The following is a 72,089-nucleotide window of genomic DNA, read 5'->3' as shown; positions in this document are numbered from 1 at the left end:
TCATGCTTGATCTTGTTCCGTTGTGCTTGTGTGAGATCAGTTGGTAACTCCTTTGAAACAAGGTAGTTTACAATGTTGGCATACCAAGGAATAACTTCTTGCATGGCGAGGAGTTGCTCATCCAGAAATTTTTCTTTTATGGGCAAATTATCTTCATCCTGAATAAGACGACTCAAGTGGTCCGCCACCATATTCTCATAACCCTTTTTATCTTTTATCTCCAAATCAAACTCTTGAAGAAGTAGAATCCACTGAATCAACCGAGGCTTGGCTTCTTTCTTTGCCAATAGATACTGAAGAGCAGCATGGTCGGTATAAACAATCACTTTAGTTCCAATCAAGTATGACCGAAACTTTTCCAAGGCAAAAATGACCGCCAAGAGCTCTTTTTTAGTGGTGGAATAATTAAGTTGAGCATTAAGAGTGCGAGAAGCATAGTATATAACATGAGGAAGCCTATCAATTCGCTGCCCAAGAACAGCACCAACGGCATAGTCACTTGCATCACACATGACTTCAAAAGGTAGCTCCCAATTTGGTGGCTAAATTATAGGAGCTGTAGTCAAAAAATCTTTTAATAAGTTGAAAGCCACTAAACACTTTTCATTAAACTCGAACTTTACATCTTTTTGAAGAAGGTTGCATAGTGGTGTGGAAATTTAAGAGAAATCCTTAATAAATCTCTGATAGAACCCAACCCAAGGAATGATCTCACTTCTTTCACACTAGTCGAAGATGGTAGAGAACGAATTAAATCAATCTTTTCCTTATCGACCTCTATTCCCTTGACTGAAATCACATGACCCAAAACTATACCTTGGTTTACCATAAAATGGCATTTCCCAAATAAGCACAAGGTTAGTTTCAATACATCGCTGGAGTACCAAAGTGAGATTATGAAGGCAGCGATCAAATGAGTCACCATAAACACTAAAATCATCCATAAAAACCTCAATGATGTTTTCAATATATTCTGAAAAAATGCTCATCATACATCGCTGAAAAGTGGCAAGAGCATTACATAACCCAAACGACATATGTCGGAAAGCAAATGTACCAAAAGGGCATGTGAAGATTGTCTTCTCTTGATCTTCAGGAGCTATAACAATCTGATTATATCCTGAATAACCATCAAGAAAACAATAATAAGGATGACCCGCTAACCTCTCAAGCATCTGATCAATGAAAGGTAACGGAAAGTGATCTATACGGGTTGCCGCATTCAACTTTCGGTAGTCTATACAAACTCGCCACCCAGTTTGCATTCTTTTTGGTACCAGCTCGTTTTCATCGCTCTTTACCACTGTGATTCCAGACTTCTTTGGCACTACCTAAACTAGACTCACCCATTGATTGTCTGAAATTGGGCAAATAATACCCACACTAAGGAGCTTCAGTATCTCCTTTTTCACAACTTCCATCATAGGTGGATTTAATCTCCATTGCACCTCACGTGTTGGTTTAGACCCTTCTTCAAGTAAAATTCGGTGCATGCACATAGAAGGGCTAATTCCCTTAATATCATCAATAGACCAACCAATGGTTGTTTTATATTCTTGGAGTACTCTCATTAATTTTCTTCCTGGACTTGGTTAAGATTTCTTGCAATTATAACTGGAAGTGTCTCGTTCTTCCCCAAGTAAACATATTTGAGATGCTCTGGAAGTGGATTCAATTCAAGTGTAGGAGTTTGAACAATTGATGGCTGGAATTTCTCATTAGAAATTGGTAAATTAAGAAATGCAACCTTCTTAAAAGTCTTGTCAAAACCATTATTGAGTATGGTTATGACATCCATGATCTCATGAGAAAAATCTTCATCGGTCAACACAAGATGCTCTCTCAACGCAACCTCCAAACAATCTTCACTATGCAAATCTAAAACTCGTTGATAAAGGATATCCAACACATCAAGAGAGTAAACAGCATGTACATCACTTGGATACCTCATAGCCTCAAAATTATTAAATCGAATTGTCTCCCCATCAAATTCCATGGTCAATGTACCGTCATGCACATCAATCTTAGTTCTCGCAGTTTTCAAGAATGGTCTCCCCAACAAAATTGGAGTGGAGCATGGAATAGATTCATCTTCCATATCAAGAACATAAAAATCAGTCGGAAACACCAATTCATTCACTTGAACTAAAACATCTTCTATTACACCCTTGGGATAAGCATTCGATCTATCAGCAAGTTGAATAACCACTCATGTTTCTTCAAGTGGACCGAGATTCAATGAAGCATAAATGGAGAATGGCATGACATTGATAGAGGCTCCCAAATCCAACATACAATGCTCAATTCTTTCAATTTCCTTTCCTGGGCCATTGTTCTATAAGATCGAACTGAATCGTCAGAATCAGATTCGTTGTCAGACGGTAATGGTACTTTAACAGGATTGACTTGTGGAGCAAGACGTTGAAAGAGTGGATTATCGGTGATAGTCCTTGAAGAACGAGAAGCTGACGATGACTCAAGATATTGTTTAAGCCGAAATAACCTTTCTTGGGTATCGTCTTCACCAGACATATACACCTGAAAATTCCACACTTAAAACTAATTAGTCACAAATAAGTAAATTTGAATAATAAAGAGAATAACAATAGTCCCCGGCAACGGCGCCAAAAATTTGATGGTTGTCGTATACCACAAAAAATTTAACAATGATTTTTCTTTCAATACTTCCAATTATTTTAGTATAATAGCAAGCACAGGTCGAACCCACGAGGACTATCGTTCACTTTATTATTCAATAATTAACACTAAAACTTAATAGGGGATTTTGATTTTTTAACTCAAAATTAAATAACATAAACTAGAAAGTAAACAAAGATTGATATTACGATATTATGAAACAGTTAAAGGTTAATCTCCACCCTCAACAATCATTCATAATCACTAATAATAAATATTATTCCAATTTCTCAATTAAACTATTAACCTCGCAGATAAAGCTGAAGCAGACAATTATCTCAGTCTCCCTATTATAAGTAATCAAGGCGAAGCGCTCAATAATTAACTCTTTTATCTAAGCAATAAATCTATGAAGCATACAATCTATTTAACTTAGATAAAGCATTAAGTCCTATGAAAACAAGTTAATCTAGGAAATAAATTAATGAAGCATATAATTCATTTAACCTATGTTCTATTTTTTATCACAATCAACAATTCTTTTGACATAACTATCAATTGCAATTTATCACATACACTTAGAATCCTAAACTATTAGGCGAATAGTAATTCTAAGATGACAATTGAACAATGTAAAACCTTAATTAGTTGGCCACCTAACAAGAAATCACAAAATTCATAGCATTCAATTAGAAAAATAGAAACAATTTAATATTGAGAGAAATTAAAGAATAATATTCATTATCAACAATCAAGAATTCATGTCTTGGGTTTTGAATTAACCCTTAACCTAAAAAGAACCTACTCCATAATATTAATCATAATCACAAACATAATTATAATTAAAATGAAAGAGATTAAGGGAAGAAAAGAAACTAGATTGATGAACAAAAGTAATGTAGTCTTGTAATCTTCTCTTCAGTTTTCTCTCCGTCTTTTTTCTCTCCTAAACCGTAATAAAGATCCCCTAAAATTAACCCTAATAATTCTTTATAATCTCAATTAAATTATAATTAAAAAGTAATTAAAAATCTGAAAACGATGTCGCGAGCCGCGGCATGGAAAATGCGAGCCACAACCTAGAACAAAATCTATGCATAACTTGGTCACTTAGGCAGCGGCCTGAAAAACTGAGCAGCGACCTGAAAAAATTGAGCAGCGGCCTGAGTTTTATGAGCCGCAGCCTACCTCCAATTTCTTCAATTCTTCATCTTAGATAGCTTGTACGTTGCCGCCACTTCAACATTTCAATCCCGAAAGCTTTGGATACTCCTAAAACTTTATTTTAACTACCTTTGCCATCAAAATGTCAGATTTATCATCATAAAATGAAATGTAGAAAATATGTTGTAGAATCACGAAACTAAGTTAAAACTATTAAAAATACTATCATAACACCATCCAAGCATAGAAAAACTTAACAAATATAAAATGACCTTATCAATCACATATATTATAAAAATGCACATAGTCCCACACAACAATTAATAATATGCAGAGATTAATGACCTACTCTGGTACCAATTTTCGAAAAAACAATCAGAGTGCGCAGCGAAAAGGGCATGGTGGACCTAGTGTATATACACAAAAAAATTTCCATCTCTCATATAAATAGTTTATATGTCAAGAAAACATCCAGACAGAAAAATTAATATGCAATATTATTAATCATGTAACATATATATAAATATTCAAGAACAAAAGTATTTACCTCTTGAAGCCTATCAAGTGTCCTTGAGTCTTTTCGTATATATATATATATATATATCAATCTTCCTATCCAACACTTTGAGTACTCAAACCATGATCTTACGAAGTGTTCTCTACACCTCAAGATATGTGTGGGCACATAGAGAACATGAGTTTGTAGTTTAGAAATCACAAGTATATCTCAACACATGAAAACTTGGATTATGGCTTAAGAAGGGTTAGAATAAAAGAATAAGATGAAGATAATCTTTGTCTGACAAATTCTGAAACTTTTATGAATTCTCACTGATTTGTATATTTGCTTCTTGTTATTCTATAACATATATATAGAGATTATGTATTATCTTATTATTCCTAATAATAATAGTAATATAATAATAATAATATCATAATGATGATAGTAATTGATTTAGATAAAAATCTAACTTATTACCAAATTTGAAAATATATATTTTCAAATTATTAATTATTAAATAAATAAAAAAAATACAAATACATTATCTGTTTACTGCTACACGCATGGCACAGTCCCTGGACCGTGTCATGCGTGAATAGTAGTATTCATTTTTCACGGATATTGCATTTTTTTTATTTATTTAACTAAAATCAATATTTTCACAAAATATGGTATTTTCTTTTTAAGGAAAAAGATCACAAACATATTTAAAATTTAAAATTTAAATTCAAAATTCAAATTGATGATCATCCTTATCATCATCTTTTATAATTCAATTAATCAAAAACTATTTTTGACTTACCAATTTTATTTTCTCCCACTCAAATAAAATAATTAATTTCAAAATTTTATTTATTTATTTATATATATATATACATTTTCGAAATTATATATTTAAGTTTATAAATATATTTTCAAAATTTTAATAATTAATTTCAAATTAATTATTCAATCTAATTTATCATATAATTATATACTTGACCCGAAGAATAAAATTATTCTCAAATTTCCAAATTACAGTTTTACCATTGTATCAACTCTTACATTGATATGGTGTTGATAGAGCCACCCTGAGGACCTATGCACCTATAATATCCAGCTCCAATAAATATTAGATTATTAATCAAAACTCTTTGATTAAATAATCATATTTATTAATGTCGTGATTATTCCACTATAAATATGATATTGAACTCTTGAAATTTATAGACATATATTTACAAATTACTTTATTAAAGAATAAAGTGTCCATTGATATAATCATTACATACAACGTTAATCCTCTATTAATGGTTCATAGTTAAAAGGAAATAAAATTACTGTTTTACCCTTTTAACTATATCTTGTTCCTAGAGTACCATTGGCTTTACTAGTGAAGGTTGTGTCACAACAAGTTTGCGACGTGAGTGCTCATAACCTTTTCAGTTTCAAAAGTCAACCCAGTATGGAACCATTATTCAATATATAAGAAGGTATAGATTCCATGTCTGTTAAACTATGTTCCCAGCCATATATATCATTGAGTCCCCCAAATAATTGTTCTTAGCCTGATCAGTCTGACAAACCTTAACGCATGAATCAAATGATCAGATGACATATATAGGAGTTCATAGTAACCTCAGGATTAAGATCATCGTGTATATGATCATCGTTTGATGTGTTTGATTAATGCTATGAAACAATGTTTAAACAAGTATTAACAAATTACATCTGATCCAGTTCTATATATCACTATATATAAAGTACCATCACTAAAGTGTCCTACTACACTAGTGACCCGGATTTAGGTCACTTGTATTCATAATACTAGCGAATCGTACTAGCAGTAATTATTCTAAAGATTCCATAAATTTATTTTACTGCGAACTGTTTTAAGTTTATTATCTTAATCTCGATCCTCTCATACCAATATGAGATTAAGACCACATAGATAAACTTTGGAATTTTTTATATTTACTTAATATTATCAACATAATATCGCACATAGTCTATATATATAATAATTCAATTAAATTATTTATTTCATTTAAAATATTTGTCAACTAAAATTTCTTTAAGGACACTATTCCCAACATCTCGATAGTTAAGGTTAATTTTATTTTGAATTTTATCCGTTTTATCTCGAAATGTCTCGATGCTATCTCGAAGGTCATGGTTAAATTTATTTTGAAATTGGTCTATTTTATCTTTATATGTCATGATGGCCCATGATGGCATCTCGATGATCAAGGTTAATTTTATTTTGAACTTTATATGTTTCATCTAGACATGTCTCGATGGTTGTCGATGCCATCTTGGTGCATTTTCCAATCTATAAATGTACCTTTTTTTCTAAACTAATTTTTTTCCTAGTTTGCTTTTTTGTTTTTATAGGTGCCTAAGTTGATAATTCCATATGAGGATCATTTAGTAGGGGTGAAATTTTTGCCCGAAAACCCGCAATACCCATCGACCCGCACTCGCAAAATTCATTTTTCAGAAAACCCGCATTTTCAAATCGGATTACACCCGAATCTGAGGATAGTCCTGTCGAGTTCGGATTTGCAAAACACATATTATCAGATTCAGGTGTAATCCGAATATTAAAAAAAAAAGTACTCAGGTCACTCACTCTTGTTTCAAAATCTGAAGCCCTAAAAAAACACCCACACATTCTCTCTCTTGAATCTCCTACTATCTTTCTCTCTCTCACTCACTCGGCTGCACCGGCTTTACCTCTCACCCACTCCCCTGATCTGCTCTTCACTTGTCAGCCCAACCCCGCCATCTTCGCTGACTTCTCCCTCTCACCAGTCGCCAGCTCTCGTCTAGCTCAAATTTGCCATTCGCAACCCTACCGTCTTTTATCTGTCGCTGTTGTGAGTGGCTGAGTGCTTCAAGTGAGGTGGCGGTTGAGAGTAGTCCAAGCCTTTAGGGGCTTCTCCTCGTCCCCTTCTCAGGCGTCGCCGGGTCATGTAACTCATTTCTTAGGCTAGTTTAATATATAGAAGAGTTGTTTAATGTATATTTTGGCATTAAGCCACTGGTTTCAAGTAAGTTTGCAATATATGAGTGTTAATTTATAATAATATATATTATATAATGTGAAATGTGAATGAATTAATAAATGGTTATGTTATATGTTCTTATTCAATAATGCTTTTGGTAATGTTATTTAATTATTTATACATGTTGATTGATTTGAATATACTTATATGATTATATCTATGTGTTGTATATTTATATGTTTATCATTTATGTTTACATTGTTTAGAGTTTAAACATAAGCATATATATATATATTTAGATATGTATTTTCAATGTTTTCATATAATGTTTAATTATATATATTTTTTAGAGTTTGATAATGACATAGCATTTTGATTTTTCAGCTGTATTTGGATGTGGTGAATAAACGTGAAGAGTTTGGTTCTACTCAAAAGCTTGAGGTAAAATTATTATCTTTGTAGTTTGTTATAGTTAATTAAATAGGCTTGTGTTAAATGTGTGCTGCTCAGTTGTAGTTGATTATAGGCTTGTGTGAATGTGTGTTGCTCAGTTGTAGTGGATTACAGACTTGTGTGAATGTGTGCTACTCAGTTGTAGTGGATTATAGGCATGTATGATGCTCGATTGTAGTGGATTATAGGATTGTGTGTTAATCTGTTGATTAGATTTATTTGTATATTTTTTGTTAAATCCTTTGTATAATTAGCTGTTGGATAATATTGATGAAGCAGATGAAACTCATCCAATAGAGAATCAAGATCAACCTCCCACTAAAACTCTTACAGATAAGTATGAAACTAGGAGTAAAAAGAGGGGTAAACCTCCTACTAGTACTAAGGCTCGTATCCCTCCTAAAAATGCAAAAGGGTCTTCTATTTGTGAACATTTCACTAAGGAAGACCCTTCTACCCCATCAACAACCAATGATTTAGAAGAGCCTCCTTCCCCAAAATGTATGTGTAACTATTGTGGATCTAATTTTTTATGTGACACGAGAAAACATGGGACTAGTCATCTATGGAATCATTTTAAGAACATTTGTGTAATGACCCAACTATTCTAGACTTTGGACCATTAAAAACTACTATGCTAATCATAAGAAAACGTACATATGAAAACATCATAACTTTATTTAAAACTGTAAAGCAAATGTTGAATACATAAAAATGCGTTTAGGATATTGGATCCCATTGTTTTAAAAAAAAAAAAAAAACATAACATGATCTAAATAAATCAATTACAAAACTAAGTGCGGAAAAATACATAGAAATATGATTTAAAGACTTAAAGACTTCATCCTCTAATCGAACGCTCAGTCCATTAATTCCATCCTGCCTCAATACACATCCCCAAGCTACCAAGAACCTTTCCCGCCACCATAGCTAATTTCCTGCACATATAAACATAAAGGAATGAGCCTAATGCCCAGCAAGGAAAATCTAACAGCATAAATCATATACATAAAATTCATATCATATGCTAAAAACATGTCATAAACATATACCATAAGCATATCATAAACATATGTCATATTTACTACAATGGCCATCATATTACTTGGGGCTCGTTTAACTAAGCAAGTCATATGCCCATAACTTTGTGGGGCTTGCTAGCTAAGCAAGTCATGTGCCCAATATAACTTCTTGGGGCTTCCTTATCTAAACAAGTCATATGCCCAATCATCCATTCTTGAGGCTTGTTATCTTAACAAGTCATATGCCCAATCATAAATTATCGGGGCTTGCTTATCTAAGGAAGTCATGTGCCCAAGCGACTGAAAACATATTCTATATACATGTCATAAAATACACATATCATAAGATAACATATAACATATAACATATAAAATCCTATCCTATTTTCCTTACCAATATACCGGGATATGAGAACAGAATCGGGACTTTGGAACACTCCTAAAAACCATAATAGAAAGGTGAGTCTACCTAAAGAAAAGGGATGAAATGAACGAACTATACCATCGAAAAGATACTTACCAAGAACAATCTTACATTCAAGATATTAGATTGCCTAACCAAAATAGAGAATATGAGTTAGGATTTTGAGTAGAAAAACTATAAGAATAACACAGAAAGGAACTAGAAGAAGGAATACCTCGAATGCTTCTATAACCGAACTACACCTCGAACTGAAATATACTATGAACCTTACTTCCCGAGTGTTTATTAAGCTTACAAGGATAAAGCTTATAATCCCAACCCAAGCTTACAACTCTAAAATAACCTAGCAGCTTGCAGGCTCTGAACTTAGCTTGATGAATGAATAAATGGCTGGGTACTAGGTCCTATTTATAGAATTCAAGAATGAAAAGATCTTCATTTAACTTGAATAAAATAATGGCTTTTTTAATTGAAAAATATTGAATAATCGTTCAGCAGAGGCTGAAGACTCGGTCAAAAAGATGCTGGACTTATCAAGAGGTTAAAGAATAAATTAAGCTCGGTTTCAAAAGCATTCAAAAATCATGCACATGAGCCAATATATCGTCCCTAGAAGGTGATATATCCCTGGGCTAATATGCCCGAGGCTCGTCAAGGTGACCATGTGAAGTTACGTGTTTTTCGTATCCCCGTATGGCGATATATCGCCCCCTAGTGCTGCGATATATCGGCATACGCTGAAATATTATACACGTAATTGCACTTTTTCAGCCTAATTTGAATTGAGTAAACAGCCTTGACTAAGTCCTCTAACGATTTCAAAGCTGCTGGTAGACCCTAGGATATTCAAATATTACTCTTATTAAATTTATTCCTCAAAATACTTAATTATTCATTAAACATACACATGACAAGTGTCATTTCCTTATTGGGTTTATCTAAACCTTATATTATAATAAATATCACATTCATAATCAGTCATATTAATTAAACCTTAGGTTATAATTAATATTCTTAAACTATAGGTTAAACTTATAAAATCTACAAGTGTTACTACAAGTGTCCAACTAAATCCCGGTCTGAACCAAAATCCACAGTCATAAAAATACTACAACTATTACTATTGCTACTACTATCTAACTAGCTAAGTAAAGTTCTTGGACTCTACAGTTTGTGAGTTTAATCCATGGATGATAGATGACCAAAAACAAAAGATTTTAAGTTTGGACCCGGTTAAGGGAGGAAAACAAGGAGAAACAAGCTTAGTAGCGGTGGCTTATAATAAAGAAGCTTGTAGGATAGCCCTTACTTAATATATTGTGTTGGATGAGCTGCCATTTAGACACATTGAGGGTGAAGACTTCAAAAAATTTGCGAAAACTCTTCAACCTAGGTTTGTGATCCCTTCTCGAATTACCGCTGCTAAGGATGTTTTAAATTTATATGAGGAAGAGAAGGTGACATTGAAAAAGGTTTTGAGCCATGAAAGACTATCTATTACTACTGACACATGGACTTCCATCCAAAATTTGAATTATATGGTCATCACTGCCCATTGGATTGATAATGATTGGACATATCAAAAAAGAATTATCACTTTTTGCTAAGTGGTAGATCATAAAGGGGAAGCTATTGGCAAAGAGATCGAGTGGTGTTTGAATGATTGGGATAGATCTAAGTTGTTTACCATTATGATAGATAATGCTTCCTCTAATGATGTTTCCATTAGATACTTGAAGAGGAAGTTCAAAGAGAAAGAGAATGGACTTATTTTGGATGGAAAGTTATTACATATAAGGTGTTGTGCTCATATAGTGAACTTAATTGTCAATGAAGGGCTGAAGGAAAAACATGAGTCCATTGCTGCAATTAGAAATGCGGTGAGACATGTTAAGTCTTCCCCTTATAGGATTATAACGTTTAAGGAATGTGTGAAAGAGGAAAGGATCGAATGCAAGGGACTTCTCTGTTTAGATGTCCAAACAAGGTGGAACTCCACATTCCTCATGCTTAATTGTGCACTCAAATTTCGAAAGGCATTTGAAAGAATGGAAGGGGATGGAAATTATTCGAAATATTTTAATGAGGTTAACAAAGATGGGAAGCAAAAGGAGGGACTGCCATTTGAAAAACATTGGGAGGATGCTTCAGTGTTCGTGAGATTTTTTGGAGACTTTTTATGATGTAACATTGAAGTTTAGTGGGTTTACTTATGTAACTGCTAATAAGTATTTTATTGAGATATGCAATATGCAATAAGAGTTGTATGACTTAGCACTTGATGAGGAGGAGCGTGACTTTTTGGGTGGCATGGCAAAGAACATGAAGTTGAAGTATGACAAGTATTGGGGAAGGCTTTATGTCTGTAATGAGGCACTTCTGATTGCCTTGGTTCTTGACCCAAGATACAAGCTTGAGTATCTCCATCATTGCTTCAGTGCTATTTATGATGATGTAACATGCACTAGGATGCTTAAAGGGGTGGAACAAAAAATACGGGAAATGTTTGATCAATATAATGAGTCAATTGATGATGCAAGTGTTGATCCATTAATGTCTCAGTCTCAGGCTATTGTTACTGGTTCTTCTTCATTTGTCGTCTGTGGTCGACGTACTACCAAAAGTAAGAGGTCACGTAATTTGGATGATGAGTATGTGGAAAGAAAAATGGAGAACGAGGGTGGTATGATAAACAATGAGGTCGATAAGTATTTGGATGAGGCAGTTGAGCTACCAAGTCAGAATTTCAATGTTTTGGGATGGTGGGCAAGTAGTAGGTGCAAATACAAGATCTTGTCACTCATGGCTCGTGATGTCTTAGCTATACCGGTTACCATTGTTGCTTCTAAGGCGACATTTTCGCTTGGCGGTCGAATTTTAGATCATTTTAGGAGCTCACTAAGCCCAAGGATGGTCGAAGCATTAATATAACTCAAAAATTGGTGGAGCCATTCACATCAACCTATCATTGTTCAAGACTATATGGATGAAGAAGAAATATTTCAAACCTCAGAGGATCTTGACTCTGCTAATTTTATTGAATTTTTTATAGTTCTATTCTAAGTTTTTAACTTATAATATTTATTCTAATTCAAGTGTGTAATTGTTATATATTCTATTTATCTTTATATTAATTAATAATATGTTTAGAGATGATGATCGATAATACTGGCACTAGTAGAATTCTCTCTATTCGTGCTCCATCTTCAACCCCATCATCTGCACAACAATTTGGGAATTGAAAAGTAAGAACTTTTTTATTCTACTTGGTGTTATTTATTTATTTTATTTTATTTTTAATTTTTTTGTTGAAAAGATTTGAATTTTGGATTTGGTGGAGCAAATTTTGGAACGAGAAGAAAGGAAGGACATTAGGGAAGAAAGAGACTTTATGAAGATTTTATAATTTGTAGTAAGGACTATTTAGACTTGGACATTATGTTTGTATTTTGGACTTTATGGTTTTTTATGTTTGTATTTTGAACTTGGGAATGTTGGATGGGCATTAGGATTAGGGAAGACATTTTATGAAGTTTCCAATTTCTATAATTAGTTTTAAAATTATGTTTTATAATTTTTGTATGAAATTAAATCGTTTTTTAACCAAAAAATTTTATACAATTTGACTCTTGAATTAAATGTCAATTATTTTTTTATTGTAAAAATACATTAGAAAAAAAAAGGGTAAAAAAAAATTGGCATCAAAGTGCCCACCAAGCCCAAACCCGAAATATAGGCCCATCACACCCGAACCCGTATGCACCCGACTTGACCACACCCGAAACCCGAAATGGCTAAAATCTGAAGACTAATCGGGTAGGTTCGGTACAGATTTTACACATCTGAAATTCGTAAAACCCGAAAACCCGCCAGATGTTCAACCCTATCATTTAGTAGACCGTATATTCTAAGGGGGTAGTGTTGTAAGTAGTTGAACTATTCTTGAAAATCCAGTTTCTACCTTTCTGATCCCAAGCAACATCATATGAAACAAATATGTGAACTCTCGAACCTGTGATGAAAAGAATTCAATTTTATTTTGATTAAGTATCAATATATATCAAGAACCATTGAGATGCATCAAAACTAAAACCTTTTTTGAAAAGACCATTGAGATACATTGAGGCCATCGAGATAACACAAATTAAATTATCTATCGAGGCATATTGAGATGCTTTTTTTCTCCTCCAAGTAACAAGGGTTTCCCATACCTTAGTACAATATCCATACATGGTTCTTCTGCCTTCAATTGAGCCTGCCCAATCTCCATCTATAAAAACTTTCACTCCTAAATCCTCATTCTTTTTAAACAATAATATGTTTCCTGGTGCCTTCTTGAGATACCTCTATATCCTATATATTGATTCCAAGTGTTCTTCCAATGGATAATGCATGTATTGTCTAACCAAACTAACAACAAAATCAATGTCTCGTCTTATGTATGACAAGTAGATCAATTTTCCCACTAAATATGTTCCTTTGTCTACCTATTTCTCTTTAACCACTTGTTTATAATTTGCTTTTGATTCAATATGAGTTACTGTAGGTTTACATCCAACCATACCAATCTCTTTGAGAGAATGGCATACTTGCGTTGAGAAACTGAAATTCCTTGCTTGGTCTTTACAATCTCCATGCCTAAAAATATCTTAGTTGACCTCGATCTTTGACTTCAAATTCCTGAGCTAGCAAACTTTTAAGTTTCTTTAACTCATCAATGTCATCACCAGTCAAAATCATATCATCAACATAGACAATAAGAATAACATTCTTACCATCTTTTGAGTGTTTGAAGAATAAGGTATGATCCAACTAACATTGTTTAAATCCATACCTCTTGATCACATGATTAAAACTCTTAAACTATGCAAAGGAATATTGCTTCAAGCCATAGAAAGACTCTAAAATTAGTGGCATAAAGTTCATTTTCTATACTTTTCTTCAAAACTAGGAGGAATCTGTTGGGGATTACAGACTACAACCTTGGTTATGTATATTGCAACTCAAAGCAATAAACAATGTTAATCTAAACTCTAATGGAAGAAGATTACCAAGTACATAACACAAAATAAACAAGTGTAGAATTAACCTTTGTTGATGAAGAACCTTGATACATAAAATCATTCGTCTATGTTTTTATGTGGACCACAAAATGTAACCAAGACTTGACAAAAATAAAGATTTGTTGACCCAAAATCTCTATTCCTAGCATTCTCCTTGAGGTTGCTTGAATCTACAAAAATAGAATAAGATTGGGATTCGCAAGCCTTGAATCTTCATACAAGTCAAGCTTTCTTGATGAAGATCTTGGAGAAAATGTTGGTATTAAAGAGAAAAATATCAAAATACGAGGCAAAAGGTAGGGGAGGGGATTTAAAAAAATATATTAATACAAGCTAGGATCATCCATATATATACATTAAATAATACCAAGGATATAAGAATTACCTCTCGTAGCCTATCAAGTGTCCTTGAGTTTTTTTAATAAAAATCAACTATCTTCTGATCCTTATGAAAGCTCACACCTTAGCCTTCCAAGTCGTTCATCTAACATATAAGGACGTGTGTGTGCACGTAGGATTCACGGGTTGGTTTTAGGCTCTCTAGATGTTCTCAACATATGAGATCTAGAGAGGTTTGAGAAGAAAGATGGCTATGGAAACTTCTAGAGTTTCAGATATAGAAAATTCCATCGTTTCTTTTCCTTGAAGGAGTCTGATAACCTGGAACCAACTGACTTAGAAAAGAATCGCTTCTTTTCAGGTTTATAAAGATAATTAAAATTATTTTAATATTCTTTATTTAAATAAATTAAAATTGATTAGTTATAACCAATTAATTATTTAATTTAAATCATATTTAAAAAAGAAATAATGAAATAAAAAAATTAATTTTAAATTCAAAATTCAAATCCCAGGGATATGGTACAGTGTGTGGCGCTACTCACTGTCTGACACAGTGAGTGGCGTGTGCCACGTTATGCTATCCCTGATTTTTTCATTTGTTTGTTTAATTAATTTTAAGACAACATATTTATTCCCAAAAATAAATATTAGTTAAATCAAAATTAACCTTATCTTAAAAACTATCAATTTTAAATAATTATCTTATAATAAGATAATAATTAAACTCTCACAAATATTAATCCAAACATGATTAATAGTTATTTGAACTAATATAAAAATTTTCAAATAAAAACTGATTAGTTAATTAATTAATTAATTCACAATTAATCAATTGCCTATAACTATCGCATACTTATTTTCTTGCCTTGGAAAATTAAATCCTTTGCAATTTAGTCATTTTCTCTATTAATGTTCCTTGTGAGATCCTTACCCTTAACAATGTAGGACAGAGGCAACCCAGGGACCATGGGCCTATAATACGAAGCTTTAATAAACTAGATTATTAATTAAACTCTTTAATTCAATAATCTTATTTATTAATTCCATGATTACTCCACTATAAATATGGAATTGCACTCTATTTATAGAATTATATTTACAGAGTTTTCTCTTGTAGTCCATTGATATAATCAATAAATGTAGTTTTGTCTTCCATTTATTGGTTCGCTAATTGGATCTGGTCAAAATTATCATTTTATCATTCTAATTACCTTGTGTTCCTTAAGTATCATTAATTCACTAGTGAATAATTAATCTATAATCATATTATAGACTTGAAATCAACAACTATTCAATTCCTGAATTAACTCTTAATGGAACCAATATTCGATCCGTTAGAAAAGCATGGATTCTATTATTGTAAAATCATGATCCCAACCATTCATGATATTGAATTTCCAAAAAAAAATTCACTAGCCTCATTATGTCAAGAGACTTTAACGAATGAATCAAAAGATCCAATATACACAAACAAGAGTTCATGATTACTCAGGATTTAGACTGATCTACAATTGATCATCTATTATGATATGAATTACATCTTTATGGCGAACAGTAAGTTTAGAAAGATAATTAATTTACATCGGTCCTATCATATATAATCACTATTATATACAACACATTTACCAAGATGTCTATCCACATCAGTAATCTGAATCTAGATTACTTACATCTCATATGCTTAGTAAATCGTGCTAGCAACCATTCATTAAATATTTCGTACTTTAATATGTAGCTGACTATTTTATTCATTATATATGTGATCATAATTCTCTCGTACTAATACAAGATCATATTCTCATAAATGAATATGGAATTTTTTGATATTTATACAAATTATTCTAACAATAATTATATCATTCAAATATAATAAAAATGTACTTTTATTCAAATCAATAAAATGTCTTTCCGCATGCTTTTAGGGCATAAACCCTAATAAAAAACTAGTAATCTTGAAAGCTAGAGAGAGAGGTAGAGAGCTGAGTGATCAAGTCACCAATTAACTCAAATGAACCCTTTTAAATAGTATAGGAACCCTCATTAGACTCAAGCAATGAGATTAGAGCATTATAATTTGAATTTTAGAGCCAAAACACGTCACTGTACGGGCCCGTACGGACGGCCCAGGAGACACGTCGCCTGGGATGTCACTTTAGAAACGAGCGACGCGTCGCCTCATAGAGGCAACACAACGCCAATTCCTCTAACTTTGCGTTCCAAAACTTGTCTCAAAACATCCACAAATGCTCCCAAAATTTTTGGGTACTCTTATTGTAGTGCACCAAATTTTTTTTATTATTTATTTAATTTTGTGCTTTGTTTTATTTAATTGTTAAGTGTTATGATTTTTTTTATTTGTTTGAATTGTATGGAAGAATTTTGTGAATTTAACTGTTAATTTGTATTGTTTATTTATTAATTTAATTTGTGAATAATTGGGCTTTGGTTGAATGCACAAGGTGCATGGTAGTAGTGATGCACCCTAGTAATTAAGTGTGTGCATGTGCATGGTTGCATGGTACACTTGCATAGAATTTTCTACACACTCTTATTTTCTTTTAATAGAATTATTTTAATTGATTAAAATGAACAAAAATATATATAAAAGAAAAAAAAGGTTAAGGGGCGTGTGAAGCATAGTGGGAAAGAGAGTGCTTCTTTTCCTATTTTATTTGGCAATTAAATTGAAGACAATAGCTAAAATGGGATAGGAGGGTTGTCATCTTTATTTTTCTACCAATTAAGAGAAAATCAAATAAAATTAAAATAAAAGAAAATAAGCAAAAAGGGGAAACTTACCCATTTTTGCCTTAGGCTATTATTTTCCTAGGTTAGATTAAAAGGGAAGAAAGAAAAGAGAGAGGCCATTCTTGCTTGTGGTGCCGTCGGCTAGGAGGAGAAGGAGAGAGAGAGAGAGAGAGAGAGAGAGTGTGCGTGAGAGCTAGAGAGAGAAAGAGAGAAAGGAAGAAAGAAAGAAGAGAAATAAGAGAGGAGGGAATTCGAAACTTTGGTAGGTATGGTCTTGATCTTTGTTTTGATTATGATTATTCCATTAAACATGTTGCTCCCCCTCATTGCTAAGTTTTATTCTCCTTTCGCTCGTGGTTCAAAATTGATGATAGGGTATTAAAGGTGATTGTACTCTAGGGTTCTTGTCACTATTGTGTTCTTGATTCTACAATCAAGAGAGGTAATGGATCCACTTTTTACTTTTGTGTTTGATTTGGTGTTAATGAAGGGTATATGGTTTTGAGTATTGTTTGATCTTAGGATCATGAGCATGATAATATTTTATGTTATGACACCTAGGGTTTTCCCCTATAATATGATGCTATGATTTGTTTGATTTTAAGGTTTTATGTAAAAAGCATGCAAGAGTTTTGGTTTTGATCTAGTAAGTATGATGATCTTGGTATTTTATGTTTATGTACATGTAGTATTCGGCCAAGGCCTATGTAAAGATTTCATGTTGGTTTTGTTTATGTTTCTCTTGGTGTTATATGAACTTGTTCATTATTTTGAGATAGAAACATGTTATGGTTCATGTAAATGTAAATGAAAATTTTGGTTTTATATTTTATGTTTAAGTCATGTGAATTTTGGCCTAGGGTTCTTGTGCCATGTATATGTATGATTGATCTTGAAATATGCCTATGATTTGAATGTATATGTGGTGTTAGGAATTCTTCTTAGATTGATAATATGATAATATGTGAATGCTAGGGTTTTTGTTTAAATTTTGTGTTGATTAAACATGTATGATTAATGTATGAGTTTTGTGAAGCATGATGAAAATGATTAATTTCATGACTTTATATGCTTGCTGATTTTTGTGTATAAATTGTATGAAATGTGATGAAAATAATGATTTGTTTGCATAAATGTTTTTGCAAGTGCTATGAAGGTTTTATGAAATTAAAAAGGGTATTTTAATTTACATTAAAATGATATTTTACTCAAATAAATACCTACAATTTTTTTTATATATATTTCATGAAGAAAATATGAGTTTTAATACCAAGATGGTGATTTTTTAGGGTTTTAATTGTTGCTGGAAGTTTTGGTAAAAATTAGAAAATGTCTTTTAAATGAAGAGAAATTATGTGTTTGTTGAAATAATATAATACCCTAAATTATATATATATATATAAATATATATATTAAAAATGGTATTTTAAACTTAACCTTGAATGTACACATTTTAATGGGTAAGCTTTTTCTTTCTTTTAATTAACAAAAATGTTGAGATTTAATTCACTTGTGATTTTTAAACAAATTAAATGGTGGCTAAAAGTTTAGTTTAATAAATTAAAAATAATTATTTGATTATCACATATGAATTTATACTATAGAAAATTAAGTCTTAAATAATACAAGCAAAATATATTTTTCTCACACCTAAAATTTATATTTTTCTCACATCAATCTTGTAATTTTATTAATTTAAATAAAGTGCAATTTTCTAAGAGAAACATGATATTTATAAGTACTTTAGATAATTTCAAATTTTTGGTTATTTTCTATGCAAATTTAAAAGTGAGAAATGAAATTATTATATTTTTTGAAAATGGCTAAATAAATTATTTTTGTAAAATAAAAATAATGTCTTAAGAGGTTTAATCAACTTAGGGATTTAAATGAAATAAATAATGGTGAGAAATTATGACTTATAAATCTTTATTTTGAAAATTATAGAAATAAGCGCGTAGAAATTATCGTTTTTAACACCACTTTTTAAAAACATTCCCACATATGCATGTCGCATGCAAATGCACTTTTACGTTCGAAAATATGTCTAATATTCAAACGTATAATTTTTACTTGAAAACCATGCATGTATAATAGGTAGAAGTTGCATTATTCTTCTGTGATTTTATATGAATATGTTTCATGCTTGGAAATTATGTGTAATTGTACCATGTGTGCATGACCCATGCACACATATATGTGAGTTGGGCACAAAAAATATTATGTGATGCTAAGAATGCTATTTGATTATGGTTATAGGCTCGTTGTGAAGTTTGTCAATTTTTGCTCTGCTCGGACCTGAGGTAAGGAAGTTAGATAGAATTTTGTTTATTTATGCTATGAACAATAAGATTGGTTTGTATGAAGATAAATGCTATGTATGATGATATACCTTGTGATATAAAGTATGAAATGCTATTGTTAATTGATATGGTGAAATTTGATGAATCATGTATATCCTTTTTGTGTTGATGCTACTGGATTGCATATATTTCTGTATGTTGTATGATATGTAAATGGTTGTTAGCGTGTAGAACACGACACAATAAATGAGTTACTAAGGATCTAAGGCTTAACGCGAGTTACCAAGGATATAAAGACATAACTCATAGGGCGGACGCGCCGAGGTTATTCAAGGACCAAAGCCTCTTGTTTACCTCAAGATGTGACATGGACAAGATAATGGGCCATGTTCACAAAGATGTGATGATGATGCTTATGATGATAATGTTTGTGATGATGATGTTTGAATATGTTTATGATATACGATGCATGATAACGATGTATGATGATGACGTTAAGTGCAATGTATGACGATGTATGTATATGACGTTGTAGGAGTCTTACGATAATATTATGTTTTGTTGTGTTTTTCTTTGTTTGTTATTTGTACTTCCTTACTGGGCTTTTAGCTCACCCTCTTACTTTTCCTTCCAGGTAGCAAATATGGTTTCTCTTTAACACGCGTGGTGATGTGGGGAGTTTCGACGTCAGGGTGTGTATAGCGTGGGAGTATCCTATGGGTGAGCAAACGATCAGCTTAACGCCAATTTCTATAGAACGATGTTATATCTTATTTTAAATGTTTCAGAACTTATCAGTGGGACTTGAAAAATATTTTTTTTTAACGTTGCATGAGAACTTTTATTTTGTTTTAAAACTATTGGGCCCAACTTGCATGTTTTAGCATGGCCCCAATGAGATTTTCATATAATAAGTGGTTTTCTTCTTTAAGTTTATGAGCATGTAAATGTTTTACAAAGTATTAGTTTAAGGGCGTTTCACACTTATATACTCCAAAGAAACACTTTGGACCCAAAAAAATGATTTATAAATGCCTATATCGAAAGTCAACTCTCATATGTTGATTTTAGTGAAATCGTTATGATTTTTGCACCTCTTCGTGACTAACCAATTTCAACATGTATTTAACTAATCATAACAGAATCTTCATGTACACTTCTTTCTCTAAATTCCCATTAAGAAACACATTTTTTTTTTATATTTGTAAAGGACAATCAAGTTAGCAACTACCGAGAATAAAATTATGACGGTATTCGACTTTGCTACCAATGAAAATGTCTGTGTAATCCACTTCATATGTTTGAGTAAATCCACTAGTACCATCAACTTTATATTTCATCATGAATTCCCATTCATATCCAACTACATGTTTGTCCCTCAACTGATCAACTATTTTCCACATTTCAATTCTTCCAATGCTCCTATTTCCTCATCAACAACTTTTTTCCATTCAGAATTCAAGAGAGCCTTATCTATGTTCTTTGAAATGGCTATGTCCTCCATTTTGATTACAGACTTTGAATTTCGGTAGGAGCTTGCAGTAGCACAAGTATTTGGATAATGGAGGCAACAACTCCTCACTCCTTTCATTTTAGCAATAGGAAAATCTGGTTCTAACACATTCGGATCCTCAGGGTTAAAAATAATTTCGAACAAATCAAGAGTTGAGGATTCATTTATTTTGAAATTTCTAACTGGTTTATGAGGTATGAGGTCTATAGTTGGCTATACCATTTAATGTTTTCCCCATCTCATTATTATGGCCCGTTTGAAGTGCTTTTGCGAGTCGAACCAGTAGTCTACAAGCTTAAGTTACGTGTCATAACTTCAGTCCATCCCGTTTTCCAAATATGAAAACTGTGATCTACCTAAGGAATTACTCACTATTCACCAATATTCTCTCCTCATTTGAATTACATATTTAGAACTGATTGTTGAGTTTGTTGCTGTCTTGAATCTGCGTCCCAACAGGTCATTGAATTCTCATGACATGGAAATGCTCATTCAATGGAAGATTTACCAACCATTGAAGCCATTGGGAAATATTTGAGCTATTAGGCAACAATTTTCTAAGTTTCACCTTGAGGACAAGGTTAAAATTTGGGGAGAGGATACTGATAGACCCCATATCCATTTCACCTATGCTCAGAGGAAAATATATGCCACCTAAACATATTACAAGGAAGTATTTTGGCATGTGTGGTAGTAGTTGGTTAGACTTTGGGATTGTTGAGTTAGTGCATCTCAACAAAGATATTTTGCTTTGTGAGGTATATAAGAGGAGTATGCCTTTGTGATTGGGACTTATCTAATTTGTAATGGGTTGAGCTTTGCTTTAAGAAGAGTTTAGGTCTATAAAACACTAGGTTTGTTCATTTTCAATAGTTTTGCAATAATAGTCCCAACCATTCCTCTCTACAATTCTACTGTTTTTCCACACAAAAGAGCTAGTGCAGCTTTCTCATACAAGCAATCAATTCGTGAATTTCTCAATCAAATGGGAAACAAAATCAACAACAAGATAAGGATCCTTACCATGATCCCCATGGAGCACCCTATAGTTCTATCCATATGCACCATGCCAATGTCATAGAGAAGTAAATTTTTCTAGAAAGATCCCAAAATAGGGCTAAGAGAATCTTAACAGCTTCTATATGTTTTGTACCTTGAATAAAATATCAAAACCCACCAAATTTCAACGCATTTATGAACTGGCACCAAAAAAAAGTATGCACCATGGATTCCACCTCATCCCCCACACCTATGCCATGAAACCTTGCTAGCATCGAACATGATGGCAAAACCCCATTAAACATCCATTAACACAACTACCTTAATCTTTGAAGGTAACAATAGTTTCCATAAAGATTTCCACCATTTAATCAATGAATTATGATTCAACCCCTACGAATCAATGAGTTCTTGTAAAAGAACATAATAGCCACAACAAACTGAGTACTCACCACTATTATCATAATGCATAATCAGTTTCTTCTAGTGAAAATCAATACCAAAAGGAATGAACCATATATGCACTCACTATCAATGGTAAAAAAACCACTCTTAACTTTGTATACATACAGAAGTAGGAATTTGGATTTTTTAGTGTAAACTTTGTTAACTCACAGGCTCCAGTCAAAGTTGCTTAAATTCTTACTCAAAACACTAATAAGAGAAATCAAAGCAACATGAACAAACCTCTGTGATTGATTAGGGAGAGTTTTAAACTTTAAAGGTTTTTTTTTTTTTTCCTTGTGAAAGTGAAATTAAAAATTCCTGCTAGTACATAATACCTCTAACACGACTGAAAATAGGTAGTAAAACCGATTACATTTTATAGCATTCACCTCTTCTTGAAAGACCACTGGATTCAGTTAGGCAATACCTTCTCATTTGAAAAAATTCCGCAACCCGGTAAAAAGTTTCAGACCTTTCAACTCACCACTTCTTATATCCCTTAACCTCCTTCGTAGTATCTGAAAACAGGCAAATAATACACACATGAAAAATATATTTGCGAGTGACTAAAAGTTACAATGCAGATCCACTACAGGGGATTAAATCAAAGAGATCTCAAACTTCATTCTTTATACTCAAAATAAAGAAGTTTAATTTTTTTTAATTGCTGGATTGCCTACCTTTTTCAGTGAAGTAATGTGCGTAACTACTAACTTATGGAGGACAAGGAGTTTTTAATTTAGGCAATAAAAGCACTCGCAACAGAAAAGCTATTCCATTAATTGATCTTAAGCAGAATATTTAATTTTTTGAATGGACACAATGAAAACTGTTGAAGATGAGTAAGTAGTCGACTAAAAGAGTAAGTGAAATCTTACATATTGGGCACGGAACAGTATCCTTCGCTCACTTGTACACAGATCTACAGCTAGCTGTTTTAGAAACAACCTTCGGTTGAGTTGCTTAGGTGATGTCACATCTAAATCCAATGATCCACTTTGCTGTTACAATAAAAATTACCAATGTTTTTGTTACTCAAATTACTTGTAAATGAAATCACTTTCTTTGCAAAGTAAACATATAAAAAATTCTCATGCAAATTACACTCTTACCTGTAAGAATTTGTTGTACTTTGATATGCTGGATTCACAACTATCCAATATAAATTGTAGAGTTTCTTCCTCTATATCAGGGTATCTTAAATCCTTCTTGGCATTAACTTTGTTCGATGCTGCAGCAGCCATCTGAGACAAACATATATTTGAAATGGGTTATTTAATATATATTAAAGTTGTAACAATAAGCAGGAGAGAAGTCTGTTCAACCTCTTCAAATTGGCCACTCATAGATGGAGGGCTGACAGCTAAATAAGCATATGCCATCAATTCCAAAGGCCAACCAGTGACTCGTATGGGGTAACATTGAGATCTGCCAAAAACAAAATATATCAAGGTTGGTGCCCAGTCATTATAGCTGAAAGGATATAAATGAATAAGAACTTCTTTTGATTTGCATTCAATTTAGACCACAAAAAGAGAAGAAATATGTATCTACTCGCACAAAAAAATTGAAAAGCTGAAAAATGGGAAAAATATGATCAGAGTGTGACAAATCAACATCAGGTACTTACGCTTGCAATCCATGTTTCTTGAGAGCTTCCAATTTCTGCTTATAACATTTATCAGATTTTGAGAGTGACACTGACAACTCAACGGAATCACTAGGATTGGTTCCCTCCTTTGGAACAAATCCATAGGATAGCAGCAGCTCTCCATTAGATTTCTTGCCATATGAGATGAAAACCTGAACAAGTGATTAAAATTCCACAATTCACTGAGGATAACATACTATAAATTATAGGACACCACAGATAATATGTTTCACTCCATGAATTCGTCCTAAATTTTCAGTGGTGAAAATGTTTAATGTTTACCTGCTCACCTGGCTGATAAGGCCTATCTGTTGTGAAAACAACTCCCTGAGATGACTTATCATAGTCTAGAAATGTCTCCACCTAGACCAGCAAAATCCATATGATTAAACAACAGCTAAACTTTTTGCAGGTGATTTCACTTCAACATTTCTTTTAGGGGAAGTAATCAACTTACCTCGCAACTGTGGTTCATCATATCTGCCCATGGAACCAATGCAAACTTATCACCCATTGAAGGTAACCGGACCTGTGCAGGGCAATATGCTTAAAAATCTAAATGAACCATCCATTTACAAACTATGCATTTGATGCTCTTATCCAAAGATGCCACAAGGTTAATAGATTTATTGATACAGGTCTTGGATACGGATACAATCCTTTTGTTTTTCATTGGAATAAAATTAAATTCATTCCTTTCCACTTTATAATATTTTACTCTTTTAGCTTCTATTTTTTTCACAAATTTTTGTTGAACTTAATGCTCGAGTATCTATCAAGATCAAGATTTAAAACATTGGACAGAAATAAGTAACATACTATAGATAAAAGGATTTTAAGACTTCAGTCCATGTTTCTCTAGCAGCAATTAGGTATTGTAATTGACAATATTTCAAAGTACGAGTTTGGGTAATTAGTTTCTCTGGGAAACCAATCATCTTAACTATCCAAACCATAGTAAATTTTCCATTATAAATGGGGTAAAACATTTACAATGACGTGACAAACTCGACTTACCAATCGGGAGAAAAGAATTCCAAATGACCATTTGTAGGTGTCCAAATTAAAGATCTACAAATCATGAATTGAGCAAAAAGAATCAGGTTGTGATCTTCAGTCATGTATGTAGAAAATGTCTCACATTCAAATGTGCATATTATCGACAAGTATATATGAATAGATAAATCTCATCCCTTGGGTGAGAACATTTGAGACAACCAAAGAGGTAATCACAGTTTTCAGAAAAAGAAAGACCTTTAATTCAAGGCAAGAAAGGTGCAAAATGCTACAAGGTGAATCATGAGGCAGACAGCTTAAAGTCAATTATTCATCTCTATGATGATTAATGACTAATGCGAGTATGTTTAAGTAGGTGTCTGCCTGCATTCTGACTCCATAAGTTAAGAACCAGAAATTTGTAACTGAGATATGAAGATAGTGAGTAACGGTAAGAAAGTAGAACAAAGTAGGAGAGAACTAGAAGAGAGAAAGTAGAGAGTAAATGCTTTAGAGAAGCACAGTATACTCTCATGTATGCCAGAGCAAATGTATACATAGAGTTACAAGAGGATTCAAGATGACGGAGTAAAACTAATTATAACAGAATTACCTAAATAACTAACTAACTAATATGTTAACTATGTTATATCTACATAATTAGATTGTCTAACAGAGATTCTAAGCTTCAGAGCCTATAATATGATTGCTCATTCGAAAATAGAATTGTTGCAAGTAGCTACAGAAACATGAATGTAAAGGACTTAGAAAGATAAAGCTGGTTTTAAATAAGAACTGATATGAATTTAATACCTCTTCAGGAAATAAATCAGGGTACTCAGAAAATATCCTAAGCCTTAGATCATTGTATCTGCATACAAAAAGAAACAAGTTAAATAAAAAGACAACTTGGTAAAAAGAAAGATCTTTTGTCGCCAAAAACTGGCCCATAAAAGAGAATCCAAATAGCTAACTCGAGGCCCTACGTTCCAACAACGTTTGTGATCCTTTCGATAGCTCGCTCTCTAATCTGTGATGCTTCCAGATAACGATCTAGTTCTTCACGTGTCCTGAAATGATTTAAAGGAGCTGTAGAGGAAAAACTGAGTAGACCCTTCGTAGGAAAGGCAAAATTATAACAATAACGATTTGTATGACTTGCAAAGACTCCATTGTTGAGTAAAGATAATAATATAACCTAATCTTACCAGTAGAGAAGTGAATATGGTTGCCGAGGTAAAGCAGAAATATAATTGCTCCATCTTGAAGATTCCATGATACTTGCTTCACTAATCAAATAAGTTGCCAGTAATGGCCAATCAGGTACTGAGTTCTGCTTTAATACTTTACCAGTCTCTGCACTGCTCCATTCCTTGTATTTCAAAAACACATGTAATAAAACCATAAGACTTCAAAATAGGCGAACACATCAAATATTAACAGCCAAATCACTAATAACTTGACCAAGTAAATATTGTGAGTAATGACGAATATCGATTTCACCAAGCAACTTATTACAGCAAAAACCAAAACCCAATTGCCAAATTAAGCAAATTTTCATTTTTCCCACAAATCTTTTCTAGAAAATTTTACTGATTCTGCTGAGATGACCAGCGTGGGAGGCACAAAGAGCAGCTTTTCCCCCTTCCTTATATTCTTCAAAGCAACCAACCCTCTCTCTCCCACGTTAACTTTTTCTATTGCCATCTTCTGCGGCGGAAGACCAGACTGAGACAGCCATTTCTGCAGAGCCGAAGCGTTCTCCAAAGAATCCATTTCACAGCCCCATGGGATGCTCTGGGTCACTGTTGTTTTGGTGTTTTCACTCGTAGAGACGGAACAATGAACTGGGTTTCTACGGAAAGTTACCGGGTTTAACTGAGAAAAATGCGTTCTGTGGAATGAATTAAAGTTGGAAACAAGAGCAGTTTGTAGCACTCGTGAAGCTTCAGCCATGGCTATGCAAAAAGTGAGAGAAAGATAGAGAGAGACCTTATCTTTTGAAGCTTAGTAAGGTTATAAAATATCGGTATATCGGTCGTTTATGCAGTTATGACATGTACGCGCCTGTTTACTACCATACTAAACGACACCGTTAGTCTTTGATGCGCGTCAAACGACATCGTATAATGGGGTTAGATACTTGGATCAACTATATAAACACTGATAAAATGTAATTATATATTAAGAACAATCTTTCAAAAATCTTCGGTTTCTTCCACCATGTTGGCTAATGCCAGCCTCATCTCCTGCAACTTCTCCAAGTTCTCATCTTTAACACTGAAAAGCCCAGAAACTAGGAACTTCCTTCAAACTCAAAACCTTAAGCCAAGAATATCAATTCCCAGAACAAGCTTTGGATTTTCGATATTTAGGAGCCAGGACTATAAAACGTTTATTTTTCCATTACAGCAAAAGGGTCTTTCTCAAACTTGTCGTAGTACCTTAAATGGTGAAAACCAAGAAGACCCGGGTTTGAATGAGGGAGATAGCTTGGAAAATAAACCTACAGAAAGTGGAAATGTAGCTGAGGGAAGAGACTGGACGACCTCGATTTTGCTCTTTGTGTTATGGGGCGCACTACTGTATTATGTATTCAATCTGGCTCCCAACCAGACTCCGGTATTGCTTAAATATATGCAGTAACATTAAGTTTTTTGGTTTCAATGAATGGGATTTGTGTTCCATTTTTACTACAAAGGAGAAATGGTTTGGTTTCATTAGTTGAAGCGGTCATTTTTACTTGCAGAAGCAAAATAAAGTGATATTCGTGACTTACTTTTCCCTTTCATGCTATTTTTGTCGAGACATTGCTTTGAGACTTTTCATTTTGTGTTAGATGATTTGATAGAGTTCTCAACAGACATTCAAACAACAGAATTCTCACGCTCCTATAAGATATTTGATTTGTAATGGCTGAGATTTTGCTGATTAAACAGAATATATAACGTTGTTGCCTTTTCATTTTAGTTTTATTCGATAGCTGACCTATTTGAATTAGCCTATTGCTTGATTCATGTTCAGAATTTTGAAAAGAATAGTACTAGTTCTTAGAAAATTGGTTTGTGTACTTTTCCCTTGCACCTCTAGAACTTTTTCCATTGTCAATATCTAGATGGGAGATAACCCCAACAGGATGACCATGAGCTTTTCCAAATGTCAATGATTATCCAAGCCACAGTAGCCTTCACTCCTAGTTTATTCTTTCAGCTTCCTGACATTTTCTTTATTGATTCTTTTTGTGTTGTGAACTCAGACAAGAGATATGTATTTCTTGAAAAAGCTCTTGAACTTGAAAGGAGACGATGGCTTCAGAATGAATCAAGTGCTAGTGTCACTGTGGTACATAATGGGTTTATGGCCCTTGGTTTACAGCAAGCTGCTGCTTCCGACAGGTAGAAGGTAGTTCTGCTAAAAGCTAACTTTTTTGTTTTTGGAATGTTAAGTGGCATGACTAACAGTCTGCTGCAAGAGCTGATAGGGAAAAAGGAAGCAGCTCAAGAAACTTATTTTCCTAAGACACTGTTTAAGAACATAGTAAGCTGAGTAATGAATTTTGTATTTGCAGTTCTCAGAGCAAAATTCCAGTCTGGCCTTTTGTAGTACTTTCATTCTTCGGTGGTGCATACGCTCTCCTTCCCTATTTTGTACTTTGGAAACCACCACCTCCTCCAGTTGAAGAAACTGAACTCAGCAGATGGCCTCTGAATTTTCTAGAATCAAAACTGACAGCTGTGGTGAGACTTTATCTTGGTAACTAGTTTCACTTGGAACTGAATGATAATGACACAAAAATGCATACATTGAAACCATAGATCAGCAAAAACACAGAAAAGATCCTCAGGTCCCCAGATTCTGCTGTGTAGGACTCATTTTTTTCAACCACCGTTGAAAACAAAGAAAATAAGTTAAAGTTTCCTAAGTGAATTAACTTGGAGATTATAATGTACTTTTCGATTAGTTGAATTCAAGGCTACCAATTGATTTTAAGAGGTTCGACCATTAAGTATTTTCTAGACTCATTTCCTTCGTTTGAAAAGTGAAATGACAATAGCCTTCGAACTTAAAAACGTTCATTCTGATGCAGGCATATGCCTAATGATGAAGCTTTCTGTATTTTGGAAAAATGCTTTTGATTTAATCGTGAGATGAGTACATACATATATACAAAGTTTCTAGTACATATTGCCTAAAATATCTGTAAATTAAGGCCTAGATAATACACAAATCTGACTAATATAAAATATCAATATTTTAGGAAACTAATCCCTAAGAATCAGCTATATAACTAATCACTCGCCTAGGTTGATATTCTACACTCCCCTCAAGTTAGGCGATATATGTTTTCCATTCCAAGTATAGTACTTAGTTGGTGAGATTGGGCAAAAACCAAGCTTTAGTTAGGATGTTTGCCACTTGTTGTCTAGATGGAACATAGTTGAGTGAGATTGTCTTACCTTCAATTTTCTCATTGATCAAATGTCTGTCAATCTCCACATGCTTAGTTCGATCATGATCGACAGGATTCTTGGAAATTGCAATTGCTGACTAGTAGTCACACATGATCTTGATAGAATCTGAAGTTCCAATCTTAAGTTCGTTTAGCAGTCGTCGTAACCAAATTCCTTCACAGATGCCCAAGGCTAATGCACGGAACTCAGCCTCAGCACTACTATGTGCTACCACTACTTGCTTTTTGTTGCACCATGTCACTAGATTACCCCAAATAAATGAGCAATATCCATATGTGGATTTTCGGTCATAAGGAGATCCAGCCCAATCAACATCAGTATAAACTTCCAAGGTTCTATTGATAGTTTTTCTGAACATAAGTCCCTTCCCAAGATCCTTCTTCAAGTATCTTAGGATGCGGTTGACTGCCTCCTAGTGATCTATTAATGGGTTGCTAAGAAATTGACTAATGATGTTGACAACAAAACTTATATTTGGACGTGTATGAATTAGTTATATTAGCTTACCCACCATGCGTTGGTATCGCCCCTTGTCGACTGCCAATTCATCTATTTGAGGTATCAATTTGGTATTAGGATCCATAGGAGTTTCAATAGGTTATGACCTGTAGAAATATCTTTGTAAATACATTTTGTACAGCTAATTTTAGGTTGTAATTTACAGCTAAGTTAGGTTGTAATTGACAGCTATGTTTAGGTTGTATTTTTTGTCTAGCTCTTTGTATTCAGCCTATATATAGGCCATACTATTCATCAATAAAATCATATTAGAAGTATTATTCACACAAATCTACATGGTATCAGAGCCATTAGTAGTCTAAAAATTGAAAACTCTTTCCAATCTTTTCTGCCCTCTTTCAGTGAAAAAAAAAAATTAGGGTTTTGCACTTTTTAGCTCAACCTTAGAAAATTATTTTAGGGCAATCTTCCACTCTCACCTCCTTCACAGGAAGCTTCCTGCACCTCCGGTCGGCCAAACCCTGAAGTTCGGCACCCAGCAGAGCCGTACGTGAGCGTCACGCGCCGCCTCCATCTCCGGCCCCATCTCCCACTCGCGTGGCGCGTGTAGGTGCGTGCAGCACCCCGACGGCGATCTTTTTCCGGCAACGTCTTCCTCGGCACTCCTTGCTGCATTTCCCTGTTCTTATCAATGGCTGTTACAGCCAACTCCTCATCTAAAAGCCAATCTCAAACATATCACCTTCTCAAATCAATGGCTTCTCCTCAACTTCTCCAATCAGCCAAACCCACTCCTCAATCAGGTGCTCTTGTCACCAATTCCTCTCATAAAGTCCTCTATTTTCAAGACTTGGAAGTTAGCCACTTCTCAAAGGACAAAATCAATGCAACTCCAACACCTCTTGGGCAGTGTATGCAGCAGCCAAATCCATCTTCAACCGAGGCAAATGTCAGCATAATGTGTCATCAAGGTTCTACGTCTCACACATTTACTGCAACCTCCAACAAAGGTACTTGGATTGTTGATTCAGGGGCTTCCGACCACATGACGGGTGATTTACAAGACTTTAGCACCTTCAAACCATGTGCTGAATCCCACACCGTCAGAATTGTCGATGGTTCTCTCTCAAAAGTGATAGGGATCGGCTCTGTAACTTTATCAGATGAACTTCGCCTTTCATCTGTTTTATTTGTCCCTAAACTAAATTGCAATCTTCTTTCAATAAGCAAACTTACTCGAGATCTGAATTGTGTAACTAAATTCTATCCAACTCTTTGTGAATTTTAGGTTGAGGGCTCGGAGAAGGTGATTGGCAGTGCTGAAATGCATGATGGGCTCTATATTCTCAAGGATTCTCCTAAAAGTAAACAAGTTCACAAATCCAGTTGTGGTAATCATTCCAATTTAGATTCTGTTTCCAATTTTGTGTCTGTTTCGAATGAAAATCGTGTTATGTTGTGGCATTTTCGACTAGGACATCCAAATTTTAGTTATCTTGAAAAACTATTTCCTCAGTTATTTGTCCACAAAAGACCAAAATTCTTTCATTGTGAAGTATGTCAACTTGCTAAGCATACTCGAAACTCTTATCCCAGTGTTCCTTACAAACCTTCACAACATTTTTCGATGATACATAGTGATATTTGGGGACCCTCACGAGTAACTAATATTAATGGATCTAGATGGTTTGTATCCTTTATTGATGATCATACTAGGATAACATGGATCCTTTATTGATGATCATACTAGGATAACATGGACATTCCTTATGAAAGAAAAATCTGATACTGCTTCTATTTTTAAAAAATTTCATTCCATGATTCAAAATCAATTTTGCCGAAAAATCCAAATCCTGAAAACTGATAATGGAAAGGAATATTTTAACTCCATTCTTGGTCCATACTTGTTAGATCAAGGTATTGTTTACATTAGTTCATGTGTTGATACTCCGCAACAAAATGGAGTGGCTGAGCGAAAAAACAGACATCTTCTTGAAGTTTCTAGATCCATCATGTTTTCAAATCATGTTCCTAAACAGTTTTGGGGGGAAGCCTCACTCACAGCCCCCTATCTCATCAATCGTATGTCTAGCCGTGTACTACAATTCAAAGATCCCAGAAATCTGTTACTTGCCACATTCCCTCATATCTCAGCTTTCTCCTCCGATCTTCCATTTAAAGTCTTCAGATGTACGGCTTTTGTCCATATTTATGATCACAAACGAACCAAACTTGATCCAAAGTCTCACAAGTGTCTCTTCATCGGGTACTCCAACACTCAAAAAGGGTATAAATGTTACTCCCCAATTACAAAAAGGATCTATAACACTATGGATGTCACCTTTTTTGAACATCAATCTTTCTTTCCCAAATCTGGTATTCAGGGGGAGCATTCTCAGGAATATCAGCTTTGGGAAACTCTTCAGGATCATCAAGCTGCATTTCCTCAACCCAATGTTGTGACACAGTCTTTGCCCTCTTTGCCTATCCAACCAGATCAATCAACTGGTCCTTCCTTACCCACTTTTCCTATCCAACCAGATATCAGTCCAGAAAACACACCCAACCCGTCCTCTATAGTCAATCCACTCTCACCTTTCTCCTCAGAAAACCCAAACACTCCTTCAACTTTACCACCACCTCAAACTCAAGCACAATTTGATATAGGTAACAAAGAATTTCGTGTTTATAGTAGGAGAAAAGTTGGAAATATAGAGGTCAACATGCAAGACAAGAACTGCTCAAACACTCATCAAAGACCTCTCAACCTCGAAAATCATGAAGGTAAGGATTCTGTGGTTCATGAGTTAGTTTCTCCTACTATTGATGATCTCGACCTACCTATTGCTCATCGAAAGGGTGTTAGAACTTGTACCAATCACCCCATTGAAAAGAATGTTGCTTATGGGAAACTAACACCTATGTACTGAGCTTTTGTCTCTTCTCTTGATCTTATTGAGATTCCCACAGACATTTATAAAGTCTTGAAAGATCCAAAATGGAAGACTGCAGTCGATGAAGAAATGAATGCTCTTGAGAAAAATGGTACTTGGGTTCTCACTGAGTTACCTCAAGGAAAACAGACAGTTGGTTGCAAGTGGATTTTCACCGTCAAATATAATTCTGATGGGAGTATCAACAGATACAAGGCTCGATTAGTTGCCAAGGGATTCACTCAATCATATGGTGTTGACTATCAGGAGACCTTTGCTCCTGTCGCCAAACTTAATACAGTAAGAGTTTTATTATCACTTGCTGTAAATTGTGAGTGGCCTTTATATCAGTTAGATGTGAAGAATGTTTTTTTGAATGGGGATCTCGAAGAAGAAGTCTATATGGAAATTCCACCAGGTATGAAGAAACACTCCAGTGGTCGAGTAGTGTGCAAACTTCTCAAATCTCTTTATGGCTTGAAACAGTCACCTCGAGCATGGTTTGACAAATTTGCAAAGTTAGTTGTCAAACATGGATATACTCAAAGTCAGGTTGATCATACTCTATTTTTCAAGTTCTCTTCAACTGGGAAGCTAGCAATTCTCATTGTCTGTGTGGATGACATAATCTTAACTGGAGATGACTTAAGAGAAATTTCAGATCTCAAAAGACTTCTTGCCTCCAAATTTGAAATCAAAGATCTAGGAACCCTCAAATACTTTCTTGGTATGGAAGTAGCCCGATCGAAAGAAGGAATTGTTATATCTCAACGAAAGTATATCCTAGATCTTCTAAAGGAAACTGGAATGATTGGGAGCAAGCCGGTTGACACACCCATGGATCCAAACTTGAAAGTTAATCGAAGAGAGGATTCAACTCCAGTAGAGAGGGGGAGCTATCAAAGATTAGTAGGAAAGCTAATCTATCTCTCTCATACCAGACCTGATATCGCCTTCCCTGTCAGCGTTGTTAGTCAACATATGCACAGTCCTTGTGAGGAGCACTTGGAAGCAGTGTATCGTGTTCTAAGATATTTGAAAATGACACCAGGTCTTGGTTTGCACTTCAAAAAACACAACAACCGAGACTTGAAAGTTTACACAGACTCTAGTTGGGCTGGAGAGCTGACTGACAGACGATCAACTAGTGGTTATTGCACCTATGTATGGGGTAATTTAGTTACTTGGCGTAGTAAAAAGCAGTTTGTGGTCTCAAGGAGTAGTGCAGAGTCAGAATATCGTGCTTTAGCCTTGGGTATTTGTGAAGGGATGTGGATCAAAAGACTCATGAATGAATTGAGGTTTGACTCTCCTAAGTCTTTTAAAATGTACAGTGATAGTCAAGCAGCAATTAGTATTGCTAAAAATCCGGTTCACCATGATAGAACTAAACATGTTGAAATAGACAGACACTTCATTTCTGAGAAGGTGAATTCAAAGATTATTGAGCTCAACTACATTCCTACAAAGAAACAAATTGCCGACATTCTTACAAAAGCACTACCAAGAACAAGTTTTGAAGAATTTAATTCCAAGCTGGGTTTGTATAACATATACAACTCAGCTTGACGGGGAGTGTAGAAATATCTTTGTAAATACATTTTGTACAGCTAATTTTAGGTTGTAATTTACAGCTAAGTTAGGTTGTAATTGACAGCTATGTTTAGGTTGTATTTTTTGTCTAGCTCTTTGTATTCAGCCTATATATAGGTCATACTATTCATCAATAAAATCAGATTAGAAATATTATTCACACAAATCTACATGACCCAATCATGCCAGTCTCACGCAAGAGATTTAAAACATATTTGCGTTGAGAAACTGAGATTCCTTGACTGCTTGAAATATTTTAGGAAACCCGAGTCTTTGATCTTGAATTCTTTGGACAATTGCACCTTAAGCCTTCTCATTTCTTCTTCATGATTTCCTGTGAGAACTATGTCATCACCGTAGACTATCAAAATTGTGATCCTCCCATTTGAGAAGTGTTTAACAAATAGGGTACGATCTGCCTGTGTCTGGGAGTATCCATCCTGTTTAAGAACCTTGGTGAATCTGTCAAACCATGCTATAGGTAACTGTTTAAGTCTATATAGTGCCTTTCTCAGCTTGCAGTTTAAGTCCATATAATGCCTTTCTCAGCTTGCAGACCTTTCCCTGTCTCTCCTCAGTCTCAAAGCCAGAAGGTATATCCATATAGACTTCCTTGATTAGGTCTCCGTTTAAGACAGCTTGACATCAAGTTGGAACAATGGCCAGTCCTGTTAACTACAATAGACAATAAGATACGAACTATGTTAAGCTTAACCACAGGAGAAAAGTTTCCTAATAATCAATCTCGTATGATTTAGTGAACCCTTTAGCCACTAGTCAAGCTTTGAATCTTTCTACATGTACATCTGCCTTCTTTTTGACTGAGAATATCCATTTACAGCCCACTGTCTTCTTTCTAGGAGGAAGTTTTATTAACACCCAAGTACCATTCTTTTCAAGTGTTGTATACTCTTCTAAGGGTGCTTTTCGCCATTATGGAACCTTTAGAGCCTCATAATCCGAGTTGAGAATCATGATTTTGTCTCAGGATGTCACAAATGCCTGAAATTTCGGAGAGAAATTTGTGTAAGAGATATAGTTGCAAAGCGGATGCTGGGTGCATGATCGAATACCTTTTCTCTGTGCAATAGGAAGGTCTAACTTTGGGTCACAACCTGAATCTGACTGAGAACCAGAATCTACCTCATCTTGTGTTCTTTCAAGTTCAAATTGGCTTAGGAGAGGCTCTTGACCTTGTTGATTTGGTACGGGCAAATTAGGATTGTTCCTTTTTCCATAAACTTTTATGGCATCATCAGGAAGAAATATATGTTTAGAATAGACAATGGGAGATTGGCCAGGCATGGATTTTGATGGGGAAGATGGGGAAATATGTCGGATCAAATCTGACACTGGAATAATTGGAGTATTAGAGAGAGAAGATGAAGTGGAGGAAAGTTGTGATGGAGAATTCAGTTCAATGAGTGATGACCAATTCCAATTTTGTGATTCATTTGTGCTATTCTCCTCCTGAATTGCAGAATTGGAGTAGAAAAGGCTTTCTTCAAATAAAGTAACATCCATGGTATTATAAAACTTTCGGGTAGTGGGAGAAAAACGCCTTTCCAATTGGCTAAATATCCAAGAAAGATGCACTTAAGTGCACGAGCATCAAATTTACCACAGAATTGAGAATGGATATGAACAAAGGCAGTGTAACCGAAAAGTTTGAAAGTGATTTGTGACACATGACATAAGGTAGGGAATAGACTCTGAAACGTTTGCAAAGGTGAGTGAAATTTGAGAACGCTAGAAGACATACGATTGATTAGATATGTTGCAGTGAGAATAGCCTCACCCCAAAATTTCTTAGAAATATTGGCTTGAAAAAGCAAAGACCGAGCAACCTCAAGTACATGACGGTTTTTACGTTCAGCCACACGGTTTTGTTGTGGTGTGTCAACACATGAACTTTGTTGAACAACACTGTGAGATTTTAGATAAGGACCACGACTTGAATTGAAGAAGTCTTTGGCATTATCAGTCTTGAGGATTTGAATATTTGCTTTAAACTAAGTTTGGACCATTACATGAAATTGTTGAAATATGTGTGTGGTTTCTGATTTTTCTTTCATAAGAAATGTCCAACACAATCGAGTATGATCATCAACTGCCAATAGAAACCATCTAGCACCTGTTATACTTGGAATACAGAATGGCCCCCAAATGTCACCATGAATTAAAGAAAAATGGTGACTTGGGTTGTATGATCGTGGTGAATAAATGTTTCGAGTATGCTTTGCTAATTGACAAACTTCACAATGAAATAAATTGGGATTTTTATTGATAAATAAGGATGGAAACAAACTTTTCAAATACAGAAAATTTGGATGACCTAGATGAAAGTGCCACATCATGATTTCACTTTCCTTATTAGAATGACTAGCAGACTTGAGACTATAACTCAATTGACACTGGTAACTGGCAGAATGGTTTGAAGGACTATTGACATCTAGAACATAGAGGCCTGCACAAAAAACAACATTGCTAATCGTCCTCCCCGAGCTCAAGTCCTAGAAAATACAAGATTTAGGAAGGAATTTAGTTGCGCAGTTTAAGTCACAATTCAATTTACAAACAGATATAAGATTAAAGTCAAATTTGGCACAAATAACATATTTGAGAGTGAGATTATTTGAGAGACAGATGGTTCCTATTCCAATCACTTTGGCTCGTGTACCATTGGCGATACAACACGTTTGAAGGCTGGTACAAGATGAATAAGTTGTAAAAAGTGATATGTCACTTGTCATGTGATCGGATGCACCCGAGTCAACAATCCAAGACGAGGAGGAGGATTTAGCTGCATGTAGTGTCGAACTGTTGGAGCTTTGTGTGGGATTATTGGCCTTTTGTATGAGTTGTTGGAGAAGTTCTAATTGTCCTTGCTAAAAGGTGGATAGGGCAGCATTCCGTTTTGCCTCGTGATCTCGGTTTAGCTTCCAATCAGTGGGCTTTTCATGCAACTTCCATCAAGTTTCCTTCAAATGCCCAGGTCTTCGACAATGATCGCACCAAGGGCGTCATTTTCTGCCTCAATTATCATAGGTACTTTGGGAATTATTTCGAGCAGCAAAAGCTCCTGAATTTGGTAGATTTTCTTTGAGTGCTGCAAAAGTTGGAAGTTCAGGGTATGCAGCAGGATGAGATTGTCCCAACATAACCCTTTTTCGACTCTCCTCTCTACGTAACTCAGAGAAGGCCTCTCGCAGACTAGGTAGAGGTTTGGTTCCAAGGATTTTGCCTCTTACTTCATCAAGAGACTTGTCGAGTCCCCTCAAGAATATGAAGACCCATTTTTTTCTCCATAATCTTTTTGAAATATGCACAATCTTCAGTACACTTCTATTCATGTGTCTCAAATAAATCTAGCTGCAACCAATAGCGAGTAAGAGTCGTGAAATAGGTTGTCTGATACACCACCAATTAGGTTCACTTATTTGAGGAGGCCGAAAAATAAAAACAAGTTGTAAATAATAATACAAATATTAGCTGATGTGGCAGACTTATGAATGAGTTGTCTAATATTAGGTAATTGTTTTTGTTAGGGGTTGTCTATAAATATTAGTGGTAGCCAATTGTTTAGGAAAATGGATTTGTTTTTGTAAAAAGAGTCTTGAACTCAGGGAGATCCCAGGTTTCTCGAAGTGCCTGGAACCATTGTTACTTGCTGAAATTCAATAAAGCTTGCAATTCTTTCTTCTCCATTTCTGTACCTGTCCTAGTGTATCATTGTCACAGAATTCTCACCCTGACAAAGATCCTGGAGGGTGCTCTCCACATGAAATAGTTCGGCTGTGTTCACACTGCTTCCCATATATCTTTTGTCGTGGTGTACAAATTTTTTTTTCTCCTATCTCGGTTGTCATGGAATTAATTAGTCATGACATAATCAGATTATTTTTTGCCCTCCAGGTCTTGTATTCAGCACTTTTTGAATCTGGTATTGGGATGTCTCCAGTAAGATATTCATCTTTACTCCTCCCGCTTATGAACATCACCATTGACTGAGACCATTGAAGATAGTTGTGGCCATCTAGTTTGTGAATGGTGATGGGGATGAGATTATTTTCAGTGGTGGCTGAAGTTAGCCGAGAGATTGTAAGAACATTGGGAGAGTGATTAGTTGTAGATGAGTTCCTGGATGTTTGTTTGGATTCTGCCATGAAGGGATGATTTCGGAAATAAAGAAGGAAGGCGAAGGGCGGCTGTTTGAGAGGGAAAGGATAGGGTTTTAGAGCCTACAGCTTTGATACCATGAAGCTTTCTGTATTTTGGAAAAATGCTACTGATTTAATCATGAGATGAGTACATATATATATACTAAGTATCTAGTACATATTGCCTAAAATATCTGCGGTAAATTAGGACCTAGATAATTCACAAATCTGACTAATATAAAATATTAATATTTTAGAAAATTAATCCCTAAGAATCAGCTATACAGCTAATCACACGCCTAGGTTGATATTCTACAAATGATATTTGATATGTCATTACAATTCTATTGATTTATGTATCATGACATGGGAAACTGAAGTTTAACTCCATTGGATATCAGGTTACACTGGCTGCAGGACTAGGTATACTCATTAGTGCAGGATTAGCTAACGGCGATGACTGGAGTGAATTTTTCCAGTATTTCAAGGAAAGCAGATTTGTAAGTGCTTCAACAGTCAACACTTATGTAAATGTGATTAATGTTTCAGTAGTTTCTCATATGGCTTTAAGAAAGAGGAATGGTGTTAAAAAGGATCATGACTATTATGACTATTCACATGATTTAGACCTGTGTTAACTCTTTTACTTCAATTCCTTATGACTATTATGCTGTCTAATCTTAAGTTCATAGTTAACAAGGCCTACTTGTGACATAAACCCACTTTATTGCAGATCCATGCTACTTGCCTTGATTTCACTCTACTATCAACTTTTGCTCCATTTTGGGTTTACAATGATATGACTGCTCGAAAATGGTGAGGATTCTGGTGTCCAGAGTATATCTCTTTCAATCATGGCTTTACATTTTAATTCTCCTTCAAATAGACAATAATGTAGCACTATTTTTTTAAATGTCCGTATATCTATTTTTAGGTTTGACAAAGGGTCTTGGCTTTTATTTTTGTCACTGGTTCCATTTGTCGGTCCTGCTTTATACAACGTCTTACGACCACCGCTATCAGCATTGCCAGCAACGGTAAGCAGTACAACTTCTGAACCAGAGGACACTTGAAATTGTTTCTTACTTGGTCCTTCAGTCGAGAGACTCAATTAACTGTTGGCGGAGGAAAGAGAAGCATTACAATAAAGGGAGAGTTCTGAATGTTGGCAATCAAATGTTGAGTCAGTGATACATATGTTGTAAAAGTCTTAAAACTAGTTTTGCATACTGCTGAATGTGCTTACAGAAGGGGAACAAACAAGTATATAACATTGTAAGATGAAGCAGTTTTCAATGTAGTTACACCCATTATTCATCATTTATGACATTCAATGTCGCTATTAGTGCAATGTAGTTATTGTTACAGAAGTTCTGGACCTTTTTTATCCCTCTATTGAAGGGGTTAATCAGATGAAGAGAACACTTACATGACTGATTTTACTAAATACCTTCATTGTTTTCCTAAAAGTATATACGTCGTCTACAATTCGAATAGGTAAAGGACCTCAACCTCTCAGGGTTGTGTTTCCAGGGCGGTCGAATCTACCTTTCTCTGTGTTTGTGATAGCTAAGAATCATTCGAAATACAGGATTGAATTGCATGCTAAGGGAGAGTGAAGGAGAAGCGTTCCACAGCTTGATCAGAAAGGCTCCTTGGGACTAGTCTTATGTGGATTTTGAAAGAAAGGTAGTTGCAATAATTTAACTTGAGTCCAGAGAGATTTATATAAAAATAAGCTGATAAAAATAAAGCTCAATTCTTTTGCAACAAATTTGTTTGAAATTATCCAGTTGCATGGTGTCAGAAACTGAGCAATTAGAACTCGTATGTGGTTAACAACAACACAGGAGAAAATATACCACAATAACCCTCCAATCCAACATTGGAGGAACAGGCATAGCATACTCCACTAAGGAACAGACATAGCATACTCCACTGGTTCATGCATATAAATTCTTTAGCTCATCTTTGAACTTGGCTTTCAGCTGTTCCCTCTTTATCTTTAGGGCAGCAGTAACCAATCCAGACTCGGGTGTCCATGGATCTGGCATCAATTTGATTTTTGCAGGGAGTTCAAACTTGTCTAGTTTTGCAGCTTTTGCAACCTGCGTGTAAGCAAGAAATTCAACAACACTACAACATAAAAAAAAAAAAAAAAAAAAGTTGTAAATATGGTTGGCACCACTTTGTTTAAACATAACGCACATTATTTCATTATTTCAAATGAAGTGATCGCCAACACTCTCTTGTACGTTCTCTGGTCTTGCTTATTTAACATGTGGACTCTACAAACTCAACTAAATGATTTTACACTAAAATAATATTGTTAGCCATTGTTGGAGTTCACATGTCAAGTAGTGAGACATGAGAATTGGGAGCCTAAGAGAGTGAAAAAGAGAGTACTGCTAGCACCTTCCCTAGTTCAAATCTACAGACGAAGCATATAAAGTGCACAAATATTTACTGAGGCAAATAATAGCTGCAACTATAACCAATGAAGATGCATAATCCAGAGGCTGCTACATACCCGACATAAGTAAGTTTCGTGCACAAAAATGATAAATACAATCCAAAGCATACGTCTTTTTCATTAATGTTGGGAGTGAGAGATGAAACAAACCTTGGCAAGGGATTGCTGAACCTCTTTAACTGCTTCAGCTTTTACACACAGCTCAGAGAAATCCTCATACTTGATGCCAGCATTTTGGGCCCAGTCCTCAAGGGATTTTCGTGCAGGTACAACAATTGCTACACAGTAGCTATGGAAAGGATCTGCATGTAACATGATACTTTCCACATAATTACTTGACATTAGCGCAGATTCAACCTGCAATCGAGTTGGTGCAACATAATGAGCACCCTAGGATACTTAAAATTGTTCCTCAGCATATTTACATATCCAGATTTATTAGGGAAAGTGGTAAACAAACCCACCTTTCCTAGAGAGATGTATTCTCCATGTTGAAGCTTAACAATGTCCTTCTTTCTATCAATTATTTCTAAGCATCCATCAGGATGAAACCTTCCAATGTCACCAGAATAAAACCAGCGGATGCCCCTCTCATCCACCTGTATCATGCAACAAAGTCCTAAGAACCAGTACTTACCATCTGTGAGGAAAATGTTGCAAGTTGCAATACATGTCCATCTTTAAGTCAACAAAATACCAGCTAGGGGAAAAAGAATAATCACCTCGTACACCTCATTAGTCTTTTCCTCATTCTTAAAGTATCCAGCAGTTACACTGTGTCCCCCAACAACAATCTCTCCTCTGGGCATTGGTTTGTCAGATGTCTTATAGCCACCTTCTTCCCAAGAAACAAGCTGCATTTCAGAATGAAAACATCAAATATCTCAATTAGATTTTGTTAAATAACATTTAATTGTTGTTGATCATGGCTAATTCACACATATATCTCAGAAAGAGAACCTAAGCAGAGTTTCAATTTAGCATTTACAGGGACTTGATTCCCGAACCAGTCATACACACACCTGCCAAACCACTTGAACCTTTGTGTTAATAAACACAAGCTACACAAGTATAAATTTTACAACATAAAATTCACAGCCCTTTCTAATCTGAAACTTAAGGTTACAATCAGAAACAACCTAATTATTTTTTAAAAATTATAAAAATATACCTTAATGTAGCAACAAGGAAGGGGTGGCCCTACACGGCCCACTGCTGTGTCATCTGCCTCAGAAAAAGCAGCTCCAGCAAAAGTTTCTGTTAAGCCATATCCTTGGCCAATAGGAGCCCTATTTAAGCATAATCAACCAAAAAGAAAAGTATGCAATAATAAGCAATAGATACACATGAAATGAAAAATAACACGACCCATTGCAAGAATTTCACAGTGCATAGTTAGTCTAGCATGGAACTAAATATGGAAGTATTAGCATCTAAATGAATTTGGACGAGTGATTGCGTGCATATAAGTATGACATATAACTTCACATGTGGACACACTAATCTAGTAGAGTTTGCAATCCAATAATTTAACCTTTTAAACGTATTAAATAACAAGGTTAAACCTCAAATTCAATTATTGTAAATCTCAAGAATATGAAATAATTACCCCATGCAGATATTGATGAAGCGTTGTGAATCCGCAGATAAAGGAGCTCCACCACAGAGCATAAATCTAATATCTCCTCCAAGTACAGAGCGTATTTTCTTAAAGATGATTAAATCCCACAGCATTTTTTCCAGTCCCCAAGCCCCAAACCAGCTTCCTTCTACAGCTGCCAGTCGACGTGTATATGCAAATGTAAAAAGAGTCTTCGCTAGACCCCCAGTATCCTCAACCTGATATTTATGGACATAATTAATTAATAAATAAAAACATATTCCAATGAGTACATGCACCCGAAATCACCACAAAGCTAAGAGGGAAAGAATTATACAACCAATAAGCACCTTTTTCAGTACTCCATCTCGAACACGATCCAGTATAGCAGGAACTGCTGCCATGAGAGTTGGCTTTAATTCAGAAGCATCTCCCTTGGTTCCCTTCTTAATTTTGTTTGATATGTCTGTTAAAGTCAATGGAGAACCATAACCAATTCTACATCCCGTAGCCACCATGACAGACTGGAAAGTCACGAGTGTGTTACAACAAATTTTAGTGTCTAACATGCACAAGTAAAAGAACATATGTGGGTACCTCAGCTGCCAATTCAAAAACGTGAGCCAGGGGCAAGTACGCCAAGTAGACATCTTTGCTATTTAGTTCTGGAATGACTGTTATAACTGCTGCAGCAGTGGCTACAATGTTTCCATGTGTTATCATAACACCCTAGACAGTCACACCAAAAAATGTCATCATGCAATCTTGGACATTACAAATTAATTGCTCAAGTTTCAATACTTTCAGAAGATGATTGAACAAGTATTCAATTCAGAATATATACTTGTAAAGAAGAACTCCAAATTACATTTTTACTTGAACTAAAATGTACAGTAATTATTCACTTCCAACCAAGTTTCTCAAAAGAAGCCTTCTTCAATGAATAAAGACAAACATATGGAATCATTACATATTGAAATTTTATTTTATCACTATTAATAGGAAAACCAATTTTGACCATTTTATTTAAATCTAACAGTCATAATAAATCACTTTATCAATAAAGCATCAATGTCAAATAAATAACAAATACCATTTTTCATACAAAAAATTGACCCCTGCCAATAGGGAAAACACCCCTACCGAACTAGCTCCCTATATATTTAGATAGATATTTATTCACACACATAGACAAATTAATATTAATATGCATGTTGCACTAAGGTACAATGTATTTGTACAATCTAACATTCAATATACATTTGGATCAGTACTAACTATTGCTCAAGCAAAAGAACAGGAAACATAACAAAAGAAACAAAGAGCAGGAAACCAACCTTTGGCAGACCTGTACTGCCACTTGTGTACATAACAACAGCAACTTCATTCTTAGAGGGTAGGCTTGGCGGAACGGGACATGCTTTACCAAGTCTCTCAACTTCAGAAAAGGACACAACTGTCCAGCCGCTCATGCTTTCAGAATATCCAGTTTCTTTTGAAGTTCCATCTTCTTCAAAATAAATAACATTCTGAATCGTTTTGAGGCTTGTGCTTATAGCAGCCAGCTTCTTCAGCTGCTTTGAATCGCATATCAAGGTCGAAGTTGAAGTCTGTTCAAATGTCAAATTTCTAAGATGAGAACCATTTCCTTTTTCCTTTAGGGCTATTAACAATCATGGGGACCATTCAATGTGTCCACATTTGTATATTATTTATGTATTCTAACAAATACATGAGCTTGTAGCGATGAATCCTCCATCCACTAGCTTATGCTAACTTTCCTAAAATATACATACACTGCTATGTCATTCAAACATACCTCATTAAGTGCATGGATTAGCGCCTCCTCCCCTAGAGTTGCATAAATAGTAACAACAGTAATATTCTGTCGGAAGCATCCCTGAAATCCGAGAAATATTAGTGCTGTCTTGAGTTTTGAGAAGATTAAAGTAAACTAATACAAAGAGCAAATACGGCAAGAAGAATTGAATGTAGAAATGCATCAAGTAGCTAACCTGGAATGCTATTAACCAATCTGCCCTGGTTTCAGAAAATAATGCAGCACGAGTATCCACGTTGTGGCCTAATTTAATAAGACCCGATGCAAAGTTGCAAGCACGATCAAATGCTTCACCATAAGTTTGCCATTCATATTCTCCGAAGTGAAGCTTCTCAAACTTCCTACCATCACTAGCTGTAACAATGTCCTTGTCGATAAGCTTCCTTGTTCCAAGAAATTGATTGTGTGAATTCTTTTTACAAGATTGCTCAAACATAGCTGCCATGGTTGTGGCTCCTTCCCATGGTACTTCAACCAATTCAGTTACACGACCATTGCGTACGGTGTAGGCGGAATCCCCACCAACATCTACAGGAACTCCTCTTTGTTTTCCCTTTTTCTTTCCAATGAAGAAAGAGGAAATAAATACAGGTATAAGTATACCAACAACAGCAGCACCGACAATGCCATATGCTCCATGGCTTTTCCAAAGTGATGAATAATCACCAGAATTAAAATATTCAATAAAACATCCCTTTGAGTTCCCCATTTCTGAATCCTCGTATAGTGAAAGAGTAGATCCTTTCTGAATATAGCAGTTATGAGTAAATAGTCATATTGTCCGCGACATACAATTCACAATGAAGTATAGCATAAAGTGCGTCTAGGCACACAAATTGTTATCCAGTGTGGTTCGACTATTATTTTGTCAAAAACTAAAGCCTCTCTTAAGCTTCAAATGAGAAATCTAGATAGAGTTTCATCGCAAAGTATTAACATAAAGTACCTATTGACAAACAAATGATTACCCAGTCCCATTATAGTTGATCAGTAATGTTATCCGAAACTAAAATTTCTTTGCAGCTTTATAAGGAAATAGATCGAATTTCACCGCAAAGTCTTTTTACATAGCAACGAAAATTTCAATTTGTAGAATGTAGCTAGATATTGCTTAAGGTGTGTGTACCCCCAGCAAAAACAAAATCAACTGGCAATACATTGCAACGAAATATTACAACTTGACACTTATATTAAGTCAATATTAAATGAGACTCAGCTCTTATCTCTTTGTAACATAAATCTATCGAAATTGAATTTCCTAATACTTGTAGCTCACAAATCATTTTGGTTCTGTATAAATATTTACTGGAATCGTGGGAAGAAAACAAAATCCAATGTTATATCACTTACAACAACAACGGCAAACGAAAGAAATTATTTATTAAAAAAGAGGAAGAACAGACATACAAATTAAACCCCTTGTTGTCATTTTATATATACACATATACATAATACAAATATAGAAAATATTGATCTTTGGTTGCCCACCTTTTGTTTTCTTAATATATAAATTACAAAAGCAGAACATGAATGAAGAAGAAAAGAATTGAGCTCCAACAAAACTTACTCCAAATGAAGTTGGGCTTTTAAGACTTGGTTTTCGCTTGTCCTACATGCACTTCACTCGTGAAATAAAGGCCTAGTACTTTGATCAGTTAAATCCCACCATCGCAAAGCTACAACCTATAATATTCAAAACAAAACAGAAACAATTAGCTATAATCTCCAGAACCCAGATAGAAAAACAGAAAAATAAGAATAAATAAGATCAAACATGATGAAGAAACCAACTTTACAGTCAACACCATAACCAGACTCGGATAAACATAAAAGAAAAATATAAATCAAAGCTTCAACGAAAACCGATTTCCTACCGGAAGCAATACACAGAAGAATCGAGGGGAATTGAAAATGGAAAAGAGAATCGAAGATTACCCCATCAACGATCCAATGCCTTATGCCAGACTTATCTTCCACTTTCCCAGGACTTCGTACCGTTAAAAAAGGAAAGAAAATCAATAGTGATGCACAAGGCACATTACGGTTTTCGCCCTCGTATATCAATACTTAAAATTATGAAAATAACCTTTGGATTATTAGACGAGCCTTGGAATGGTGGCCAAACTTTATTGAGGGGTATTTTCGGTATGGAGATGTCGGACAACATAATAGTTAGGGGTATTTTCGGCATCTGGATAGTGGATTGAAAAAGCAACTTTACTGAATCGAGAAACTAGCACGTGGCAGCACAAGAGAAGCTTCCATTCTGATATGAACAGTAGAATTGGACACGTGAGGAAATATGTGGTTGTTGTGGCCTTTGGACTTTAGTGGCACGTGACTTGGCGTGTGGGAGGAGTGATTTCAGTGTTGAGCTTTTGAGTAGGGTGAGCACGGTGTGGTTTGGGCGGTTTGAAGACTTTTTAATACACCACGCCACAAGTGTGGTTTAGTAACTAGAACACACCATGCGGTGTGATTTGGTTGCACTAAACCAATCAAACCAAACCATTTTTTGCGGTGTGGTTTGGGCGGTTTTCCACGATTTGTGTTAAAAAATATGTCATAACAAAATTTAAATTTAAAAAAAAAATACTTAATCCTTAGTTCATAACAAATCCTTAATAAGTTCTAAATAATATCACAAGTTATCAATTAAGTTAAGTGAAACACAAAAAAAATATACAAGTCTCCCATTTTTCAAAAAAAATATACAAGTCTCCCATATTGGGTAACTTTAAAAAATGGTATATATGTAAAGTTTATTTTTTTTTTAATATATTTGTATGTATGCGGTGTGGTGCGGTGCAAACCAAAATTTTATACCGCCAAACCGCGCACCGCACAGTTTAGCTCAAATACAAACCATACCGAATCATTACACTTTTGACACCGCGGTTTGCGATGTAGTATGGTGCGGTGCGGTCGGTCACCGCGGTTTGTCGGTTTAGATGCTCACCCCTACTTTTGAGATAGTGTTTTACGAAGAATTAAAAAAAAAAGCAGAGTTAAAGTTTGGACAAGAATGGATCGTTATTACTATCAAAAACATTAATTGTGACCATTCATTCTATTAGTGCAATCATTTCACTGGTGTGGAACATACTCCAAAAGTATGTTTTCTACATTGTTTTAGAAGAAATTTTATTTTGAAATGTCAAAATCATTATGAATTGCTTATCTAAAACCAAAATAATTGTCAAACTACTAATTAATTTTGTTAATTGTCTGGTGCTTAATAAATTAGTTTGTTAGAGCCGTTGAATTTATAAAAAATTAAGGGTAAATATTGTTTTGGACTCTGTGTTTTGTATAATTTACTGATTAAATTATATATTTTGTTAAATGACAGTTCGGATCTTACGTTTTGCAAAATGGAACAAAATAATACTCTGAGTCTAATTTTAGTCGAATTTTTTTTAATATGACCAAAATACCTTTAGGTTTCTTAATTAATGAACTAATTAAATAATTATAAATAGATTTCAAAATAGAAAATAAATTAAAAAAACAAAAATATTCTTAATTTTAAAAATAATATTACATATAAAATTAAAAGAAATGAAACTAAAACTAATTCTCAAAAAATTTAAAAATTGATTCTTTCTTCTCTTCTTCTTCTTCCTACATCTTCTTCTTCCTTTCTTCATCTTCTTCTTTTGCAGGTACCCTGACTGATGGGATCTTACCCAGCCCTCGCAATAAGCTATCGCCAACCTAGGGCCTCGCAACAGGCTTCCATGGCGGATCCAGGCCCCCGCAGCAGGCTTCCATGGCAGACCCAAGTTCTGCAACGCGATGGCCACACCAATGGAGGTGTGACGGACCCGAGGTGTGGTGAGGCACCCGTGTATGCAAAAGGCCATGGAATCCAGCGATGGCTGGCTGGGATGGGTGCAATGGACTTGAAAGTCATATCTGGGCATGATGGAAGATGAGCTAGATCTGGGCGTGTGCAGCGAACCCGGGCGAGCAGAATTGTGGGATGGGGGACAAAAATTGTGATGTCCCAAATTACCTAATAAGGCTTAAGGCCTTGATTAGGGGGCCATGATAGCAAACTATGGAAAATTATGTGTTTATGTGATATTTATGTGTATCATTGTATGATTATGTGAGCTATATTATAATATGACTTAATATGCATGTTTAGGTGTATTAAATATGCATGTGGGCTCGTTTCTTATCAGAAGGTCAATTTTTGTAATTTGGCCCATTATGGGTATATTTGACATATATGTGATATATGTGTGATACCATATTATTATGTGGATATATTTGAGTTACTCGGCACGAGACGATCCTAGGGAGCAAGTTAACGGGAAAGTCACAACGAGACCAATACTTGACTCGAGGTGAGTCAATGAGTATTTTGGGTATTTAGTACATTACCGGGATATTGGGTAATGGGAATGAATATTCTAAGATATATTTGGAGTTAGTGAGATCAAGAGGGAAATTTGAGATTTTGACTATTTTACCCCGGGGACGTTTTTGGTACCCTGAGCCTTGGGATTTACTTAAGGTTACTTGAACCCTAAGTAACTTGTCATAAGTAGAAATACGTTCAAACACTTTTGTTCTCTATCCCGTTTGCTCACTTGACGTTCGTTAGCGTTTTCGAAGGAAACTCGAGTTTTAGGGCTCATATTCAAGCAAGGTTAGAGTCATAAAGATTCCATGGAAGATTAGAAGCTTGATAGCTGAAAGATTTAGCTGGAAAACAACTTAATTAGAGGCAATTTAAGCTTTGAATTTTTGAGTTTCTGTTTCCTTAAGTTTCTTAAGTCTTGATTTGGATTTTACGGTTTGGTAAGTTTTTGATCCATCAGAAACGCGGGTTTTGTTGCCTGGGAGGTTCTAGGGATATTGTGAGATTGAATGGTGATTTTGGTACAATTTTGGGGTTATTTTTGGGAGGTTTTGGATATGAGAAAGCAGAGTTTGTGGGGTCGCGTCGCGACCTTGTTCTTGGGCATTGCGGCCCTCATGAACTCAAATGTCAGGGCAATTTCCTGAAGCAGGGTCGCGTCGTGGCCCGTGTCTAGAGGATTTTTGGGGATGGGCTCTCTGTTTGTGAGAGTCGCGGCTCTAATTGTGGGGCGCCGCGGCGCAAATGGGGGATTTGGGCCAGAAAGTGTTTTGAGTGCGGGAACTCAAACATTAGGGCTCGGGATCGATCCTATTACTCGATTTAGTAGAATTTGATGTCCCAAAGGCTAGGACTCGCTCTAGAAGCCTTTATTCGCTTGTTTTTGACAGAATTCTATACTTGGTTGTGACTAGGTTATCGCTAGGGGCTCAAAATCAGGATCGTGCTTGAGGGTCGTTCTTATTTTACATTACATTCGGGCCCGAGCTAAGAAAATTGCACCCAATATGTGATGTACATGATTAGGGCTTGACCCAATTGTTAAATATGGATTGTGTACGCCCTAAATATCCACGAGTTATTAGCGAGCTGGAAAAGAGCATAATTCAGTCCGCCACGTGAAAACCATCTACCCGGAGCTGCTGTTACGAGTCTCCACCTCTTTAGCCCGAGCTAATCAAAGGGCTAGCAAGTATGCTCGAAGGCATCGGATCAGCAGTATAGATATCACGAGCTGGCACTACATCAAGCTCGAGGTGTGACATAGATCTGGCACCCCCGACCATTTGTGAAGTCAACCACGCAATGTAAACGTGCGCATATCAGACATCACGTGTCTGCTCCATTCCTGAATTCTCAGACACGCAGCATAAACGTGCGTGTTCAGGCACCCGCCATGCGGCCCATTATCCCCCTTACCTATTGATTAGACAACACTTCATTGTCAGGTTTTAGGAATTAATCATAAGTGTCACAGAAGTGACATGATGGGTAAGAAGGTCACGGGATGACCCCTTTACCAACACCCAGATGTCCTCTCCCTATAAATATGGAGACCCTGGGCATTGCAAGGGGTTGGCGTTTTGATTGTAAAGAAACACCCTGTAAGGAATACTCAAGAAATATCTATAATATTGACTGGTGGACTAGAGGGATTTTAACCTTCAAACCACCTAAAAAAGGAGTGATAACCTTCCCACCATACTAATTTCGCCAGTTTGGAATATAATTATTTACACAATACGGTTCACTATTTAGCACTAATCCATCCCGTTTATTCGTATAATTACCTGTTGGCGAAGAACCGCGTCAACAGTTTGGTGCTTTCATTGAGAGGATTTAGATTGGTGCTATTGCAGAAGCTTAGCCATGGTGGTTACTCGTTCGAGGCATGGTAATGAAGCAGATCAACATGATGGGCAGGAGGCCCACCATGCCACCATATCCGATGAATAAAACCCCGAGGTTCAGCAGCGACCAGGAAAGCAGCCAATGGGCCAGGGCGACACCGAAAGTTCGGCTCCCCGGCCGCCAAATCCGAACCCGGATTTCTACACAGCGATAGAGATGGAAAACACACAGTTGAGAAGTCAGCTGTCGAAAGAAAACAAGCAAATCGAAGAGGTCTTGGCCCGACTACCTCCTCTTATAACCGACGCTAACGTCGGAAAGAGGTATAGTGGGACTCATAAGTCCCGCTGGGGTAACCGGTCCAGGCTCAGTTGGTCGGTCAGAACCTCAACTCCGAATTCTACTCCCACGTCACACCACCAGGAAACTGTGTTTGAGGAACTTCCTAGGGTGGATCAGCAATTCAGCCGATCGGTCCAGACCTCAACTCCTAGCTCGATTCCACCCTCAAGTGCACCCAGGAGGGCCCGAGACAGCTCGCAGAGGAGATCCAGGGAGGGCTCATGACGACAGCCTGCCCTGGCCAGCCGTCCTACACCACGGTCAGACCGCCGAGCACAGGACGCGGGGAATGGTAGAGCGGAGCAGCCGCGACCTATCTTAATCTGCCCTGACGGGACTAGGATCGCGTCACCAGTTAGGCATCCCCCGTCACCAATAAGATACCCATCTCCTCCCCGTCCAGTCCGAGACATTCCGGCTCATGGAAGCAGCAGGAGAAATCCTCCTTCCGCCGGTCCTTCCCATCGCAGCCGAGCGCACGGGGAAATCCCGGATCCTCACCCTCAGCGGCGGGCTCCGAGTTTTTCAAACGGAAGTTACTGAACAGGGAGTCATCGAAGTGGCATGTCCGGCGAAGACCTGCGCCATCGTTTGAGTTTGGCTCAAAGCCCTCGGGCCACCCTGAGGGCCGACCTTCGAGATCGCCTCAACTCTCAGAGAGGAGATCCAGCTAGAAATGGTAGTCGTGCTCACCAAGGGGAGGGTCTGTCGGAAGTACGTGACAGCGGGAATGTCCCGCCTAACCTAGCTCAAGCTTGGAGGGACAATAACCCGCCTAACGCTTACAATGGAACTAGAGTTGTTGAACAGCCCCAGAACAACCAAGGAAATAAGGACCAAACCCTAGAGCGTCTAGCTCAGATGGAGGAGCTGATGAGGAACCTCTTATCAGAAAAGGAAAAAGATGAGTACGACTCGGGGGACGAACTCGAGCTCTTCGCCCCCAGCATAGTAGCCACGGCATATCCACCTAGTTTCTATATGCCCCACTTGTCCAAATTCGATGGGGACGGAGACCCGTTGGATCATTTGGGTATGTTCAACACCCTGATGATGGCCCGCAACATCGGTCCCGAGCTAAGGTATTTGATATTTCCTTCCACCTTGACTGGGCCAGCCAGGCAATGGTTCAAGCAGAATAAAAAGTAGTCCATCAGCTCGTGGAAAACCTTTTCTGCCGACTTCAAGAGGGCATTCCGAGCTTCTCAGGCTGCCCGCGTCAAAGCTGACACCCTGGCAAACGTAAAGCAGCAGCCCAAGGAACCTTTGAAAGCTTACCTGAGCAGATTCGCAAACATCGTGGCTCGAGCCAGGGACACAGATGATAGTTCCAAGCTTATGACCTTGAGGACTGGGATCCTCGTTGGAGGCGGACTCTGGGAAGAGATACAGAGAAAAGGTGTCAGCACTGTGAACGAATTCTTAAATAAGGCCCAAGGATGGATAAACCTGGAGGAGGCGCGAGCATCGGCCGTGGGAACCAGCCAAGCCCCTGATCAGCCCGTTGGAGTGGGAACGGTTGTCGTGAAAACGACCCAAACCGTTACACAGAATAACCAATTGGGTGGAGGCAAGAGAAAAGGGAGCAGCGAGGGCGGCCAGCATGGCCCAAAGAAGAACAAACCCGTGGAATAATTAAAACCAGTCTACGCGACTTACGCCGAGCTCACAAACACTAGGGAGAACATTTTCCTAGCAAACTCCGCTCGCCTTCCCTGGAAGAAGCCGAAGCCTTTGAAACACCAGAAGGCCAAGCGGGACCCCTCCAAGTTTTGTCGATTCCACAACGACATTGGCCACAACACTGATGATTGTAGGCATTTGAAGGATGAGATCGAGACTCTCATCAGAGCCAGACCCTTGGCTCAGTATGCGCAAAATAGAGTTCCCGCCGGTCAACCGGCTCCAGAAGCTCCGATAGGTCAGCCCGGACCCCGGATAAATCAGGACACCCCTCCTCCTGTGACAAGAGGAGAGATCTCCACGATCTCCGGAGGCCTGCATCTGGTCGGCACAAGCAGAGGTGCCCAGAAGAGATATGTCAATGAATTGAAGGCTCATAACGGAGTGGAGTTCGTCCCAGAGCAGCATCTACCCAAACAGCAACGACTAGAGAGGCAACCAATCATATTCACCGAGGAAGATGCCAGTCACGTCCAGTTCCCCCATAACGACCCTCTGGTCATAGCCGCCCAGCTCACCAACCGAAGAGTTAGGAGGATACTAGTCGATAATGGGAGCTCGGTGAACCTGCTGTTCCGGTCTATGCTGGAAAAGATGGGTTTATCTGTCACCGAGTTGAAAGCCACCTCCATGATGCTATATGGATTTTCCGGAGAAGGGTCCCAGCAATAGGAACAATCGAGCTAGTGATTACCCTGGGAGAGGGACCCCGGACTGTCTCAAAACTCCTCGAGTTTGTGGTCATCGATTGTCTCGCCGCATACAATGCTATTTTGGGTCGACCTACATTGATAGCATTTGAAGCCATAACCTCCATCCGCCACCTCGCACTAAAATTCCCCTTTTCCATGGGGATATGCACGGTCCGAGGTGATCAGCTCGCTGCTAAGGAATGCTATATCATTTCTATGAAGGGAAACTCAAGACCCAGGCAGCAGACGATGACCATCCAGGGCGGGAGTGAGGAATCTCAGGAAATTGTACCTATTCCTGAGATAGAAAAACCTCAAAATGCCAGAGGGGAGGGTATCATCTTAAATAATGATATCGACCCCAGGGTAGGCGAGGATAGATCCGAGCTCCAAGCCATCGAAGAGCTCGAGGAGGTGAATATCAACCCACAAGACCCCTCGAAGGTGGTAAAGCTCGGTAAAAACCTATGTAGTGAAAGGAAGGCGGAGCTGATTAGGTTTCTGCAAGAAAATCTAGATGTGTTCGCCTGGTCTCATGGAGACATGGTAGGGATCAGCCCGAGCATCATCATGCACACCCTCCACTTGGATAAAAACGTGCCTGCAAAGTCCCAAAAACAAAGGCGCCTAGGAACGACCCAAGCTGATGCCCTAGAGGAGGAAGTAGCCCGGCTCTTAAAGTGGGGCTTTATCTGTGAGGCGTCCCCGATCTGGGTCGCCAATCCTGTGTTGGTCCCGAAGCCCAACGAGAAATGGCGGACCTGCATCGACTTTTCTGATCTGAACAAAGCCTGCCCCAAAGATTGCTTCCCTTTGCCGAGGATTGACCAATTGGTAGATGCCACGGCGGGGCACGAACTCATGTCTTTTATGGATGCATACTCGGGCTATAACTAGATCGCCATGAATCCGACAGACCAGGAACACACTAGCTTCATGACCCCAACTAACATTTATTGTTACAAGGTTAGGCCTTTCGGGCTGAAAAACGCAGGAGCTACGTACCAGAGGTTGGTAAATAGGATGTTTACCAATCAGATCGGGAAAAATATGGAAGTGTATGTTGACGACATGTTGGTCAAGTCAAAAACTGTCGATAACCATGTCTTCGATCTGGAGGAATGCTTTAAGATTTTGAGAGAATACGGCATGAGGCTAAACCCCCAAAAGTGTACTTTCGGGGTTGCGTCAGGAAAATTCCTGGGTTTCATTGTCAATACCAGAGGAATAGAAGCGAACCCCGATAAGATCAGGTCGCTACTTGAGATGCCCTCGCCCCGGTTGCAAAAAGACGTTCAAAGTCTGACAGGAAGGGTGGCGGCCCTTAATCGGTTTATTTCTAAATCTACTGACAAGTGTTTGCCATTCTACAACCTGCTCCGGGGAAATAAAAAATTTGAGTGGACCGAGGAATGCGAACGTGCCTTCCTTGACCTGAAAGCACATTTAGCCGAGTCGCCCATATTATCCAAACAAACAACAGGAGAACCTCTTTTCCTTTACCTAGCTGTCACGGAAGATGCGGCTACGCCGTACTAGTCCGGGAAGAAGACCGGTCTCAAAAGCCAGTCTATTACATCAGCAAGAGGCTTCTCAGAGCTGAATCCCGGTATCCGTTGATAGAAAAGATGGCCTTCTGCCTTATTATGGCCTCCCAAAAGCTCCAACCGTATTTCTAGTCCCACTCAATACACGTCATAACCGATCAGCCTTTAAGGCAGGTTTTGCAGAAACCTGAAGCATCGGGAGTCTATTGAAGTGGGCTATCGAGCTCAGCCAATTTAAGATACTGTACATGCCGCAAACTGCTATAAAAAGCCAAGCCCTGGCTGATTTTGTGGCAGAATGCACAGGATTTCGAGAAGACCCAATGGAAGAATCAGCTCAAACCTCATGGAAAGTCTTCGTAGATGGCTCGTCTAACGAGAACGGCTCTGGGGCCAGAATCATATTGATATCCCCAGAGGTACATCGATTCCACTCGGCATTACGATTCGGATTCAAAGCATCCAACAACGAGGCCGAATACGAAGCTTTATTGGCTGGGCTAAGGGTGGCCCAGGAGCTGAGGGCCAGCTCCGTCCAGTGTTACAGCGATTCCCAACTCGTGGTAAACCAAGTGTTAGGAGAATACCAAGCATGGGGAACCAAGATGGTTGCTTACCTGGCCAAGGTAAAGAAAGAGCTATCCGCATTTGAGCATGACTTAATCGAGCAGATACCCCAGGAGCAGAACGCCAACGCTGACGCCCTGGTGAAGCTCGCCACCTCCGGGGAGGCAGAGACTTTGGGGCTGGTGCTGGTAGAGTTCTTGGAAAGACCAAGAATAGAGGAAAGCGAGGCAGAGGTCGAGATGATTGACACCAGACCGACGTGGATGACTCCCATACTCGAGTATCTCACAGCAGGGAAGTTACCCGAGGAGCGAAATGACGCAAGAAGGGTACTTTACCAGGCTCCAAGATATATAGTGATAGACGGGATATTGTACCGGCGTGGCCTCTCTTTACCTCTTCTACGGTGTGTTCTGCCAAGCGAGGCGAAGACCATTTTGCAGGAGGTGCACAAGGGCTTTTGCGGAGATCACGCTGGGGGGCAAAACTTGGCCTTGAAGATTTTGAGGCAAGGGTATTATTGGCCCACTCTGTCAAAGGACTCGATTTCCTACGTCCAAAAATGCAACAAGTGCCAGCGATTTGCCACAATTTCCCGGGCTCCTCCGGTCGAGCTGAAGATGATCTCGTCCCCATGGTCGTTCGCGGTCTGGGGGATTGACCTGGTTGGTGCCCTCCCCACTGGAAAAGGAGGAGTTCGCTACGCGGTGGTGGCTATCGACTATTTCACAAAGTGGGCAGAAGCAGAGCCCCTGGCGACGATCACTTCAAAGAGGGTCCTCGACTTCATGGTCAAGAATATTGTTTGCCGATTCGGGTTGCCAAAGAAGATCATGTCAGATAACGGAACGCAGTTTGATAGCGATCTCTTCACTGAATTCTGTGAGAGGCACGTCATTGTTAAAAGCTTCTCCTCTGTGGCCTATCCCCAGGCCAATGGGTAGGTCGAGGCTGTCAACAAGACACTAAAAGCAAGCCTTAAGAAGAGACTGGATGAAGCCAAGGGAGTTTGGCCCGAACAGCTCCCCCAGGTACTGTGGGCATATCGGACCTCGCACCGAACGTTGACGGGTCACACACCTTTCTCCCTGGCTTTCGGGAGTGAGGCCGTCCTTCCTGTTGAGGTAAAGGTAGCCTCGCACAGAGTCCAGACATTTGACCAAGACCGGAACGACAAATTGCTCTGCGCGTCCCTCGGCCTAATTGACAAAAAACGAGAAGCTTCACAGCTGCAGCTCGCGCCTTATCAACAAAATATCACTCGTTATTTCAACTCAAAGGTCAAGAAACGTGTCTTTGGCATAGGCGACCTGGTACTCAGAAGAGTCTTCTTAGCCAGTAAGGATCCCAAGGACGGAGTGTTGGGACCAAACTGGGAAGGGCCCTATCAAATAACAGAGGTCATGAAAGAAGGAACCTTCAAGCTAGCTCGGCTTAATGGAGAAGCAGTCCCACGGACTTGGAACGCGATACACCTGAAGAAATATTATCAGTAATACTTTTGTAAGGCTTAATTAGAAAAGCCACCTTTGTTTATTAAATAATGAGAGATAGTCTTTTCGCGTTGTCGTATATGTTTGTGGATGTAATGTTAAAAAAAGGGGGGGTACGTTTCAAGTAACCACGAAAGGTCCTTTCTTGATTACTTGGGGGGCATATATCCTAGATACGACCAGGTCATAAAACTTAGGAGTTGATTCAAATTGATTGATCGATGTTTTTCTTAAAAAGCACGAGATATCAATAAAGGATTACCGCGAACTAAGTTTTTAAAGTTAATGTCCTGGATACGACCAGGTCCTAAGACTTAGAAGTTGGTTCAAATTGATTAATCGATGTTTTTCTTAAAAAGCACGAGATATCAATAAAGGATTAACGCGAACTAAGTTTTTAAAGTTAATGTCCTGGATACGACTAGGTCCTAAGACTTAGAAGTTGGTTCAAATTGATTAATCGATGTTTTTCTTAAAAAGCACGAGATATCAATAAAGGATTAACGCGAACTAAGTTTTTAAAGTTAATGTCCTGGATACGACCAGGTCCTAAAACTTAGAAGTTGATTCAAATTGATTAATCGATGTCTTTCTTAAAAAGCACGAGATATCAATAAAGGATTAACACGAACTAAGTTTTTAAAATTAATGTCCTGGATACGACCAGGTCCTAAAACTTAGAAGTTGATTCAAATTGATTAATCAATGTCTTTCTTAAAAAGCATGAGATATCAATAAAGGATTAACGCGAACTAAGTTTTTAAAATTAATGTCCTAGATACGACCAGGTCCTAAAACTTAGAAGTTGATTCAAATTGATTAATCGATGTCTTTCTTAAAAAGCACGAGATATCAATAAAGGATTAACGCGAACTAAGCTTTTAAAGTTAAGATATCAATAAAGGATACGACCAAGCCCTGGCACTTAGAAGTTGAGTTTAAATCGATTGATCGAAATTTTTATAAAAAAAGCACGAGATATAAAAAAAACACTAACAGAAACTAAGTTTTTACCAAATGCGTTGACAATGAATAATGATAAAGGTAAAAAAATAGATTAAAGTGAAATCTGGGGAAACCAATTGTCTCGAGGAGAGAAAACCTCATGGTAGAAGATTACAAATAAAAAAAAAGGGGATCAAAAGTCCTAGGCCCCTTCAGGCCGCTCCGACGAAGTCACCCCCTTGGCATCCTATTCGGCTGCAGTGGAAGTCTCCCCAGTCTCAGAGGGCGGCTCCTGTTGAAGTCAAGCCTTAAACTTCTCGAGGAATGGCTCCCACACCTCTGGTCCCAGGAAGGAAAAATCACCATCCTGGTTGAAGGCCCATCAATGATATAGCATGGCCTCCATGGAGGAGCTGGAAGATGCCCTCTCTGCCACAAGGGCAGCCTTGGCCTCCTTAAGTTCGACCTTCGCAGCATCCAAGGCGACTTGTGTAGCCTCGGCCTCCAGTAGCTTAGCCCGGTTTGCCTTCAGTAGCTTAGCCCAGTTTGCCTCCAGATCAGCCTGCGCAGCGGCTAAGGCGGCCTGCGCGACCTTCTCACTTTCCCTGGTAGCCGTCAGGGCAGCCTTGGCATCTCGCTCTTGTTGTTGAGAAGATGCAAGAACGGCCTTAGCAGTTTGAAACTTGCCCCTGACCTCGTCAAACCTGGCCCGGGACCGAGCTATGCTTCGGTGTAGGGCCAAAGCCGCCTGCAAGGTCAAAAGATGATAAGGCATGTGCTTTAGAAAAATCAAAGAGAACCATTAAATAAGCAAACTTACCGTGAGGGTCATCCTTAATGAAGACTCTATAACGTTCTCGGGGCTCCTCGTCTCAATCTCCCGCAAATCCATTAGGGTGGCATTGTAGCAGTGATCCACCATATAGGTCGCAGTTTCATAAACCGTCCCTCGAAAGGCCTCGGGGATTTTCTCCAGGGCCTAAGTGTTGATTGGGATGCGCATAGTGGGAACCGAAGCTGGCAAGGTCTCAGTTGGTACCTCTAGTTCCCGGTTAGAGACCAGAGGTCGCGGGGGAGGTGGGGCATCTTCTCTGCAGCGGGAGGATCCTAGCCCTTCCCCTTGGCGGGAGACTTGGAGGTGGTCCCGAAAAGGGGGAGTTTTCTTGGTTAGCCGGAGCTTCTTTACCAATGGTCCAGACGACCCGGAGGGAGGATTCCCCCCCTGGAATATGGATCGCAGCACGTTGTCCCCGGGCTGTGACATCTCCTCGCTTGAAACAAAACCAAGGAAGCATTAGTAGACATATAAAAATACTTGATAAAAGTCTAAAGAATCTAAAGAATGTATTGAAAAGGTCCTACCCTCCGAGCTAGAGGAGGAATCTATTGCCACGACCTCCAGCTGCAGAGCTTTTATTGGGGAGTCTAAGATTATAACTTCACGAATGATAGGGGGCCTGGGTCCGGATTTGCCTCAGGACTGGACTCCTCTACATACTACCTAAGCCCCGGAGCTACTACACCCTCCAGAAGGGAGGGCCACGACCTAAGGTTGGTCCCGTACTCCTCAAAAAAGGCTGACCTAAAGGCCAGGGTATTGTCTACTACTACAGTGCCCCTAGGGCAGCCGATGTCATAGCGCAACACTAGTTGATCAACGTACTGGAGTAGTGTTATGTTACGATCTGGGTCATTTTGATGACGATGTACGAGTTGGCTGGGGTTAAACCTAGGAAGCCATAGGTTTGTGGCAGCCTTGTCTAAGTCCTTAAACAAGTATGGGTTACCTTGGCCGGAGGGGCCGGTTGCTGCCTCGGACTGGATCCGCTCTGCGTCGACCCCCTAGGCGATCTCAAGAGCCCACTTCCGACGCACGAGAGGCACCTCGTCTTCCTCGTCCTGATCATCGTCATCCGCAGCACCCCCCTCGGGGATGGGTGCCATCTCGCGAGCTGCTGGGACGGTCCGTGACCTCCTCAAGGCCAGGGTCTAGCTCAGAGAAATTACCTTACACGCCAGCATCGTCTCATCAGACACGAGCTGGCGGTAGTCTTTTTCGCTTGGAGGGAGCCCCGCCAAAGTTTCATATTGACCCTCGAGGGTCACCGATTTATCCGTCCTCGCAAAAACAGCTGCACGATGGTATTCAAGTCAATAAGCTTGGAAAGAATACAAGTCAGCGACGATTTTACGAGATAAGGATAGAAAGAACTTACGAGGACGGTTGAAGTAGTGGTGGTCGCAGTTGCGAAACCCCGTCGACATAAAGAACTGGTCCTTGAAGTCGTTGGGGTGGTTGGGCAGCTCGATGACTGCGACAGAATTGGGAAAATGAGTCAAGTAATAGAACCCGTCACCTCACCCCCGTTGATCCGGGCTGGCTTTGAGGCAGAAGAAGTAGAGAATGTCCGCCAGTGTAGGGACCTCCCATTCCTGCTTCAAGAACAGGTACCTCAGCCCCGCTAACAGGCGGTAGGAGTTAGGGGGGAGTTGAAAGGGGGCCAACTTCACTAAGTTCAGGAAGTCCGCAAAGTACTGGTCCAGAGGAAGAAAGGCCCCGACCTTAAGGTGTTCGTCGCTCCAGGCCGTGAACTCCTCGTCGAGCGGTGTGCAGCTTCGCTCGTCCTCGAAGGGTGGTCGGGCAACGAGAGCGCCTGTCCCTATTTCGATGTTGTGGGATAGCAGGATCTTGTTGACCTTCCCCTGAGTTGTAACCTTCGAGACAATCCTCTCGGCCTAGAAGAAGGCATCAGGTCCCACCTCGACCTCTTTCTCCACGGTGGGACCGAAGTGGGGGATAGAGGATTCCGCTACCACCTCCTTCCCCTTGCTGGCCTGCTGAGATGACGGGCCAGCGGCGCTCTTTTTGGGCATGTTCTTCCTGGGTCCCATCTGGTCACCTAACGAACAAAGATGAAGAAAGTTTAGAAAGGCGACCTAAAAATAGGAAAGGGAATCTAGCGCGAGAAATGATTTTCCTTACACGGGCCGAGGTAATCTCAGCTGGCGATGCATGAGGCCATGCGGTTCTATGAACAAGCGCTTGCGTTCCCAACGAGTCCCCGATTGCTCGGGATCCGTGTGTCAGGAGGATTAGGATAATGCTTGCCTTTGAGGGAAAGTTTCAAAAAGCAAAACCACCTGGGAAGCGTGACCCCTAAGCTACCCAGTTTTGCACCCCAGAAACCTATTGCCTTCCCCTCTCCAAACAGGCATTTCAAAAGATTACCCAGAAAAGTCACCCCAGAATTTTCTTGTCCTATGCGTCACATTCCTAAACATATTCTCATATGGTTGATACCCCTAGGATAAAAACCTACACACAAAACACCAGCCAAAAAGAAAAAACAACCTACAATGTGCGACTACGAAAGAAGTTTACCTAAACAAGAGAAACAGAAACATCTAAACGTACAACAGGCAGAGGACTTACAGAGTTTTTTGTTGTGTGAAAATCGAAAAAGGCGTAGGAGTCAGAATCCTAGTGGAGCCTTTAGAACTGGAGTCACGGAGAAACCCTTGTGTCTGGAACGTAGAGACTTCTGGAACGATAATCGGTAGGAAAAAGGCTTCTGAGGCTAAGAAGAGAGAAGATGAGGAAATTTTTTCAAATAAATGGTGGCTCATGCGAAAGGTGGCCAACCTTATATATACGTAAAAGGAAAATGATCGAGGGCCGTTCGATCGTCTTAATGCGAGATACGAGGGTCACAACTTGAAAGACGAAACGACGGCCGAAGATAGGCTAGGCCATTTAATGCGATTCTCAGAAGACGGACCGTCACAAACCATGATGCTCCACGTATCCGATACCAGCACAATAGGTGGGACATGAAGAGTCGAAAAAGAAGCTTAAAATCCCCCACTGTGGCCACAGGTGACGTCACGTGTCACGAGCAGGGGCTTGGGGGGCAAATGTACGCCCTAAATATCCACGAGTTATTAGCGAGCTGGAAAAGGGCATAATTTAGTCCGCCACATGAAAACTGTCTACCCGGAGCTGCTGTTATGAGTCTCCACCTCTTTAGCCCGAGCTAATCAAAGGGCTAGCAAGTATGCTCGAAGGCATCGGATCAGCAGTATAGATATCACGAGCTGGCGCTACATCAAGCTCAAGGTGTGACATAGATCTGGCACCCCCGACCATTTGTGAAGTCAACCACGCAATGTAAACGTGCGCATATCAGACATCACGTGTCTGCTCCATTCTTGAATTCTCGGACACGCAGCATAGACGTGCGTGTTTAGGCACCCCACGACTGGTTTGGGCCATGCGGCCCATTATCCCCCTTACCTATTGATTAGACAACACTTCATTGTCAAGTTTTAGGAATTAATCATAAGTGTCACAGAGGTGACATGATGGGTAAGAAGGTCACGGGATGAACCCCTTTACCAACACCCAGATGTCCTCTCCCTATAAATATGGAGACCCTGGGCGTTGCAAGGGGTTGGCGTTTTGATTGTAAAGAAACACCCTGTAAGGAATACTCAAGAGATATCTATAATATTGACTAGTGGACTAGAGGGATTTTAACCTTCGAACCACCTAAAAAAGGAGTGATAACCTTCCCACCATACTAATTTCGCCAGTTTGGAATATAATTATTTACACAATACGGTTCACTATTTAGCACTAATCCATCCCGTTTATTCGTATAATTACCTGTTGGCGAAGAACCGCGTCAACAGATTGGATTAGGGCTTGGGCCCTGTAAATGTGCATTAATATGATTATGCCTATGATTGATTGATTAAGCATGCTGAATGCTCGGTATTTGAATATTTGTTATATAATGAATGTCTATCTGCATTACCTGATTGAGAAAGACTTGACTTATGAGTCAAGGATGTCAAGAGCGCTGAGCGCTAGTAAAAAAGCATTGACTTATGAGTCAATGACGGCAATAACGCTAAGCGCTGGTCGAAAAGCATTGACTCATAAGTCAAGGGGGGCAAGAACGCATTGAGCACTGCTTGATATGGTTAGACCTACTCAGGAGCGCATCATACACTTGTCTGACCCAATTATCATGAAAAACTAAGCACCAGGTACGCTGGGCCAACTCTAAGGCTGGTTATACAGAGGATAGAGCAATGGGCCCCGAGGTGACTTATTAGTCCCATAACGCTGAGCCCCAGTATGATTTATTAATCATGTATTTTGGGCAATGGGCCTTGATATGATTAATTAATCATTTAATTAGGGAAAGTGGCCCATATGACATTGTTGTCATTTATATGAATGGTATGCATGCATGAGTAGGGTTATTACTGCTAGGCATGCTTATTATGATTTGGTAACGTGTTATTAACTGCTTATGAGCATGTTTAAGTTTTCTTGCTGGGCCTAGGCTCACGGGTGCTATGTGGTGCAGGTAAGGGGAAAGGGATGTCGCTTGACCACCACGACCAAGGTTTCTCAAAGGAACTAGGGTTAAACCCTATTTTTGCCGCTTAGGTCGGCATATTGTAACTTTTGAGTTGTAATTACCCTTTTGGAACTGTAAACAACTTTGTAAGCGTTTATTATGGGATCCCTTGTACAACTTAACGTTTTAATGAAATATCCATTCCTTTTTATCGAAATTTTTAACCCTGGACCGTTAATCACATTTAGTTGCACGGTTATGGCCAAATGACTCGTTTAGCGAGTTTAGCACTATTTAAAATACACAATGTAACGGTCTTGGCTAACTAGGGCGTTACAACTTGGTATTAGAGCATGCCAAGGTTAAGGGTTCCTGAAGACAGGCTGGGCATGTACACTCGCCACTAAAGACAAGCTCGACTCAGGGTTTGGTAACTATTTATGTGGTTATGTGTTTAACTGCTTAAATAGGATATAAATGCCTTATTAGGTAGCATGAGATATTCTTATAGGGCTTGGCCCTTGACTGCTGTATGATTTAAAAGGATGTGCTTATTAGCACTAACATTGCTTGTGAATGCATAGGAAATTCTTATTAGCATTGTTATATGGATATGTAGATCAGGACACGCTCATTAGTGTTGTCATAGATACATGTATGCCAATTTTTTTTTATTAACATTGATATTTGGTTATGAATGTCAGTAAATGCTTGTTAGCATCGCTATTTGTTATAAACATCAGGATATGCTTATTAGCACCATGCTTGGATATGAATATGAGTCAACATGCTTATTAGCATAATTGTTGAATGTGAATGATTATCTGCTTGTCTTGGACGTGAGGTGGCAAGAGGTTTAGTTATCACTACCTAACTACCCGAATTGATTATTGCAACAAGGTATAAGCTTAGAAGTATGCTTCTAAGGCATATAGAGTCATCAGCTGGCCAGGAAGATCAGGGACAGAATGACAGACAAGGTTATAATGATAATCAAGGTCAGACCCCTCCGCTAGCTCCTGAGAACTGGCAGCAAGTGCTTGCGGATTTGCAAGTAAGGTTATTGAAGCAGGAAGAAGAGATCTGCCTCCTGAGACAACAACAGGTACTTGTAGGGAACATTTTGCCAGAGGCACCACCTGTGATTGCAACGTCTCAAATTTCCCAATAAGGCTTAGGGCCTTGATTAGGGGGCCAGGAGGGCCATAATTGATTTAATATGTGATTATATGCATGATTATGTGAATTATATTATTATATAATGATATTTGCATGCATGTGGGCCCACTTCTTATTAGAAGGACATTTTTGTAATTGTGGTCATTGAGAGCATAATTGTATATTTATGTGCATGTATGTGATATATAAGTGAGACCACATTATTATGTGGATATGTTTGAGCTTTTCGACATGAGACGATCCTAGGATGCAAGTTAGCGGTTTGGTCATAACGGGATTCATTATCGAGCTCGGGGTGAGCCTAGGGGTAAATTGGTGTTTAGTGTATTACCGGGTATGAGCGGGTAATGGGATATGATTTATTAATTATTTGAGGATATTGGGAGTAACGATAATTGGAGGACGTTAATTATGATTAACGGGATAGGTGGGAAATGACAATTTTGCCCTTGTTGACTTTGAGGAATGAAAATAGCCCTAGAGGCATTTTGGTCATTTTGACCAATGGATATACTTAGCCAAGGAAGGCTGTGGAGTGAAATAGGCAGGAAAAACAGAGTTCTACTCTCTCTCTCTCTTGATCATCTTTCTCTCTCTTTTCCCATTGGAAGTTTGTGTTAGAGAATATATGTTATTGCTCAATGGAAATATGGAAAAAACCAAAATACAACTCTATGTAAAGATACAATAGACAATGTAATTGATTAAATAAATATTACAACTCAATTACTCAAAATACAAGTAAATAGAAATAAGAGAAGGAAGAGAATTATAAGAAATAAAACCCTAAAACAAAAGATACCAATAAATATGTAAATAGGAATAAGAGAAGAGGATTACAAACTCAATACACTAATAATACAAGAAGAAAAATAGAATGAAAAGATCAATGGAAAACACAAACTCTCACACAACCAAAGTGTAGAGTAGCGGGGATCACCAACTTGAACAAGGTTCAAAACCTTTGTCCAAAAGCTTATTTTCCCCTATTCTCTAAGCACTAAGGGATCTCTCTAGGAAATAGCTCTCTGGAATTATCAAGCCTCTATGGTGTATTTTCCAGCCAAGTGCTTTGTGGATGGAAAATGGTGTGTCTTACAAGTAAGCATTAGGCTCCTATTTATAGAGTTTGAGATACCCCTTTGAATTTCAAATTCCACCAACTCCCATGGTTGTTACCTATGTTTAATTGGATGTTTATGGAATTAAAATGGAGATTTGGGAGTTATTTGGGATGTTAGAACTGTTCAATTTGAAAAAAACTGAAAAACCAAATAGACTGTCAGCCTCACTGGCCGCGGCCAAGACTTTTCAGTGGCCATGGCCACTGGCTTCTGTCCCCCAGGCCGCAGCCACTGAAAGTCAGTGGTTTCAGTGGCCGCGGCCATAGGCCATTTTCAGCACAAAAAAGTCATTTTTCCAAAACGTTCCAAAACGTCCCAAATCATTTCCCACATGATTTTGTAACCTCCAAACACCTATTGGGAGTTAAAAACATGTCTCCAACATCCATATTTAATCATGGCATTGTGAAATCCAATATCAAATGTGTAACATATAATATACACATTATTGGGAGTTACAAATTTGTAACTGATTTTGTAACTCCAAAATATATCACATTTGGGCACACACATGTGTCTAATTTTGCGACTCTCAATAATATGATACAAGGTGTGATAAATCACATTTTGTCACATTATTTAATCTAACATTATATTATATGAAATAATATAACATTCCCCCGCTATATTAAATAATCACTTTTTGTAACACTTATTTAATCAATCAAACATTATATTAAAATATAATATTCCCCCACTTGATTAAATAATCACTCTCTATAGAAACATTTGCATAGGTGCATAAAGTAAAATGTCTTTCGACTTGAATTTTACCTTAGTGTAATTATCGCAAAGTTTGTTGAAATTTTGGTTGCCGAAGCATTGAATCACTATCCCTTGATAACAAACCGGTGATAATACACACACCTTTGCTATGTTCACTTGAGACCTCAATGTCTCGCTTTTGCATCATTAATGTTCATGTGCACATTCCTTTCATAGACTTTTCTTGAGAATGACTCCCAATTCTCATGAGGGGTGGCACCACCCCTAGGTCTATATAGGTAGAACTCTTACAGTATTTTGTTACCCTAAAATACTTGTCTTTTCAAGACTGAGTTCTATTAAAAAAACCTTTCGGTTTTAACCCTCATTTTGGTAACACACTAGTACTCATATCTCAGATGGGACAAAATTTGAGTACTAATATTATTCACTTGATTGACTTGTTATTACCTATTGAACCTAATACTAGTTTGGTGACTAGTATTAAGATAGGTTACCATCAACGTGAATCTCTTTAGGGAGTCTAAGTCCCACCCCTTGAGATGTAGAAATGATTCCCTTTGAATCATTTCTTTTCTCATGTATGCATACTTTAAACACTCTCTTTATTTTATTCAAACTTTGTTGCTAGCCATAGTTTGATAGTTACCTCTTTAAAATAGTGATTTTGACCATAGCCAACACCCCCACTATTTTATAGTTTAATATCCAAGATAAGCATTTTCCTTGAATATTAATTCTAGAAACCTATTTGTTTCTAAAATTCTCCTTTATGTTTTAAACTGATTCCTTCTTGAATTAAAATATTACAAACAATGACTTTAGACACCAAACATGTTTAGATTTGTTCATTCTATTCACATATAGCCAATGTGATTTAGAATGTGGAATTCCAAATCATCTATTTGATAGGATGACCAAATTAACCAATTGATTAACAACAAAATAAATTGATTAACTTTGAAGCATCACCCCTACATTTCTCACATAGTGATAATACAAAATCACTTTAAAATAGAAATCTCTTCATTTCTATTAAGTTATTTATCCTCCAAGATAAATCTAGACCTATGATTCTCAAAGTTCATCATGAGTCCTCTATGTCACATGATAAACTCTCAAGATAAAACCTCAATGTTTATCTTGATTTATTTATTTGCTAAAGCAAGAAACACTTATTTGAAAGTAACTTCCACTTGGTTGCTTTCTTTTATATATTTCACAAAATAAAATGTGAACACAAATGTAATGTGAAAATTTCTCAAACAAATAATCACAAATTTTCATTTTTTAGTTGTCTAAATAATCTCAAAATCACTTAAACAACTTTTGTGTATTTCTTAAGAGTCTCTTTGAGATTCTTTTGAAAACATCAATTTGACATCCATTGATTTTCTCATCAAAATCAAAATGAAAATGTCAATTTTTTAAACACTTTAAATCAAAGAAAATAAACCCTCATTGATTTATTTAAACACTTTGATTTCTTATGTTTTTGTTTAAAACTATCTCCTCATTGAGATTAATTTAAACATATCACCATCTTTAACCAAAATGAATAAAGTTCTATTTTATTCACCATTGGTGTAAATATTCAAAATTGCTTCTCCAATTTTGAAATGTCTCCTCATTGAATATTTAAGAATTATTGTCACTAAATAATTCTCAATTATATTTCATTTGACCACACTCTAGACGATAGGTCTATTGAGTTAATGTGTCATCCCACAATTTTGAATCCATCTTGATCCATTTTTCTTGTAATGGCAAGACACTTATCAAAAGATGTAACCCCCTTAGGTTCATATTTTCTTATCTCATAATTGAGGTGCTCAACACTTTAAATGAGAATTTTAATTTCCAAATAATACACTTTATTCACCAAATAAATGGTAACTTATTACATTCTATTGATATAGGATAAAACAAAATATCATCTCACAAATATTTGAAATATAATTTATTGATTCACAAAATCAATATATTTATACATGTCATATAAAACTCATATAGTTGTCATTCTAATAATTTCCCATTAACAAAATAAGACAATTCTATGACATGCTAGCATATTACCCAGTAATCTACTAGATTATTTACACATTGATCACATATAATAAAAACTCAAGATATTAAATTATCTTCTAATCTAACCACTATATTTGAAAAAAAAAAAAGAGATTAGAAAACAATGAACCACATTTATAAACTTTCTTCTTCTCATTTCTATCACTATATGAAAACCATTAGATCTTCTAAGAAAACCAAAGTAGAACATTACCTTATCTTACCATCTTTTCAAAGTTGGATCCTTATATGATCTCCATTGTTTCTCCTTCCATTGAAAATGATCATAAGCTTTTGATTGTTAGAGAATATATGTTATTGCTCAATGAAAATATGGAAAAAACCAAAATACAACCATATGCAAAGAATACAATAGACAAGGTAATTGATTAAATAAATATTACAACTCAATTACTCAAAATACAAGTAAATAGAAATAAGAGAAGGAAGCGAATTATAAGAACTAAAACCCTAAAACAAAAGATACCAATAGATATGTAAATAGGAATAAGAAAAGAGGATTACAAACTCAATACACTAATAATACAAGAAGAACAACATAATGAAAAGATCAATGGAAAACACAAACTCTCACACAACCAAAATGTAGAGTAGTGAGGATCACAAACTTGAACAAGGTTCAAAACCTTTGTCCAAAAACTTATTTGCCCCTATTCTCTAAGCACTAAGGGATCTCTCTAGGAAATAGCTCTCTGGAATTATCAAGCCTCTATGGTGTATTTTCCAGCCAAGTGCTTTGTGGATGGAAAATTGTGTGACTTACAAGTGAGCATTAGGCTCCTATTTATAGAGTTTGAGATACCCCTTTGAATTTCAAATTCCACCAACTCCCATGGATATTAACAATGTTTAATTGAATGTTTATGGAATTAAAATGGAGATTTGGGAGTTATTTGGGATGTTAGAACCGTTCAATTTGGAAAAAACTGAAAAACCAAATAGGCTGTCAACCTCACTGGCCGCAGCCAGGACTTTTCAGTGGTCGCGGCCACTGGCTTCTGTCCCCCAGGCCGCATCCACTGAAAGTCAGTGGCCGCGGCCACATGCCACATCCACTGAAAGTCAGTGGCCGCGGCCACATGCCATTTTCAGCACAAAATAATCATTTTTCCAAAACGTTCCAAAACGTCCCAAATCCTTTCTCACATGATTTTGTAACCTCCAAACACCTATTGGGAGTTAAAAACATGTCTCCAACAACCATATTTTATCATGAATTTGTGAAATCCAATCTCAAATGTGTAACATATAATATACACATTATTGGGTAATATTTGAGAGTTACAAATTTGTAACTGATTTTGTAACTCCAAAATATGTCACATTTGGGCACACACATGTGTCTAATTTTGTGACTCTCAATAATATGTTACAAGACGTGACAAATCACATTTGTGTGACAAATCACATTTTGTCACATTATTTAATCTAACATTATATTATATGAAATAATATAACATTTTGAAGCCAAGCTAGGGAATTCAAGCTTGAGAGTTAAGGCTTGGAGTTTAGGATTGGATTGTAGCAATTGAAAGGGGTTTAAATCATAACTGAGGTAAGGTTTTCAGCTTGATTCTCAAGGATTTTGCTATGTTTTTATGTAGTTTGAAGGCTTGGGAGTTTGATTGTGGAGTTGGGAATTTGGTGATGTTTCAAGTGGTATAAAGCTTTGGTTTTGATGTTAGTATGGTGATTATGTTGTTTATATGATTGGTTGTGATTTGGGGATTGTTTGGTTGAGTTTTGTTTGAGGTTTAGATTGAAGGAAATGCAGGGGAACTGGGTTCGCGGGGTCAAGTTGTGACCGAGTTCATGCAAGTCGTGACTTGGATGTATTCCAGAGCCTCCCCTGGGCTCTGTCAAGCAAGCGCGCTGTGACCCACAGGGTCAAGTCACGGCCCGCCCCTAGCACTCAGACAGGGGACCTCTCTGTCTTGGGGGTGCGTCGTGGCCCTTGGGGCAGGTGATGGACCAAAAACGGGTATGTTTTAAATATTTATATCACAAGCGCATGAATCGTTCATATAGAATAGTGATCGTGTAAGCAAGGATGTCAAACCCAAAGGAGTTGTCTAAAATCGAAAAGAAAACTATTTTAAATCAAAATTAATAAATTCTAACCTAGCTCCAAAGATTGATAAGATTTTTGTATAATAAAAATAAAATAAAAGATAATAATAAAGATATTAAAGACAATATATATAACATAAATTAATAATAGAAATCAAGATGGTAAAAGAAAGATTATTAAGATAATAGAATCCACAAAATATAAGTTCAATAATATTTATAAGTACATTGATTCCCAAGTTTTAGTGATAGTTAAAATAAATCAAACTATCATTTTCAAAATAGATTTATAATTTTAAGCACAAATTACTTCTAAAAAGATAAGATTTTTCTTCACTTTTCAAAATTATAATTTCAAAGCATTTAGTGTAAATCAATCTAATGAAATAACAAATAAATCAATGAACATTATTTATAAGGAAAAACATAATATTTTGTTCTAAGCATGGATGTGTACAATTTAATGACACATCTTACACAAAGAATATTATGTTTTTTCACTAATTAAGAACAAAGTGTAAATATGTGCTAATAATCCAAAATACATGATATTTAAGATGAAAGAAGATACTTGAAGAAGAAAATTCCATAAACTTTGTTGCACAAAATGGGAAATCAACATACAAAATAAATACTATCTAGTTACATATTGTTTCATCATCACCTTAATAATCTTAAAAAGATTAGAAACTCATAACTAGAATAGAAAATCAAACTAAAAATTACAAACATAAATAGGAAAATTTGGAGGAGAAACCCCCAAATTGTTCCTCTAAAAATACATAGAAAATAACCAAAAAGAAGAAGAAGATGAAGATAATAGAGAGGTTTTGAAATGTGGTAAGAGTTGTGGTATGGTAACCTCCTCCTCCTCAAATGAGCACTCAAACTCCCTTATTTATAGCCAAAAAAGGGTATTAAAATAATCAATTCAAATTAATTAAATTGATTAAATTAATTGAATTAATTATAATATGGCAAATAGGGGTAAATTATAGGGTGTAATGATGATGTTATGGGGTAAAATATGTAGAAAAGTTGGGTAAAAATGTGGTATTTTTAAGATAAAGGGACAAGGGTACATTGTTGGGCTCAAAATGGGGGAAATGGCAGCCATTTTGGTGGCTGGTGGCATGGACCCAGGCGTGTCGGGCTTGGCTGGCAATTACTGGGACTGTTTTGACAGATGGGCCCAGGCTTGGCAAGGAAGGAGGTTGGCTGGGTGAGCAAGGATCAACAGCTTCGGTTGGAGGCAAG

The 72,089-nt window shown here is 37.3% G+C and overlaps 3 protein-coding genes across 5 annotated transcripts; 1 reads left to right on the top strand and 2 right to left on the bottom strand.

Moving 5' to 3' along the window:
• Positions 1-22,690: 22,690 nt before the first annotated feature.
• Positions 22,691-27,270, bottom strand: LOC133818337 (ribulose-1,5 bisphosphate carboxylase/oxygenase large subunit N-methyltransferase, chloroplastic). Its single transcript, XM_062251131.1, has 12 exons — positions 26,845-27,270; positions 26,460-26,623; positions 26,238-26,321; positions 26,065-26,122; positions 25,273-25,326; positions 24,713-24,784; positions 24,538-24,618; positions 24,235-24,407; positions 23,930-24,032; positions 23,717-23,848; positions 23,483-23,605; positions 22,691-23,122 (listed from the first exon to the last, which is right to left on the bottom strand). The coding sequence occupies exons 1-12, from the start codon at positions 27,205-27,207 to the stop codon at positions 23,036-23,038; spliced, it is 1,494 nt and encodes a 497-aa protein (XP_062107115.1). The 5' UTR covers positions 27,208-27,270; the 3' UTR covers positions 22,691-23,035.
• Positions 27,271-27,432: 162 nt separating this feature from the next.
• Positions 27,433-40,315, top strand: LOC133818338 (uncharacterized). 2 transcript variants are annotated; one of them, XM_062251132.1, is made up of 6 exons: positions 27,433-27,873; positions 28,508-28,653; positions 28,820-28,988; positions 39,249-39,368; positions 39,602-39,684; positions 39,803-40,315. In XM_062251132.1, the coding sequence occupies exons 1-6, from the start codon at positions 27,475-27,477 to the stop codon at positions 39,939-39,941; spliced, it is 1,056 nt and encodes a 351-aa protein (XP_062107116.1). In that variant the 5' UTR covers positions 27,433-27,474; the 3' UTR covers positions 39,942-40,315. The 2 variants fall into 2 exon arrangements, with proteins under 2 accessions (XP_062107116.1, XP_062107117.1); XM_062251133.1 differs by having other exon boundaries at positions 27,434-27,873; positions 39,270-39,368.
• Positions 40,316-40,591: 276 nt separating this feature from the next.
• On the bottom strand, positions 40,592-46,849 carry LOC133818336 (long chain acyl-CoA synthetase 8). Of its 2 annotated transcripts, none has more exons than XM_062251129.1 (13): positions 46,717-46,849; positions 46,349-46,464; positions 44,957-45,526; positions 44,761-44,841; positions 44,279-44,551; positions 43,539-43,670; positions 43,292-43,465; positions 42,951-43,180; positions 42,513-42,630; positions 42,064-42,195; positions 41,806-41,940; positions 41,492-41,698; positions 40,592-40,976 (listed from the first exon to the last, which is right to left on the bottom strand). In XM_062251129.1, exons 3-13 carry the CDS (start codon positions 45,488-45,490, stop codon positions 40,812-40,814), a joined length of 2,181 nt encoding a protein of 726 aa, XP_062107113.1. In that variant the 5' UTR covers positions 45,491-45,526; positions 46,349-46,464; positions 46,717-46,849; the 3' UTR covers positions 40,592-40,811. The 2 variants fall into 2 exon arrangements, with proteins under 2 accessions (XP_062107113.1, XP_062107114.1); XM_062251130.1 differs by having other exon boundaries at positions 46,656-46,800.
• Between the last annotated feature and the right edge of the window lie 25,240 nt (positions 46,850-72,089).

The sequence above is a fragment of the Humulus lupulus genome, chromosome 2 (assembly GCF_963169125.1).
Source record: "Humulus lupulus chromosome 2, drHumLupu1.1, whole genome shotgun sequence".
Taxonomy (NCBI): Eukaryota; Viridiplantae; Streptophyta; class Magnoliopsida; order Rosales; family Cannabaceae; genus Humulus; species Humulus lupulus.
This window is presented reverse-complemented; position numbering and strand designations above follow the sequence as displayed.

Bases quoted from the DNA above. Each gene is read 5' to 3' on its own strand.
- LOC133818337 (XM_062251131.1), bottom strand. From the start codon at position 27,207: ATGGCTGAAGCTTCACGAGTGCTACAAACTGCTCTTGTTTCCAACTTT. The intron at 26,322-26,459 runs GTAAGATTAGGT...AAATCATTTCAG, and splicing joins CCATATTCACTTCTCTACTG to GACACGTGAAGAACTAGATC. The intron at 23,123-23,482 runs GTAAGATTTCAC...GCCTGTTTTCAG, and splicing joins TACTGTTCCGTGCCCAATAT to ATACTACGAAGGAGGTTAAG.
- LOC133818338 (XM_062251132.1), top strand. From the start codon at position 27,475: ATGTTGGCTAATGCCAGCCTCATCTCCTGCAACTTCTCCAAGTTCTCA. The intron at 39,369-39,601 runs GTAAGTGCTTCA...ACTTTATTGCAG, and splicing joins ATTTCAAGGAAAGCAGATTT to ATCCATGCTACTTGCCTTGA. The intron at 39,685-39,802 runs GTGAGGATTCTG...ATCTATTTTTAG, and splicing joins GATATGACTGCTCGAAAATG to GTTTGACAAAGGGTCTTGGC.
- LOC133818336 (XM_062251129.1), bottom strand. From the start codon at position 45,490: ATGGGGAACTCAAAGGGATGTTTTATTGAATATTTTAATTCTGGTGAT. The intron at 44,842-44,956 runs GTTAGCTACTTG...CTCGGATTTCAG, and splicing joins ATTGGTTAATAGCATTCCAG to GGATGCTTCCGACAGAATAT. The intron at 42,631-42,950 runs GTAATTATTTCA...ATGCTTAAATAG, and splicing joins TTCATCAATATCTGCATGGG to GGCTCCTATTGGCCAAGGAT.